This window comes from Sorex araneus, chromosome 6 (genome assembly GCF_027595985.1).
Source record: "Sorex araneus isolate mSorAra2 chromosome 6, mSorAra2.pri, whole genome shotgun sequence".
Taxonomy (NCBI): domain Eukaryota; kingdom Metazoa; phylum Chordata; class Mammalia; order Eulipotyphla; family Soricidae; genus Sorex; species Sorex araneus.
This window is the reverse complement of record NC_073307.1, coordinates 149,151,448-149,223,536: the sequence shown is the minus strand read 5'-3', so window position 1 is coordinate 149,223,536 and position 72,089 is coordinate 149,151,448. Positions and strand designations below refer to the sequence as shown.

Genomic DNA, 72,089 nt, shown 5'->3' with positions numbered 1-72,089 from the left:
AATATTGTATCCCTAAAACATTAACCTTTACGCTCTTGAAAAACCAATAAATTGGTTTCCAGTACCAATTTCCTCAATAAGATATTGCCTCAATAAATTTTAAATATCTTTTAAGATAAACTGCACTCTCTCCATAAGTAATATGCAAGTAAACTTGATATCTGAAATTTCCCATCTGAGAGCAACCACACTACTTAGAATCGTCATGTTTGCAGAGTGAACAACATGCTTCTGCAACCCTTGTCCTGGTACAGATTCACCAATGAGGTTGCAACAAAGTCCTATAATAGTTTCCCAACTTACCTTACCCAAGTCTCATCCTAAACTATTGCCAGAGACATGTTTAAGAAAAGTAACTACATTTCTAAAAATATCCTCTAATGATGTCTGTGGATGCCAAGTGGGAGAAAATGAAAGACCTTGGCTGATGCTGATTATAACAAGGCCAATTACAAATCCTCTGAGGATCTAAGAGGTCAGTGTATCACCAACCCCTGTATTTGTGGAATGTCTATTTAAACCCTTCTCTAAAGTCAACAGGAAAAAGAATGATGAAGAAGGCCCTTGAAGTAAATAATAATTACAGAGCTATGTACCAACAAGCTGAAGATTTGTTTGAGAGGCTCAACTCCCAAACTGAAGGTGGATTCGAAAAGGGGTTTAAACAGGCAGCGGAAGAGATTCTCTCCACACTGCTAGGCATCTTTTGGGGTGACAAAATTTTAACAGACCTAGTTTGAAAAACCAGTGTCCCATGAAGTAGATTTGATACACTGATACATTATTCATGTAGATCCATAGACCAGCATGACTTGGTTTGCATAATTGTTCCTCGTTCCCCTTTTAATTTGCATCAAGTTTCATAGTGAAAAACCCTGAGAAAAATCAAGTTGGAAAATGCGTTTCTATTTTCATAGGAAGAAAAGAAGGTGAATTGGTGGCAGAATCCTAGAGCAATGGAAGTTTTTCTAAATTGAAAAAAAAATTAACTGTATTTTCTGAATCACTGTATCACTGTCATCCCATTGCTCATCGATTTGCTCGAGCAGACACCAGTAATATCTCCACTGAGACTTGTTGTTACTGTTTTTGGCATATTGAATACGCCACAGGTAGCTTGCCAGGCTCTGCCGTGTGGGCGGGATACTCTCGGTAGATTGCCCAGCTCTCCGAGAGGGGCAGAGGAATCAAATCCAGGTCAGCAGCGGGCAAGGCAAACGCCCTGCCTGCTGTGCTATCGCTCATGGTACTCAATACAAATTAAAATACCCTCACTTGGGAGAGTTGTCTGAAGATATCAGAAGTCCAGTGTCCTGCCTTTTCTTCATGGAGATTGTCTGCAGCTCTGCGGTCTCTGCCTGGAGGGAAAGAAAGCAGTGAAGGGACTCAAACTAAAACCTGTGGCATCCACAAACTAAGCCAGGTTAGTGATAACTAAATCTCTTCCCCAATATTTAAGCTGATAAAATTGTCTTATATTTATATCTGCGGGCTTATCTGTAATCTTTCTCCGAAAAATAATTAAGGTAAAATTCTATGAAAATATTCAGAGGAAATGATATCCATGCTCATAGCAAACAAGTGCTAGTTATTCAGAATTTCCGAACATCGTCATTTGTGTATAGGCCTAAGTGGATTAATCCTGTAGATTTCTGCTTCTAATGATGGTACATGTTTTGTAACCTATGACTTTTCTGTTACCTTTTTTAAGCTGACATTTGTACCTAGAAATTATTTTAAATGATTAACCACTCAGTCCCCATACCAGGAAACATGGACAGAGGAAACAATTCAGAACTCTTTCCTGAGTACTGAAGCCATGTTCTTCACTTTTACAAATCTGAGGGTTTATGTTGCTGATTTTTGTGCCAGAAAGATAATCTTAAATCAAAAAATGTTAAAAAGGTTATGGGTTTTGTCATGGATTCAGGGAATCAGAAAAGGGGAAAGAAAAAAATCTTATCCATTTTTATAACATCATTATGTATCAACTCTAGAAAATCGATGTATGTATTATTCAAAAATGAATACATTAATGAATCTCCAATATTTACACCCATTAGTATTGAAATACAATATTCATTTTAATTAATTAAATGTATATCAAAGGGGAAATGGCGCTATTTCGTGTGGCCTAAGCATTTCTCTCTTGTACATAATGTATTCTGGGAAACCTACTTTAATTTCATTTACAGAATATGTTTAAATACATACTCCAAAACATTAGTTTTAAGTATATACTCCATAACATTATTCTAGAGGTGATAAAGACCATTTGTACAGAATTCTTTTTATTGGAATAACCATGAGATTTGTAATCAGACAGAAAACTGTTCATAATTTTCAGTCATACAATGCTCCAATACCCACCCCTTCGATCACTAAGAAAATGATGGCTGGAGAAACCAGTCGGGATGGGAGATGCATGCCAAAAGTAGATAATGGACCAAACATGATGACCTCTCAGTGTCTGTGTTGCAAGCCATAATGCCCAAAAGCAGAAAGAGAGTATGGGGAATATTGTCTGCCATGGAGGCAGGGGGAGGGTGGGAAAGGGGGGGGGTATACCCGTGGTATTGGTGGTGGGGAATGTGCACGGGTGGAGGGATGGGTATTTGATCATTGTGAGATTGTAACCCAAACATGAAAGTTTGTAACTATCTCACGGTGATTCAATAAAATTTAAAAAAATATATACCCACCCCTTCAGCAGTGCAGACTGCCCACCACCAATGTTAATGTCCCCAGTCCCCCTCCTGCCCACTTCCCCACCCCCACCTCAGTCCCTTCAGCCTGCTTCTATGACAGACCCTCTCTCTCTCTCTCTCTCTCTCTCTCTCTCTCTCTCTCTCTCTCTCTCTCTCTCTCTCTCTCTCTCTCTCTCTCACTGTCTCCCTCTCCATCTCTCTCTCTGTCTTTCTCTGTGTCTCTCTCTTGATTTCTTTTTAGGCACTGTGGTTTTGCAATGCTGTTACTGAAAGGGTATCATTTTCAGCACCCAGTTGTTGTTCAGAATGATCAATTCCAACTACCATTTCCATAGTGGTTCCTTTTCTGTCCTAACTGCACTCCCCCTCCCCCTTTGTGGCAAGCTTCCAACCATAGACAAGTCCTCCTGGCTCTTTTTCCACTGTCTTTGGTTATTATTCCATATTTAGGTATATAGATACAGATAGACACATCTCATAAATGAGTGCATTCCTTCTAACCCATTTTACTCCTCATGATACTCTCCATATCCACCAATGTGTAAGCACATTTCAAGGCTTCATTTTTCCTAACAGCTGCATAGTATTCTGTGGTGTAGATGTACCAGAGTTTCTTGACCCATTCATCTGTCTTCAGGCACTTGGGTTGTTTCCAGATTCTGGCTATTATGAATAGTGCTGCCATGAACATAGGAGTGCAGATGGCTTTTCTAGATTGGGTTTTGGGGGCCACTGGGGTATAGTCCCAGAAGCAATATTGCTGGGTCATATGGAAGCTCAATTTCTAGTTTTTTAGGAATATCAATATTGTTTCCCAGAAAGGCTGGATCAATCATGCCCAGAAATTTTATCCAAGAAATTTTCAGGGAACTTTGCACCTCTCATGTGTTCATATTCACAATGTAAAAAGTGTAACTGACAGAGAGAATGAAGTTGAGCCAAACTCAGACACTTTTCACTGAGTGAATGTTTACTCCGTGAACTGAGTGAATTGTTGTATGGATAGGTCCTTAGCATCATGAAAGATGCTCTATCTGCAGCTGTCTCTGTGCTTGCATGCTCGTTTGTTTGACAGGAAAGCATCAAGTCACTGAAAATAGCTGATAAAGAGCTACTAAGGCATAGAACTTTCATATGACTGCAGTTTATTAGTTTTAATTGAGGTAATTGAGGTTTACAAAAACAGAAAATCAGCATGTGAGGCCAGCTTCCAAGTCATGGGAAAGGCAGCCTGGATAGAGAAGGGAACACCAGGTAAAATGTGGTTGGGGACTCCACGCGAGAAGAGACAAGCGTGCTGAAAGTAGACTAGAGACAGAACACAATGGCCACTCAATACCCCTATCGCAAACCACAACACCCAAAAAGAGAGAGAACAAAATGAAATGCCCTGCCACAGAGGCGGGGTGGGGTGGGGTGGGGGACGGGATTGGAGGGTGGGAGTGATACTGGGTTCATTGGTGGTGAGAATGGACACTGGTGGAGGGATGGGTTCTCGAACATTGTATGAGGGAAACACAAGCACAAAGATGGGTAAATTTGTAACTGTACCCTCACGGTGACTCACTTATTAAAAAATAAATAAAGAAAAAAATAATTAAAATAAAACAGAAGGACTGGAGTGATAGCACAGCAGGTAGGGCGTTTGCCTTGCACACGGCTGACCTGGGTTCAATTCCCAGTATCCCATATGGTCCCCTGAGCACCGCCAGGGGTAATTTCTGAGTGCAGAGCCAGGAGTGACCCCTGAGCATCAATGGGTGTGATACAAAAAGCAAAAAAAAAAAAAACAGAAAATCATATCTTAGAAATTATGATGTTACCATTCCACACCCACCATCAAAGAGCCAATACCCCTCCTTGCCCTCTTCCCTTCTTCCTGGGTGATCTCAATTCTGGAGTCAGAGACATCACATACCTCTATACAATCATGCCAATAAACATAAGTCCAAACATTTTACTGTTGTTGAGATCTGTGCCCCAAGAAGGCCTCTTACAGGATTTTTAGAACTAGAATGAATGTTCATACGTGTAAGCCAACTTTCATAACATGTTTCTTTGACTGCGGTGTTCAGCCAGTGGTGTTTGTATTGCCACTGTTCAGTTAACATAAGGATAAACCAAACTCCTATTTCTCTTCACAATCATCTTCTAAACAACAGCGGTGTATGGAAAGTATAATTCCAACAACCCCAGGGACCAGTTAATGAATATTTTGTTGAATAAATTTAAGTTACCATCTCTCAGAAATACTTTGCTTTTTCCAGATATATCTCATGCTCACAAGCCAAGCCAAGTCTATGGGAAGGATGAACAATGTCACTGAATTCATCCTACTGGGGCTGACTCAGAATCCAGAACTTCGGAGACTTCTATTTCCTATGATTTTAATCGCCTACTTTATCACACTGGCAGGCAACCTGCTCATCACAGTCACCATCTTCATCAGCCCGGCCCTGCATTCTCCCATGTACTTTTTTCTGTCTTATTTGTCCATGATAGATGGGTTCTACTCTTCTTGCATGACACCCAAAATGATCTTGGCCTTGATCTCTGAGAAGAACACCATGTCCTTCAATGCCTGCATGACTCAGCTCTTTGCAGAACATTTATTTGCTGGGGCTGAGATTATCTTGTTGATGGTGATGGCCTATGACCGCTATGTGGCCATCTGTAAGCCCTTGCATTACATGACCATCATGAGCCGTCCGGTGTGCAAGTTCATGGTGGTAATGGCTTGGATGTTAGGGTTTCTTCACGCAGCGATCCAGCTTTTGTTCATTGTGCAGTTGCCATTCTGTGGCCCCAACATCATTGACCATTTTTTGTGTGATCTAATCCCTCTCCTGAGGTTGGCCTGTACAGACACTCACGTCTTGGGGCCCCTGATAGCTGCCAACAGTGGGTCAATGTGCTTGCTCATTTTCTCCATGTTGATGACTTCCTATGCCATCATCCTTCGTTCCCTGAGGAACCACAGTGCCGAAGGGCGTCGCAAAGCTCTGTCCACCTGTGCCTCTCATGTCACTGTAGTCATCTTATTCTTTGTTCCCTGCACGTTCCTGTACCTAAGGCCTGTCACCTCCTTCCCCATAGATAAAGCAGTGAGTGTGTTTTACACCGTAGTAACTCCTATGCTGAACCCTCTAATCTACACCCTCAGAAATGCAGAAGTTAAAAATGTTATGAAAAAACTCTGGGAGAAAATAAGGAAAACCGAAGAAAAATAAGTATTTTAAATGAATTAGTTATCTGGGGGAAGGGAAGAAATTATATTGTATACACATTTACTTTTCTTCTTTGCTGATTGAACATGAAGGGTCAATTTTCCATCTGAATCCATTTTTTTCAAGTCTACATATTGTGGTCAGGATTGACATACCCAGTAAGGTTTAGATCAGAATATCTAGAACCTTGATGATTTTGCAAGCTTCTGAAATGTCTTAATTTATTTGAAAATAATGAGGGGAGAGGAGGAATGAGTACTGTTCAAATCTAACTTGGATTACAATAAGCTTTAACCTTAACAGTCATCAAATATGTTTACTACTTTAATGAACCCATGGTAGAAAGTATCAAATAAATTCTTAAATTCCCATGGTTCAACAATGATATTCTTGAATATTTCACACCCAGAAAGTTGTCTTTAAGTTATCTTCAACTTATTGACTCATATATTTCTACTGTGCCATTTGAGAAGTCATGAATTTTAATTTTGGTTATTATATCTTTCCAGTCACCAATCTTTAAACTGTATTCTTTGTATACCTTGTATTTATTTGCCTGTTACTTACCTGTGGCATCATGCCTCTGTGGTCTGTTTTAACGTCTTTATCCAGAAATTCCAAATCTGTGTCACAGCAAGGCTGGAATATCCTTTTTTTCCTTTTAAGTTAAGAGTTCCCTCTTTTAAACTACAGTACATCTACACAACGGAAAACTATACAGTCACCAGGAAAAATGAAGTCATGAAATTTTCTTCTACGTGAATAGACATAAAGAATATCATGCTGAGTGAAATGCATCAAAGGGAGAGGGACAGACATAGAATGATTGTACTCATTTGTGGAATATAAAAAACAGAGTATGAGACTAATACTGAAGGACAGTAGAAATGAGGTCCAGGAGTATTGGTCCATGGTTGGAAGCTTGCCACAAAAGGACACAGGGGAGGGGCGGAAAGGCAGAGAAGGACAGAGAAGGAAGCACTGACAATGATAGTAGGAAATGATCACTCTGGACAAGAACTGAATGCTGGAAGAAGGTAAAGGGACAAATATGATGACCTCTCAGTACCTGTGCTGCAAACCGTAATGCCCAAAAGGAGAGAGAGACAGAGACAGAGAGAAGAGAGAGAGAGAAAGAAGAGAGACAGAGACACAGAGACAGAGAGGAGAAGTGTCTGCTATCTGCCATAGAGGCAGGCTTTGTGGGGGGAGGTGGCAGGAAAGAAACTTGGGGCACTGATAGTGGGATGGGTGCTGGAACATTGTATGATCAAAAACCCAATCATGAACAACTTTGTGGCTGCGTATCTCACAGTGATTCAATTAAAAAAAATTGCCCCCTCTTTTGTGTACTGAGTAATATTGAGTGATGGCCTGGATTTATTTATTCTAATCTATGACACTCTGGATATTTTTAAATTAAGGAAAATTCTGGAGTTTTAGTTTTAGCAGACAGCCGGTTAGTTTCAGGTTACAATATTTTTTTACTAAGCACCATGATTTTTACAATCATTCATAGTTGAGTTTCAATCTTTCAAGCATACACTATTCCAACACCAATCTCACCACCAGAGTCAACTTCCCTCCACCAATGCCCCCAGGTCTCTTCCAAACCCCCCAACCTGCCTCCTTGGCAGGTACATTTTTCCAAATTTTATTTCATTTTTTTAAAGTTGTTCGAGATGATTTATTGCATCAATATTCCAACACCAATCTCACCAACATTACACCTTCCCACCACCATTATTTCCAATTTTCCCAACCACCACCCAAGCTCAAGGCACATTTTTTAATTTGGCTGTTGTACTTTGGATCTCCTGCTTTCAGTGTTATTGGTTTTTATGGTTCTGTGGTTTAGGTAAATAGATATATCAAACTTCCCTCTTCTTGCTCCCCCCCCCCACACACACACACGCACACACAACTTGATTTCTTTTCTTCTCTTTCTCAACTCTACAATCCAAGAACCAGAACAAATTAAGTATCTCCCCTCGGATACGCAGCATTCCCTGTCCTGTTACTCTAACGAAATTTCTGACCTACGTTTTGTGAGACAATCTAGGGTCAAATTATTTTCAAATCCTTTGATGCCTTATTCAGCGCTATCCCTTACGAACGCCACCTAGTGGTCAGCCTGAGAATTGCCTGTCAACCTACCCGGGAAAACGTTTTGAGGCGTGTTTTCAGGTCAGACCTACACGTTCACTCATTGGACTCAATTCTGGAATCCTACACAAGCTGATAGGATGACTCTCGTGAGCACCTGCCTCTTTTTGGTCTTTCCAATCATTTATGATGGATATGATTTTGGTTTTCTAACTCTGCTGTACATTTCCCACAACTGAGTCTAGGCCCTTGGCTAAGACTCAGGACAGAGACAATAAAAACAGGATTTGTGCTGTCCTCTTTAGACCCAAGCTCCTACAGTCAAACTGAAAGATGCCCTGTGTAAGAGTCTTTTTTAGGTGTCCTGCTGCCCAGACACCCATCACCATGAATGGTTTGGTCACTGCTTCACTCAAAGAGAGAACAGGTAGGGAAGGAAAGGAATAAACCCTCCTTCCTCTCTACCACCTCTCCGACTGAGGTGGGGGGGTTGATAGGGGGAGTGCTCAGGGGTTACTCCTGGCTCTGCACTCAGGAATCACTCCTGGCGGTGCTTGGCAGACCATATGGGATAACGGGGATTGAACAAGGGTCAGCCACATACAAGGCAAATGCCCTACCCGCTGTATTATCAGAGAGGGAATTTTTTTGATCTATAAATACTCAGCGCTCATTTCTGGATTTGGACGGCCTTTGAGCCCAGGCCTAATGATACAACGAGGGGTGGAGGGGAATCAGAAATTTCAAATCTAATCTCTTCCTATCATTTACTTTTCGAACTCCCCAGATAATTTCTCCATGTGTTGACTAAGCTTATGCCCACATGGCTGAAAAACAGTGGGGTAGATCTACTCCATCTTGCTTGTAACTGGAACTCTTCAAGATGGGGTATGATCTGAGGTTGAGGTAAGAATATTTGTTCAAAGATCAGCAATTAGATGAGGTAAAGAAGGAGAGGGGAAAGGGCTGGTGCGGGTGTTGGGTCAAAAGATGACTCCAGAGAAAGTAAATCCCCACTGGGAAAGGAACAAGCATCTAGGCTATATCTGCGACCTCTTATCAACTTACTAAGTATACAGAACATAGTAAGCGCTGATTGGCATCTCCTGTCTCTCAGTCACAACTTGGAGTAGAGCACAGCAACTAGTTTATGCCGAGAAACAAACTCAGCGAGAAAGAGCTGCACTTTAACAAATGTAAGGCAAGAGGAGGGTGGACCCTTCCTATTAACTATAGAAGGCAGAACACTCAAGACAACAATAGAATAAAACACAATCATCAATAACTCTGTAATCTCATGGTAATTAAAAATGATTCTAAAATATAACACTAGACTTTGGGGGGAAATAATTGAACACACAAAAGAAATTCTTTTCAGGGGGCCAGAGCTATAATACAGCAGGTAGGGTGTTTGCCTTGCACATGACTGACGTGGGTTCAATCCCCGCATCCCATATGGTCCCCTGAGCACCACCAGGAGTGATTCCTGAGTACAGAGCCAGGAGTAACCACTATCACTGGGAATTTCCCAAAAACAAAGAGAGAGAGAGAGAGAGAGAGAGAGAGAAGAAAAAAATTGTTTTCATCCTAATGACAACTACCTCCTTGATAATATACTGACAATGACTGTCGATAAATGTGGCCCAGAGCATCTCAGAGACTGACAATAGGAATGTCAATAAATATGAAGTTTACATGACAGAAAACATAATAAAATAGAGCAAGGAAGAGCAATAGGTCATTACAGTACTGGTCGTTTTGGCAAGATCAGACATGAAAGCCAGAAGACCTGAATTTAAATCACAAGTCAGGTAACTCATCTTCAGTGTGATGTCTTCATTTTTAAAAGAAAACCGGTCAACTTATTCTGAGAGCAATCGAGAGTCTTATTTATAAAGAGATTAGCACAATGCCTAATACCAACACAATACTCAATAAATTCTAGAGACTTTGTGTGAGAGCATGTGTGTATGAGAGAGAGAGAGATCACAAGTATGCAATATCTAACTATTTATTTCATAATTTCACAGCACATTAGAGTTTGTTATATATTATCATGCTCATGTACATTTTACTATAAGCCTATACTACGCAATTCCATGATCTGACTTCCATCAATCATTATTTTACTGTCATCTCAAAGTCCTACACTTTGTTATTTCTGATATTATTACAAATATCAGTAAGGACTAGAAGAACCTGTTCAATATGTTGATACGCTGAGGTGGAAAAGCTGGATCAGAAACATTTCAACAAGGAGATCCTGCTTATCATAGACCACCAATACCCCTAGATGATGAATCCATTTCACACACAAGGGAGAGATGGTACTTTCATAGTCTACAACTTACAGAATAAGGTATTAAGAAATGGAAGTGGCAGAGAACCATCAGCCTGGTCAGTAACACAAGACATTGGCAGATGATACATAATCGTGAGCATTTAAATAGGCTTGATTCTGAAAGCCTCCGCTGGCCTCTCTGCTCTCCTCATGACACTTTGAATTATGGACTGAGAGAACGCACATGTCTCTCTCTACCGTGCCTTGTGTCTTCCATCCCCAACTTCTCCTTTTTTCCAGAGATTCTTCATGGCGTTCTTCACCTCTGCGTTTCTCAGGGTGTAAATCAGGGGATTAAACATAGGCGTCAAAATGCAATAAAACACAGCCACTATTTTGTCCATGGGCAAAGTGGATGAGGGCCTCATGTAAATGAATATACAAGGCACAAAGAAACAGGCCACCACGGTGAAGTGAGCCCCGCAGGTGGAGAGGGCTTTGCGCCTCCCTTCTGCGCTGTGGGACCTCAGGGAGCGCAGGATGACGACGTAGGAGACAGCCAGCATGAGGAAGTTCAGCAGGCAGATCACGCCACTGTTGGCCACCACCAGCAGGCCGATGACGTACGTGTCCGTGCAGGCAAGTTCCAGCAAGGGGTACAGGTCACAGACGAAGTGATTGATGACGTTGGGCCCACAGAAGGGCAACTGGAGGACCAGGAAAAGCTGGACCACTGAATGCAGGAGGCCCCCCATCCATGCCACTCCCACCAGCAGGGCGCAGATTTGCCTGGTCATGATGGTCGTGTAGTGCAGGGGCTTGCAGATGGCCACGTAGCGGTCATAGGCCATCACGGTGAGCAGGATGATCTCTGTTCCTCCCAGTAAGTGGGCGATGAAGAACTGAGCCAGGCAGCCCTCAAAGGAAATGGCTCTGCCTTCGTACAAGGAGTCGGCAATGAGCTTGGGCGTCATACACGAGGAATAGCAAGTATCGATGAAAGACAAATACGAAAGGAAAAAGTACATGGGGGAGCCCAAGGAGGGACTGAGGATGATGGTGACCATGATCAGCAAGTTGCCCCCAACTGATACCAGAAAGATGATTGAAAAGAGGACAAATAAAACTCTCTGTACCTGGGGGTTTTGAGAGAGTCCCAAGATGAAAAACTCTGTGATGTTTCGTGGACTCTCCATGAATCCTGAGCGGCAGCAAGAACGTGTGATTAGAAATTTACCAAGAAAAAAATGCTATGTTTCTTGCAAGACATTTTTTTAATTGGGGGAAATCTGTATTTATGGAATACAGTTAACACCGGCTCTGAATGCCAAAGCAAGGACATCCTCATGATGCACCCTATGTCCTGCAGTTCTAATTAGCAGTTTAGACACAAAAGGAAAAGGTTGAAGAATAACTACAAAGTTTCAGGCAAAAAACTCAGAAAAAAGTCCAAAAACATAGTATTCTTGTGCTGTAGCCAATAATAATGAAAACTTCTCTTCAGAATGAAAATAGCTTCAAGGTTTTATAATGAAAAATACTAAACTTAGAGTAGATTGTTTAAAATAACCAATTTGGGTAAAATAATTCCTTAAATATTTTTCTAGTTTGACCAGTTATTTTTCAGTGCAAATTTCCAACTCCCAGTTGCACTTCTCAATAAGTATGGGTACATTCTCAAAAACTGAATTCCTTATCTCACCCCTTCTCTACTCCTAGTTTCCTCCTGCTATTTTCCCTTCTACTACTTACCATTTATAGCTACTAAGTTGACTTCTCACTTTCTTAGCTCATCTAGTTATTCCAAAATTAGTCAATTTTTTTTAAATTCTGGCCACACCCAACAGTGCTCAGACTTACTCCCAGCTCTGTGCTCAGGGATCACTACTGGTGGGCACAGGGGACCACATGCGGTGCTGGGGATCGAGCCCATGTTGACCATACACAAGGCACATGCTCTATTTGCTGTACTCTGACTCCAGTCCCCGATATTTTCAAATCTTGTTCCTTTCAAATCATTCAGCATCCCCCTGCCCCATTTATTTGTTCCAAAAGCAGTTTTAAGTGCCTATTATGACCTAGCTATAGTTCACAGCAATAAATCAATTAAGAAAATAATTGGAGGGCTGGAGAGATAATACAACAGGTAATACATTCCTTGCAGACAGCTAATGCAAGTTCCATCCCAGACATCCCATATGGTACCCAAGGCACTGCCAGGAGTAATTCCTGGGCAAAGAGCCAGGAGTAATCTCTAAGTATCGCTGGGTATGACACAAAAACTTGTAAAAAATAAAGAGGGAGGAAGGAAGGAAGGAAGGAAGGAAGGAAGGAAGGAAGGAAGGAAGGAAGGAAGGAAGGAAGGAAGGAAGGAAGGAAGGAAGGGAGGAAGAGAGGAAGGAAGAGAGGAAGGGAGGGAGGGAGGGAGGGAGGGAGGGAGGGAGGGAGGGAGGGAGGGAGGGAGGGAGGGAAAGTTAATAGTTGTTCAACATCAGTGATCTTGAATGCTTTACTGCTCTCCTAGACACCTGCTCATTAATCTATATACCAAGTAAGATTTATAAAACTCAATCATTCAATAATACCACTATTCACTTTAAAATCCTCCCAATTCTCCTTTCACCTTTAAAATATGAGCATTTTAGTATCCAAAAGTCCCTGATCCTTGATGCTTGACATAACCATGCCTTCAGACCCCACACCAGGTTGTTTCACTCGGGGTGCCCTGGAGTGGGGCGGGCAAGACCCCTCCCTTCCCCAAGGGACCCAGCCCTGGCAGCCAAAAAAATTCAGAACTCAATGACTGCCATGATCACGGCCACTCTCCATATGCTTGGGCAGAGCCTTACCCACTAGTGAACCTATTCCTGGACTATGTGGCCCCATTTGCGGCCATGCAACACTTCATAGGACACTCCCTGCCCATACTCCAAGAGTACCACACCACATTTGATGGGGTTTAAAGTAGGAGGCAACCAAACAGATATGTATATAAAAGCACACAAGTCTCAACCTATAACAACATGTTAGTGATCTCATAGAAAGGCTTAATGGTCCCTGGGTGAAATATAGCAATCTTCACACTCTTTCCTCTAAGGATATTTTTAATAGCATTTTCAGCAGTTTTTCATAACAAACAATACAAAATATATATTTCATTTCTGCTTTGGAGCAGGGATTGGGATTTGGGATGGAAACATCTGAAATATGATAGTGGGAAGGTGTAATGGTGGTGGGATTAGTGTCTGAATATTAAGTGTAATCAAATATTATTAACTACTTTATAAAATAAAAAAACCTTTTTAAGTCCCTGATCCTTAGGAATCCAAGATAACTATCCTGTATGCCCCATCCTAGTCCACACCCATGTGCTCTGCCATCCTAAATTCCTTATATTCCGTCCTGATCAAATCAGGCTCATTCACGGGCTCAGATGTGTCTCCACCAATATAGTCCTTTCTCGCATTCTAGATTAGATTATAAGAACTTCTACTGTATTCTTATGGCACCCGGATTGCATCTTCATCCTAGCTCTCTTTGCATACTATGTGGTGTTGCTCTCCCTCCACACTCCCTCCCAGCACTTGAAACACTTTTTTTTTTTTTTTTTTGCTTTTTGGGTCACACCTGGCGATGCACAGGAGTTACTCCTGGTTCTGCACTCAGGTATTACTCCTGTGCTTAGGGGACCATATGAGACGCTGGGAATCGAACCCGGGTCGGCTGCATGCAAGGCAAACACCCTACCCGCTGTGGCTATCGCTCCAGCCCCGCTTGGAGCATCTTGAAAGAAATCAGGAATATTTTATTGTTTTTAGTCTCCATATTACCAGAATTCTAGCAATTCTCAGTGAGTCTATGTTTTATTAATTTAAAAAAACTAAAACCAAAAATAATTAGGAAACTTACAATACCTGGATCTGAGGTGGAGAGCTTCTTATTTTACATTTCAGCATGGCATTGTGATCAAACCAATGGGTTTCTTAACAGGTCAACTGGTATCGCCCATCCTTCTGTATCATCAAGTCCTCCTTCCCCTATATTGAATGACGAGTGCATTAAACCCCAACATAAGTTAAAGACTGTCCCTACAGGAAGAATGAACTGCAGTGAAAATCTGTATGATTTCATAATCTCTTCTCTGACATGGAAATCTCCCCAAATCCTAAATGACCTAAGTATAAAATCAGAATATGTGATCTCATCTATTTATGGGCTATGGGAAACCTCTGAACCCCTCAATTCCCAGCTTCTTCAATTAAAAAAAATACCACTAGTCATATTTTATTACCTGTATGTTTTTTTGTGAAGGCACTGAATCATTCTGAGAGTCAGTTCTCCTAGGATAATGGACCTACGATCCTGTCTTCATTTATGCTGTGGATATGAAACAAAATGATAGGATTTGGAACCTTTGTAGAATCAATGTTAATACTAGTGGTCCCCTTGTCCTCCTTTAGTTTCTTGGGTGAGCTTTTCTGGCATTTTCTCTAAATTCAGGGAGACATTACACATGTCCCTGAGTTGGGTAAATACAAACTGTCTCGTACGGACCCAGGCCACTTTTTAGGCATAGATGTGGACATTTGACCTTATTAGAATGTTTCAGGAAGAGACTAAGACAAAAGGTAAAATAAGGGGTGCTTTCTCACCCATTTATATCCTCCATTGACAATAACTTCCTTGGTTTTGATAAGTCTTAGAATTATACTCTTTATTTCAATTATACTGAGAAATAACAGACAATCATCACTTGAGTGCAATCAAAAAAACCTTGCTACCATTCTTCACAAGACTCCCCCTTTTCCAATCATCACTGATGTGGATGGCGTCCCTCTCTCCCCACAGATCATGAAATAACACTTCCTAGAACACATGAGACTCGACTGAAACAGAGTCAAGATAGGGACTCTTGTTCTAGTCATTCTCTCATATAGTCAGGGCTTGCTCATTAGCAGCTAAAGAAGCAGCAGATGACACCAGATTGGCCCCCAGTTCTCAGAGAAGGCACAGGATTCAGATTGAAGAGAAATTGGCCCAAGATGTTGTAGAAGCTTAAGGAGGAGACCAGCCTCGACCAGGAGGCAGACTGGAAAACATCCTAAACCCACTAGCAAAGTGATGTACAAATCCCCACAGGATCATGCCTTCTAGGTCTGCACAGATACGCTCACCTGGGCCCCTAGTCCCAGCGACCACATCACCTCTGGCTGAAAGCCCCCCAAAATTCCCCAGGCTATTCCCTAAGCACTGCCACTATTTCTACCCCCATTCCAGCTCTTTGTACCTTAGATCCTCTTTATTTCAAGTCCTTCATGACCCGTATCTAGTCAGCACTCCAATAACCCCTGACAAATTGTTGACGATGCTCAGAAAATGTAACATCCTGACCATTACTCATAGTTCCAGCTCCTGGCCCTGGTGCTGACTGATGTCAACAAAGAAACCCAAAGAACAAGCAGAACATCTTTGACAGAAGCCTGCGTCTCAAAAGATGGCGCCATGAAATTGCTAAGTAAATCCAATGATCTTCACTGATGGGGATGGCTGAAAATATTTTTGGGATTACAAAAAAATATGTTGGGTATTTTTAGAATATGAGAAAATTCTGCATGAATGATCTCTGGTTTTTATGAAATAAAATGGGCTAGCCATGGAAAGGTTAAGAAATTATGCGAAATTATGCAACTTCTTGAATGTCTGAGGTAGACAGTCATCCTTGAAAGGGCCCAACTCCCTTTTGCACACAAACTCTAAGAAGTTGGCAATAGACCAGAAGTTTATCACACTGCCAGTGGGTCAGGAACTCACTCCTATGGACGGGACTGGCAGCATCTTTGCTGATAGGGCTGATGCCAGGATCTTAACTGCAGGATTCTGAAATCCTGAAGTAGCTACTGAAGTGTGCTGGTTTGGGCTCGCTCTTCAAGCACATGTTCTCCCTCGAACACATATCTCACTGCTTGATTCTATTGCTTGCTTTTTCCACTCTAGAGAAGTTCAGGACCTCTCTTGAACACATACTCCCTCTCTTTACCCTCATATCTTTTTTAAATCACCTTCATTCAATAAAAACTATCTTGCATCACTGAAAATTAAATAAAATTTATTGGCTTAACCCAACTTCTCCATCTACCCATTTGAGTCTCACTTTCATGATAATTAAAATAAGGGATCCAATTGCTTAGTCTATTTTTTGACGGTGTTTAGAAGCTCAGAAGATTAAGTAAATGAACATAGCATAGACACTACAAGAAGATTATGTAAATGAACAGAGCATAGTCCTAAGGGGGAAATGGAAGGTGTTAGCTATTATTAATTTTATCCTTTTTCCCCTAAATCCTAATACTGACTTTGAGATAGAATTTGGAAGAACTTTGACCAAAATTTACAAAAAAAGAACATAGCATCATGACAAAGAGATAAATGTGTTATTTTATTGTCTTTTTTACATATGGAACAATGAAAAAATTGAACTTAACAGCAAAAGGAAAACACATTGGCCCAGTCAATTTGCAAGTTGAAGCATTTGAATAATATTACAATAATATTTATTTATTCTCTTACTTGAACACTTAAGAATGAATTGAAAATTTTAAAAGATCAACTGAAAAGTTAAATTCTGTCTATAAGAGCAGGGCCCAACATGTTATATATTGAAACTGTCACAAACAACTAACTCACCAAATGCTGGTCCAGGGCTCCTCTGCTTTCTGGAGTCAGAATAAGATTAAGTGAAGCAGGGCATGGGACCGAAATGGCCACCCCATCCTTTAGATTATCAGTGCTCTAAAGGCTTGATGTCAGTTCCCCTGGATGAAATCACAGAGTATATGACCCAGCCACACTGGGGATGCTTCAGTTGCATAGTCCTTCTTGGGCTGGAAACTGGGACAGGTTGCAGGTTTCCTTCTTGAATGTCTGAGGTAGGCAGTCATCCTTGAAAGGGACCAACTCCCTTTTGCCCACAAGCTCTAAGAAGTTGGCAATAGATCAGAAATTTGAGCATCATAGTCCTGAGAGACCCTGTCTCAAAGGCTACCAAGTCTAAGTGTGTGGCCCAGGGCCAGAGTGCAAAAATAGTTGGACAAAGTTTGAACCTGTGGCTTTGGGGGCAAGTGGTCATGGTTTATGTTACCAACACACACACACACACACACACACAACAGTTTGACACACTCCTTTGGGCTATCCACAAGGCAACTATTCCCCCTTCAAGTTTTTATTTCAGGTATTTCTCTTTGGAAAATTCAACCTTTAAATGTTTATGCCTCAGTTTCCTCATCTGTAAAATGGGGCTTAAAATAGTATATTTTAAAATGAGAGCTAAGTCATACCATAGTGACTATAATCAACTATATATATATATATGAAAACAGTTGAAATAGTTTTGTTTGAACAGAGGAAGCATTGGTCTATAGGAGTTTTAATGTTTATGTATTTTAGGGGCACAATGTTATCATACCACAACCTCTACCAAAGTGCCAGTATTCCTCTACGACAGTCCATTGGACAATTTCAGTTCACTTCCACCCTACTGTTGACGTCAAAACTATGGTCTGAGTCTTAGGGTTTTTCTCTCACTTGATATTGTCTCTTCCCTTGCTTTAAGTGAGTACAAAGGTTACACACACACACACACACACACACACACACACACACACACATGCAAATGATCATAATGTGAGGGATGGATGTGTTAACTAACTTTATGATAGTCATCATTTCTCAATGACTTAATAAATCATCACTATGTGCACATTAAATTTACATGATAATGCCTGAATGAGGCACAGGAAAATAGAAAACTGGAGCTCACTTCATAAGGACATTATGAGAACAAAATAAAATAAATTTTGCAAAATGCATGGCACATAAGAATTGCCACTTGAGGAGATGTGATCCCGGGGGCCGCACGTGTGTGCGGCCTCTCTGCAACTGCACGAGCGTGAATCCAGACCCAGCTAAACTACTTTCAGCATGGGCAGCTCCTCGCAGAATGTCTCCAGCCTGAGAACTAAGCCGAGGCCCCATGCCCGCCCAGGAGGGGAAAGGTATTTCTCTCTCTCGCCTCTTCCTTTCCGGGGATGAAGGGCATGGTGGCCGCCATATTATGATGACCACAGATGGGGTTTACAAGCTTGCAATGATCCAATATCTGGAAGAAATCTCCCTGGACTTAGTTGTTAAAGTACAGAAATCCAAAACTGCGCAGCCACTACCGCGGCTGCGCGACCTCATTTCTCTTCACAACAGGTGTGACTCTAGTGGGGTACTCCAAACAATAATGGTGAGGTTTGTGTTGAAATATTGAATGTAACCAAAGTAAACAGAAAGTAAAGTGAAACTTATCAGTTACAAGGCGGGGTGGGGGGCGCGGGGGTGGACGGGATGGGAGGTGTACTGTGGTTTTTCTTTTGGTGGTGGGATATGGGCACTGGTGAAGGGATGGTTGCTTCAGCATTGTATAACTGAGACTTAATCCTGAAAGCATTGTAATTTTCCACATGATGATTCAATAAAATAAAATTCTTATTAAAAAAGAAAAAGAATTGCCACTTGAGTGTTTGCCATCAGACCTATCACAGCCAACACCACCATAACTATTATCATCCTTGTCATCATTTCCTCATCACATTACCTTAATTACCCCATCACCACACCTGCACTGCTTCAGTCCCTAATTTCCTCTTCTATATGGACACTTGTAGGATAACATTGGGTTTGTCGGGGGCCGGAGCGATAGCACAGCGGGTAGGGCGTTTGCCTTGCACGCGGCCGACCCGGGTTCGATCCCCGGCATCCCATATGGTCCCCCAAGCACTGCCAGGAGCAATTCCTGAGTGCAAAGCCAGGAGTAACCCCTGAGCATCGCTGGGGGTGACCCAAGAAGCAAAAAAAAAAAAAAAAAAAAACATTGGGTTTGTCCTTTCAGCCCTGCCACAGGGAACTTAGTTTACCTTAAAGCAATGTCCTTTCTGTATGGACACAGGAAGACAGTTAATATTATGTTTTGTAACTTGGGAGCTGATTGACTCCAATAATATTTACTCTTGGACATCTGCTTTCTCGACTCAGTTGCCCTTAGTTCCTAGCACCCCAAAAACAGGGTCCCGATGAGGGACAGAATGGACCCAGGGCAAGCTGTGAGCTACCCTGGCATCAAAATGGGACAGGCCAAAGCTCCACAATACTCCACTACAAGTTGAGAGCACGGTCATAGACAAATGCTGTCATGATCCAAAAGTAACGACGAGACTAGGACCTTGCTGGGGTTAGGAAGACTAAACTGGGCTGAGGACTGTGGTCTGGAATATGTAGTGAGATATCCTCAGGAAGAACCAAACTTTAAATTTGATATATCTCTTACTGTGCTTATACAGAATGACATTGCTAGAAATATTAGAAGTAAATTTACTATAATGATTTAAGTGGATTACTAGCTGAGAAAAGAAAAAAGTAACACACCCTGGATGGGATCCCGCCCTTGAGTGGATCTCCTAGTAATCTGGAGTAATCTCTTTAGATGAGATTTTGTTAATCTCCTGGAGGAGTGGTCTTACCCCTCTTTGTTGATTTGTTAATGTTCAACCCACCTTTGTGTCACCACCCTACGTGATTGTTATATAAACTAAGACTTTAAGAGAAGCAAAGAGAGAGAAGACACAGAAGCAAGAGAGAAGACACAGAAGCAGAGCACAGAAGTGGGGATAGAAGTCATAGAAGTGAGAGAGAAGACACAGAAGCAGAGACAGAGTGAGGTCAGAAGAGACCAGAGGAGAGACTACAGAGACAGAGATAGAGAGACAGACAAAAGAGAGCACAGCGGCACACACAGAAGCAGAGCCAAAGGAAGAGCCATTCTTATCCGGTCCAGTGGTTCGAGAGCACTGAATGCAAGCGGGGAGAGAGATAGAGAGAGAGAGAGCACCGCCCCAAGAGCACTCAAACACACACAACACATCACCCCCTCCCGCGCACACGCTTGTATTTTTCACAGACACTTAACTGAACTGCAGGATGTTAGAATATCATAAATACATCAATAAGAAAGGAAAATCTAAACTGGATATGAGATATCAGTGTCCCGAGTAGCCTCCAACCATACCACATGCCAGGAATCCTCTAGACCAGTTTGTCTGCATCTCCTTGGGCCCTATTCCATTCAGGCCTCTTGCCACCTGCAAGATCTTCTCAACCTTTTCCCAAGTCCCAAAGGTTTGTCTACATCCCTTTGAAAGATGCAAAAATATTTCACTGTCATCATTAATTTTTCACTCATGAGAGTCACCTGTTTGCTTGTGTCATTTTATATCTCGTGACATATCACTAAGCAGAAAATCTTAGTTTCCGGATTTATTTCCTTTAAATTTTTATTAGGACACCATGATTTACAAAGATGTTCACAGTAGAGTTGTTTCAAGCATACAAAGTCTCAACACCAATCCCACCCCCGGTGTCCCCTTCCCTCCACCAATACCCCCAGGTTCCTTCCCACTCCCCAGCCTGCACCCGTGGTAGGGGCATAGCAAATTTATTTTATATTGCTTGACCCAATGAAACTATTGGGAAACTGGTGGAATAAGGAGCCAGGAAGTTGGTAAGGAGGGAAGGCACTTGGCTTGCATCTGGCTGCACTGGCCACAACCCTGGTTTGACCACCACATCTGGTCCCCTAAGCACCACCACGAGGTGCCCCTGAGCACAGAACCAGTAGCAGCCCCTGAGCACCATGGGTATGAACCAAAAACTACTCCCCTACACACACACACACACACACACACACACACACACACACACACTCACACAAAGGTACCACTGGCCTGACTTTTATGCCAAGGACACTGAGTAACAGAATTTCTCTTGCTTCCCCAAGGTTACACTGTCATCATGTGGTTGAAATGGGTTTTCTTTTGTTAGTCTAATACCAGAGTCAAATCCCTTAATGACTCACTCTACCCAGGTTACTAATTCCATGATATCACCTCTAACAAAAGTCTCTGTGACATACAGTCCTGTCTGGGGAGAGAAATTGAACATCTCTCTTCAGTCAAGTGCCATCTCAAGTGGAAATAGTATCATATTGAAGCTAATAAGATAATCCCCTTCTCCTTTATTCCTAATCACTTTCCAAGTTTCCTTGTCTCTAGGTGTAGACCTAGATATGGTCAATAAAAGTGAAAACTGGCCAATAAAAATAAAAAGTGTGTTTGTGAGTTTAAAGGAAATACTTTCAAAAAAAAAAACAGGCTCCCTTCTCTTTAATGAGTCTTTTATACCTAGAGTGGATAAATGCAGGCAACAACCATGAGGAAGAAATACATAGAAAAGTGAAGAAGCAAACGAGGTACTTTGGCATTACCAAATTTCTAAACCAACTCTCGAATACCACCTACAAACATCATACTGAATAATCCATATATATTATCATGGTTGATGTCAGGAATTAAGTGAATTTCTGGGTTGAAGTTTTCTCAGTAAATACTTAACATGTAAAATAATATGTACAGACTTTGTGAAAAGGGAGGGAGGTCAGTGGGGGAAATGAGCTAGGGGAGGTCACTATGAGAGTGTGATATCAGCAGAATTTCAGTGGTACACAGTAAGGTTTATGTACTTGTAGAGATGATTTCTCTAAATTGTATGGTGTGGTAAATCAATGGTAAATTGATAAAATTTATTCTTAAATGTTTTAAAATAAGAATAAATATTTAACCTTTGTAACATACACCGACACTACCCAAATTTTACCACTATAATACACACACATACACACACACATATAAAAACACACACACATACAAGCACATAGAGGCTGTGGGGGTAGACCAGTAAAAGTTTGAATTCTATCAACAGGCATATGTTGCAAAATATTACTCTTTTGATTGTTTTAACCATTTACATATGTAAAAATAATTCTTAGCTTTCAAATCATATATCGAGTCAATAGGCCATATTTCACTGAAGTAATATCTCAGTACACACATTCCAGAATTGTAGCACTGTAGCACTGTCATCCCGTTGTTCACCGACTTGTTCGAGCAGGCACCAGTAATGTATCCATTGTCAGACTTGTTACTGTTTTGGCACATCAAATATGCCACGGGGGGCTTGCCAGTTTCTGCCGTGCGGCAGGATACTCTCGGTAGCTTGCTGGGCTCTCCGAGAGGGGCGGATGAATCAAACCTGGGTTGGCCATGGGTAAGGCAAATGCCCTACATGCTGTGCTATTGCTCAGCACTCCAGAATTGTAGGAACTTACAAAATTATTTAAATTAATATTTATTTGATTAATGCTAATTTTATTATATTTCAGTTCCAGGACATATTTCCATTCTAACAGTGAAATAAAGTTTCTACTTTGAGTTACAAGTGATTTAATCATGTTAATGGTGCCAAATAAAGTACAAAACCTTTCCTGATGTTTCTACAAGATCATACTGCTAAACAAAATAGTGACAATTTCCAAGCCACAATCTTTCTACATGCCACAATGGGAAGGGTCACAGTGAAAAAACTTAAGGTGATTCAGTGAACAGTCCAGCCAAAGTGACTATGCTTTTAAGTATATGTAAACAATAGCCTACTGAAAAGAGGAGAGAAATGGCTCAATTTTCAACATATTCAGAAATACATATTGCTACTAACTGATGATTGATATGACAGACTACACAAAGTCCATCTAAACTCTAACACAAAACATAAGAAGATTAACATTTACTCTATTTGTCATAGTTGGCCAAAATCTAAATAAATGTGTGTTTACAAAGATACACACACACACACACACACACACACACACACTACACATATAATATATATATGGTCAACCTGGCTTTGCTCATTTATTTTTAAGGTTTCATTTATTTCACCCTGAATTTGCCTTTTTACACCACAAATTCCTCACGGCATTTTTCACCTCTTTATTTCTGAGTGTGTAGATGATGGGGTTCAGCATGGGGGTGATGACCGTGTAGAACACAGCCACCAGTTTGTCCTCAGTGAAAGTGGAGGAGGGCCGCATGTAGAGGAACATGGCAGGTCCAAAGAACAAGAGGACCACGGTGACGTGAGAAGCACAGGTGGAGAGAGCTTTGCGCCTTCCCTCGGCTGAATGGTTCCTCAAATTGACCAAGATGACAATGTAAGAAGTCACCAAGAGGAGGAAGGAGACGACAGAGATTAATCCACTGTTGGACAACACAATAATCCCCTCCACGGAGGTATCAGTGCAGGCAATCTTAAATAAGGGATGGAGGTCACAGAAATAATGGTCGATCACATTGGGGCCACAGAAAGGTAACTGGATAGTGACAAAGATTTGAACCATGGAGTGAACCAAGCCCCCCAGCCAGGAGCTGGCCACCAGAAGGCGACACACAGGTCGGCTCATGATGGTTGTGTAGTGGAGGGGTTTGCAGATGGCCACATAGCGATCATAGGCCATGACTGTGAGCAGGAAGATCTCCGTAACTCCGAAGAAGTGGAAGAAGAATATCTGAGTCAGACAGCCCTTGAGGGAGATGGTTTTGATCTTGGCAAGTAGGTCTGTGATGAATTTAGGGACAACAGTGGAAGAGTAACTGATCTCCACCAGGGACAGGTAACTAAGGAAGAAGTACATGGGCGAACCCAGACTCTTACTGAAGTTGACTGTCACAACTATGAGGCCATTCCCCACTACGGTGGCCAGGTACACGGGAAGAAACAACACAAAACACACCTTCTGCACCCCTGGGTCCTGGAAAAGACCGATGACAATTAACTCAGTCACATTATTTTTACTCATCCTAGAGTCTGTTCAGGTGACCTGAATGGAAGGCACTGAGAGACCTGCAATAAACAAACACTGATGTCACACGAATTTGCACAATTAAAGAATTTAAGAAGCAAGATGGGGTGGTGGGGAGGGGGAAGAGAGGGGGTGGGAGGGATACTGGGATCATTGGTGGGGGAGAATGGGCACTGGTGGAGGGATGGGTACCCAATCATTGTATGACTGAAACGCAAACATGAAAGTTTGTAAGTATATAACAGTACCCCATGGTGATTCACTAATTAAAAAAAGAAGAAGAAGAAGAAGAAGAAAGAAAAGCACCTTCAACCCGGAAAAAAATAAAAGAATTTACCTTAGATAGTGTGAGCCACTTTACAATATACATGCATCATAATTTCATTTATTTAACCAATATTGATTCATTTAGCATCAATATTAAAGTCTAATAACAATTTATATAAGTTAAATATTCTATGGACTGGACCGATAGCACAGCGGTAGGGCGTTTGCCTTGCACATGGCTGATCCGGGTCGATTCCTCCATCCCTCTCGGAGAGCCCGGCAAGTTACCGAGAGTATCTCGCCCCCACGGCAGAGCCTGGCAAGCTACCCGTGGTGTATTCTATATGCCAAAAACAAGTCTCACAATGGAGACGTTACTGGTGCCTGCTGGAGCAAATCGATGAGCAATGGGATGACAGGGACGGTGAAATATTTCATATTTTAGGACTTTTATTTTATTTTAGGTAAGGTGCTTGCTTAGCACTCACTGAACCCAGGTTCAATCCCCTGCATCTCATAGGGTCCCTGAGCACCCCCAGGAGTAATTCCTGCACACAGAGCCAAGAGTGACTATTAAGCATTGTAGGGTAGGACCCAAATATTTTCTATATGTATATTTTTTTCTGTGAAATATTTATTTACCCAGTATCAAGCAAAAGTATAAATTATCAGATTCAGAACCGGGTTATATTTTTCCTTCTCTTATTTGTTGATTTTTATAATAATGGCAATGTTGGTTGGTCCATCCCTCCCCACCCCAAATCCCTTCCCTCCCTTGGTACCCTCAGTTCTGTTTCAGGGCCGAGGAGTTTGTTTCAATTATCTTTGTCCATTACCTTGCATTGTTTCTCCCTCTGACTTACTTCACTTAACTTGCTATCCTCTTATTCCATCAAACTTATTTTTTAAAAGGATTTTGTCTATTATTATAGCTGAGAAGTATATATATATATGTGTGTGTGTGTGTGTGTATTATACATGTATATATATCACTATATCGCTATCATCCCATTATTCATCAATTTACTCGAGCAGGCATATATAATTTCTTTTTCCATTCATCTGTCAATGGACATTTAGAACCAGGATATCTTATTTCCATCCAGGGTTCTTTCAAATTCACTACACAAAACTCTAAATTTGGGATATCACTGGAGTCCACAGCCTACATTTGTACTATTAATTGCATTTTAATGTTCCCTATTTCAGAGTTACCATGACACATTTACATTCCTAAATTCTTTCTTTATCTTTGCCTCAGAGAATCCTCTCCTCACTAATAATTATTCTTTCCACAAAGAAGCATTTGTACTATTTACTGTTAACACCTTTTACCCCACTGGTCAAATTTGTGAAAGATTCTGACCTCCAAGAACCCTTCAGATCAACTACTACCTAAGTGGAAAGTATCTACCAAGTTGTCCTGATCACTTCCAATATTATAAAACTAATGAAATTGCTATCTGGGTTCATCTTTCCCAGATAAAAATCAGTTCTATCTATGCCAACCAAATGACAGAACGTATCACAACCACACACATGAACCCATCAAACACCTAAAATATCTTCTCAAGAAAAACTGGACATTATTCTATTATTATTCTCCTCAAAAAAGCTAAGTAGTATATTTTTACCTAAACATATCTTTTTATTGAGCATCAACACAAACAGGAACTTACACTTCTTTTACAGAAAACTCATCAGTTTGCAAAAGAATGAAACCAAAGTTCATGCTGTGACCATTGCTTTGTTTCCTTAAAAACCTGCCCTCCATAAGTCAGAGAAAACCATTCGCCCTCCAGAATCTAATCAGTTTTAAAATGTATTCCTGTTTCTGATTTATCTGATCTCTCTCTCTCTTCTCTCTTCTCTTCTCTTTTCTTTCTCTCTGTCTCTCTGCCTCTGTCTCTCTCTGTCTCTCTCACTGTATCTCTCTCCCTCCCTCTCTTCTCCCCCTTCCTTCTCTCCCTCCCATAGACAACTTCAAAACTCAACCAATCCACTGCCTGGATCCCATTAAAACTTATGTAGCACAAGATTTCACTCTAACCCACAGGCAGGGACGACAGTCTAGCAAGAAGTAGCTCCAGAAGAAAGACCTTCACCCATGTACACCTTAAAATTTTAAGGAGGTGAAATATCTAGAATGGAGGACATAAAGCAGGGAGAGCATTTTTGATTAATCCTTAGCAAGTAATAAACTAAGATTCGATGAAACCAAAGAAGCAAGTAATAAAAACAAAGAAGTAACTGTCACTACCCATAAAGTAACCCCCCAAAATCATGCAACTGTACTGATTTTGTAACTACAGGAACTGAGGCTGATAAGACTCTAGAGATGGCTGGACCCCTGCCAGGGAGAACAGTTTCTGACTACAGCAACAAAAGCATGTAATAATATCAAAGAGGACTGTCAACAGTATCAAGTACTCCTTGGCAAGAAAACCATATAAAACCTTAAGAAAACCTTAGCACTGCATCGTCATCCCATTGTTCATCGATTTGCTTGAGCAGGCACCAGTAACATCTCCATTGTGAGACTTCTTTTTACTGTTTTTGGCATATTGAATACGTCATGGGTAGCTTATCAGGCTCTGCCCTGCAGGCAGGATGCTCTTGGGTAGCTTGCCAGACTCTCTGAGAGGGACAGAGAAATCAAACCCAGGCCGACGGCATGCAGGGCAAACGCCATACCCGCCGTGCTATCGCTCGGTAGGACAGAGAATTTCCCCAATTTGTGGTCACCTCATCCCTGTCTGAGATGTGTACTCTTGCTGCACTTCCCCTGTCTGGTGTTGCCCACATCTCTGCCTCAGATGTATAATTCCTTTCTTTGACTGTATGGCATTTATTGTCCATCACAAGGGTTCATCCACTTCTCCACTCACTATGTGTAACAATATTTCTACTCTCTATGCTCTGAAGAAACCTGCATTCTCTCTTGACTGTGTAACTCTCTTTCTCTCCCTTAATATTTCCTAAATAAACTTATTTTATGCCATTAATTGTCTCCTTCCTGGAATTCTTTTTCATGAAAGCAGGCAGTAGACCAAGTTAGGCAGAGGTTAAGATTGAATTTATTGTACTGAAAAATAAAAGAGAAAGTTCTTCTCTCCAGATAAAGCCATAGCTCCCCCAATAAATCATGTGATAGAGATTAATTCCTATGCTATGAAGATCAAGAGGGACTCAAGGTGCAGTTTGATGACTGCTGGGTGGAGCTGGTGAGGAACAAGCATCTGTGCCATAAAGGATGCTCATAGTGTATTCTCATCAAATCAGTTCTAACCCCTCAAGAATTTCCCAGTTGACCAAGGTACATAAAGAGAAAGGTAATACTCAACTCTGCTACCCCTCTATGCCCCACTTCATACAAGTCACCTGTAACAATACCCTTGACATTAGGAGCATTTGTGTTTGCACAAAGACCCATAATCATTATGAAAATTAATTATTTTTATTAATCATCACATAAAATAATGATTTTATATTAATAATTAATAATTGATTGATATAATTAATGATTGACAATTAATTAATCATCATTAGTTCTTCCCTCCATCATAATTATTAATAATTAATAATGATTAATAATTAATCATTATTAGTTCTTCCCTCGTCCCTCCATCATAACTTCGTTTTCAAAATTTAGAAAATCAAATTGTTGAATGGTTAGATGATAAAACTGTGAAACTCCTCAAAAATTACCTCTAGCGCAGCCCAGCACATGAATCCAAAAGCCTTTTCTTAATAAAATTACAGTTTAGGTTATACAGTTACGTAGCATTTAAATTCATAGTATTTTAAAATGTTTTTGTCTGGGGAAAAAAAAAACTTGGGAGAAAATATTTGTATAGGATACATCATCTAAAGGGCTAATCTCCAAGATATATAAGTTCTTACAACTTTAATGACAACCAAAATAATAATACTATTTCATCCCAAAAATGGAGAGTTAAAAACAAAAACTCTCCTGAAGATATCCAGTTGTAATGTCCAGTAGGAATATGAAAAAGTGTTGTCAGGAAAATGAAAATCAAACAATTAGGATTTAGACCTAGATCAGGGCTGCAAGTAATAAGACAAAGGAGATCTGGAGGCGATGCGATCTGAGGACAGCTTGGTGACACTGTCAACCTTCATGGTGCCTTCAATGTCATAGCTAATCTATGCTCCCCTTTTATTTCCCACTTGCAGACAGTTGAAATATTTTCTTATCCACATTACTACCCGGCCGTATCTTTCATGCCTCTTCCCTCCGTCATCACTGCCATCGCTCCTGACACACGTCTGCTGATGCCCATGTAACCCAAGCCTTTTATTCTCCAGATGCTCCATCACCTCTGTCCTGCCCAGTTGGAAAACTGTGTCCGAGGACCATCGTTCCTCTCATGCTCCATTGTTCTAGACTACCCGGGGGACGCTGAACTCCTCTGGCTCACTGCGAAAGTCTTTCAGTTTGAATGAACTACCTCAACCAGTCCCCTCTTACTCACGAAACTTCAACTCTCCCCTGTTCCAGTCGGTGCTCTCAGCTCAGTGGACAGTCTTTCCTGCTCTCCCCACCCCAGTGCTAGTCCCCCTTCTATAGACTTGGCCTCTTCTGTCTCTTTCCGTCGTGGCCTCCCTCTAATTCAGGCTGCCTTGCTCAATAAAGCTTGCCTTTAACACTCCAATCCATTGTATCTTCTCAGTGTATTGGAGAATACTTGGGAGAATATCTTTAAATGTAAATCTTACTATGTCTCTTTACTCTCTAAACTCTGTCAATACCTTCCCATTGAACATAGCATAAACAAACTATTGTCACTGTATCACTGTCATCCCATTGCTCATCGATTTGCTCGAGCGGGCACCAGTAACATCTCCATTGTGAGACTTGTTGTTACTGTTTTTGGCATATCGAATATGCCACAGGTAGCTTGCCAGGCTCTTCTGTGCGGGCGAGAGACTCTCGGTAGCTTGCCAGGCTCTCCAAGAGGGACGAAGGAATCGAACCCAGGTTGGCCCCATGCAAGGCAAATGCCCTATCCACTGTGCTATCACTCCATCCAAAAACTATAATAATTAGAATATGAAAATCCAGGTCCTTCTTGAAGTGGCTGTTGCTAACCTTTGCACCCTTTTGTCACTCCCCAGATGTTTTTCCTGACCCAATGGGCTATATGCTTCTTCGTGCACAACATGTATTCTTTCTGGACTGAGAAACCACACTACTATAACAAAGATATATACACCTTGCATTCTGATGGTATATATATATATATATATAAAATCACACTTATAATAATTAAGATGATTTTATAATCATATTTTGTATCTGTATATTCTACTAAAGGACATAATAATATTCCAAATTATTTTGTATTATTTTTTCAATCTTTGTTATTCATTATATATTAGTTGATCATTACTATCTTTTCAATACTATCTTTTCAATAGTACTAGGCCATACACTCTATACCTTTTAATTATCATTCAGATCGGTGACATGGGTATTATTATTATCACCTCTGTTTTCAAAAACAGGAGAATAGATAAATAAATTAACTAGCCAGAGGTTACACAACAATAGAACAAGAATTTTAATCAAAGCAACTTAGTCATAGATTTTGTGGTTTTTAACCACAACTCCAAGAAATGGCTTAGCATGTACCACTTAAACAGAGTTAAAATTAAATATTTCCTTTTCTTAGGACTACAAGTGATTTTTTTATTTGCTTTCAGAAAAACACATACCTTTCATCTGGGCATATGTTATTTGTATCTATTAAAAATATGGAGGAACACAATATGATCAGTCTGAACACTCAGGAGGATGGTTTAAGGTCTAGCTTTCCCGGATTGTATGCTAACAATGTATAAGCATTTTTTTAATCAAAGTTACCTTTTATTTTTTTTTTTTGCTTTTTGGGTCACAACCCAGCGATGCTCAGGGGTTACTCCTGGCTTTACACTCAGGAATTACTCCTGGCGGTACTTGGGGGACCATATGGGATGCCGGGGATCGAACCCGGGTCAGCCGCATGCAAGGCAAACGCCCTACCCGCTGTGCTATCGCTCCGGCCCCTCAAAGTTACCTTTTAAATCAAAGTCACCTACTCCTTCTCTGACACATCTGACCTTACTGCATTATTCCTATCCCCGCTACCTCAATCCTCATCCATCCCCATTAATATCCCATTGACCCTATAAGAAATGCTTCCCAGAACCACAGTGATGGGATAGCAGGAAGAGCACTTGTCCTGCACATGGTCAACCCAGATTCAATCCCTGGCACCACATATGGGTTCCCCAAGTACTTCCAGGAGTGATTCTCTGAACACAGAGCCAAGAGTAAGCCCTAAGCACACCAGGTGTGACTCTAAAACCAAAAAACAAAGCAATAAATGCTTCCTCTCTCCCCACAGTGATGCTTCAGTGCAAAGTATGAAAAGAAAATGGAACAGACATGTAAGAGCCTAAATAGGCATTTGAGCATGTGGACTAGACTTTACATTAGGGGACCTGTGAAGGTCTGGACTGGAACATAGTAGACTGAACATAATGGACTGAACATAATGGACTGGAACACAAGAGAGCCAGAGATAAATTTAGAGAGTGATTCCAGTCCAGTAAGACTGCTCCAGAGTCAATAATGGCCCTTCCACCCAATCATGAACTCCCACTTCCAAAATGGTACCTTACAAGATTCCAAAGTTGGAAAGGACTGCAAAAAATCACCAAATTTCATATACATATCTGTTTTACAATAAAAACAAATCAATTTAATTCATCCCCCTTCTTTAAGCATCAGACCCAAGCACCTTATTTAGAAATGAAAACTTGCAGTCAAAAAGGAACTGACTTTCCCAGTCTTCTGTGACTGTTTAGAAACTCTGCATCTTATTTCCAGCCATACTGCCAATATTTCATGAAAAAAAAATCTGGTGCAATTTTGTTCTGCTTCCAAACAAAGAATCAGCCCAGATGGATCACAAAATACTCAAGTGCCCCCAGTATCCCTCTGGAGCTAGCCACACTGCTAAAACACATAATTGCTCGAGGTGATGCTTTGGCTTGGAAAAACTGGGATGGAGTGAAGTGTTGGATTCCTCCTTTTTGGGACTTCTGGTCTCTGGACCAGAACGGTGCTTTGATCACTATTACCACCCACCCCATCTTTCACTGATGCTCTTGAATCAGCAAAATCCAGGCCACTCAACTCAACTACTTTGACTAAACAGAGTCTATAGACCCATAATTCTAACCTCTTATGTTACCAAGTGAAATGACTGAGCCAATGACTGAGCAAGGTAAAATTGGGCTCCAGGATACTCATTAAATATTTACCGGGACAGCAAGCCAGAAATCAGTGTTTACACTAGTTGAATTGCTTTTCAACACCAGGTTATTTTCCGATGCTCCTGAGTAAACAGTATTAACCCCAGGTAATAATGTTGCAGTTCAAGGATCGCCAATCACCAATGTTCCTGGATGCCCTTAAATAACAAAGGAGATTGTGGCTAAGATAAATCACCAAAAAAAGACTGAGAAAAGGAAAACTCAAGCCATCGGCACCTGGATTGATTTTTGGATTTATAATATCTAAGAAATAAACAAAAATCACAGAAAGATTCAATTGGGGAGACTTTGAGATCTTTTTATCATATAGAAAACCTACCTGACTACTTGAAAGTCCAAGGTTGTGATTAAATTCCCACATCCTTGAACTATTTAAAATAAATCAGGCACACACAATAATCAAGGGAACAACATCCCCATGGAATTTTTTCCCTGTCAGGGAAAACTTCAATTAAACCATGACTTGGTAAGAGAATCTAAATCTGTTTTAATCACTTTTAATGAGAATTCGGTCAAGTTGTTGAACCTTTCAGATACTGGAAGGTGTCACCTCTAAAAATAAAGTAACCACAATGATATGAGACCCACGTGTGGATAAATGACTGCACTGCCTCTCAGAGCTTTGAGTTCTCAGACAAGGCAGGATGACCGAACAGAAGAGGAAGAGGAGCACAAAGCTGACTGTGATCAGGAGTCTTCCCCCAGCAACCATTAGCAGTGCTGCTGGGAAGGTGTCCATCGGGCAAGTTTAGAAGAGGAAGTACATCATAGAAGTGGTGGCCAATTCCACCGGGGCCACAGAAAGAAGGACAGGCATAAAATGAGATGTACTAGGGCAAAGGAGTTCCCACTCGCCTCGTTCTCCCAGGAAAGTGCACACCTGTGTTGTCTTAGGGACAACGCAATAATCAATGCCACCAAAGAATAGAAGGGTGGAGGGCAGGGAGAGCTGTGTCACCCCACGGAGAAATGGCTTTCTTTGAGAGCAGTCTGGGGCTGAAGTAGAAGGGATTAAGATCTCGGCAAAGGATGGGTGGTGACAGCTCAGGAAGAAACACCTGGGCAACCAAGACTTCTGGTCATGACAGTGAACACCATGAGGAGATTTCCTAGCATAACCACTGTGGGTGGTGGAAATACCACATAGTAAGCTTCCTGCGGCTTCTGATTGGGAGAAAGTGCCAGAAAAAGCTATTTCAGTCAGATTGTATGTGTTAGCCACCAAACTGTCACTGGGAGCAGTAATTTGAACAAACTGATCTGTAATGAAACAAATCAAGACTTCTTTCATTAAGGTGTTGAAGTACATAATAATGCCTTGCAATATCTAAAAAGGTTATGAGCTGATAGTGAAAGATGAAGAGAATTTATTTAGCATATGGAAGAAGGGAAGAGCATCTCAAAAAGTCAGTATAGAAATTCATACTATATTATGCAAAACTATAGAACTTCATCCATGGATGGCTAGGGAAAATGGGAAACTTTTTAAAGATATAAAGATATAATGGACAGAAAGAGAGAGAAAAAAGTTCCTGCTATAAAGGCAGGCTGGGGACCGGGGGAGAGGGGGTGATGAGAGGGAAACTGGGGACACTGGTGCTTGGAAACATACACTGGTGGAGGGATGGGTGTTGGAACATTGTATGACTGAAACCTAATCATGAACAGCTTTGTAAGAGTCTGTATCACAGTGATTTAATTTTTTAATCTTCTAAAAATAAAAAAGTAAATAATGCTATAATGAGGGCAGAATCTCCTGCCCCTGAGCCAGGCTGTTTTCACGGGAGTCCCCTCAGAGGGAGAGCGGGTTGAGTCTACTTCCCCTCCCCAAGCAGAGTCCCGGCAGCCGAAAACCTCCAGAACCCAGCCACAGCCATGCTCAAGGCCACTCACCCACTCTCTACATGCTCGGAATAGCCTCACCTATGAGGGAACCAGCAGAGGAATCCAGATATGAGGGACCCGTCGCTGAGAACTCCAAGCCTGCTCGGATCAGGAGTGTGCCTCCTTCACCCAGATTCCCAGTTTTCCGGTAGCTTGGGAGTCACACCCACAAACTGCACAACCCCCACCCCCATACCATGTAATCTCATCAATGGCCAAGACCCAGAGACTATAAAACAAAGCTCCTGGAAGAGAGCAATGCAGAAGCTACCCGTGCTATATTTGATATGCCAAAAGCAGTAACAATAATGGGCCTCATTCCTCTGACCCTGAACATGACAGGGACGAATGGAGACATTACTGGCACCCACTCAAGCAAATCGATGAGCAACAGGACAACAGTGATACATAATACACTGATATAACGAGACAGACTCTAATTTGAATCTCAAACACACTGAGTGATTCATGATTCTACCTTAATAAGCCAAAAAAGGGAGGAAACAAATGCACAATGATGAAAGAAAACAGTAGTTTCCTATGGGGTGTGACCTGGAAATTAGCATATTAAACTCCAGATGTTTATGAGATTCAAATTTCCTGGTTTTATTTAAGGAGGTTCAGCCCTGCCCAGGGATCTCTCTATTCCCAGGGTACAGTCACCAGTTCCTGTCCCACACTGTGTTCAATCCAGTGTATGACGACTGAGCATGAGGTCGGCTGAGGTCCCTGTAACACAGTCCACTCGGTGCTCACTGTTGTTTTTTTTTCCCCTGCTTTCCTTTGTTCTCTGACCACGTGCACAGGTGACAACTACCACTTTTACACTATCCACCTGGGTGGGGCTGAGGGACATAATCATGGTGGTAGTGTAATGGCAGAAGAACTTTGGTGGCAAGTCGGGTGAAGGTAAAGGTAATACGTGTCAAGAGATGTGAAATTGGACTCCACAAATTTATAGTACTGCAAATCAATGTTGGGTCAATAAAATTCATTATTAAAACTTGTTAAGACAAAAATAACATAAAGTCTTTGAAAACATATGCACTCTCTGACACATTACTGACATACACAAAGGATATGAGTAAAAACCAGTGCCACTTCATTTATGGACACTAGAATTTGAGTTTGATTTTTTTTTTTGGTTTTTGGGTCACACCTGGCGATGCACAGGGGTGATTCCTGGCTTGCATTCAGGAATCACTCCTGGCAGTGCTCAGGGGACCGTATGGGATGCTGGGAATTGAACCTGGGTTGGCCGCATGCAAGGCAAATGCCCTACCCACTGTGCTATCGCTCCAGCCCTAGAATTTGAATTTTACTGGTAGAGGAAAGCAGGAAATCCAGAGATAGGTGTGGTGTTGGAATGATATTTGCAAAAAAATATAATTACCAATAATTGAAAGTATAATAACAGTATTTAAATGGTAAAATAAATATATTTTATTTACTTTGTAAGTAAAATTTGTATGCAAAAATTACATACAGTAAGCAAGTGTTAAAAAATGTTGTTTTTATTTTTTCAACCATTTAAACATATAAAAATCCATTCTTAAGCTTACAATCCACATATAAAGAGACAACAGTTTAGATTTCACTGAAGTAGTATCTCAGTGCTTGAAAACATCTATCCAAAAAGAGTTTTATCAAATTTATCAGATTAATATATAGATTTTAATTTTATTGTATATCAGCCTCCAGGATATATTTTAGCTCTAATAGTACCTTATTTCCATTAAAGTTCCATTGGTGGAATTTTATATATTTGTAATCATGCTATTTGGGCACCAAATCCAAGAGAAAATTTCTCTGAAGTTCCTATAAGATAATCATATAAACAATCTCCAATGGTCACAGAACATTAACACCGAGAGGTACAGTGATGAACATTTATACACACATATGTATATGATAGAAGATGATTGGGTGAAGAGCCCAGTCAAGGTGATTACACCCTTAAGTCTGCACTTTGCACAATAACCAAAAATGTGAAACAAGCTCTATTTTTCAACATTCTATTTTACAAATTACAGACAGCTACAACATGACTGTTTTCCAAAATATATACAGAAACCAAAGACTATAAAGAGGTCATCTAAAGTACCAGAAAATAAGTAAATAGGTTAACTTTTGTTTTATTCATCATTGTTGACCAAAATCAGGATCCATATCCAGTTAACCTGTTCTTGCTTACTTTTCAAATTTTTATTTTATTATATCCCTGAACACACCTTTCTACACCACAACTTTTTCATGGCAATTTTCACCTCTTTATTTCTGAGTGTATAGATGATGGGGTTCAGCATGGGGGTGATGACCGTGTAGAACACAGCCATCAATTTGTCCTCAGTGGAGGTGGCAGAAGGTCGCATATAGAGGAAGATGGCAGGTCCAAAGAACAAGATGACCACCATGATGTGAGAAGCACAGGTGGAGAGGGCTTTGCGCCTTCCCTCGGCTGAATGCTTCCGCAAGTTGATCAAGATGACAATGTAAGAGGCCACCAAGAGGAGAAAGGAGAAGATAGAAAATAATCCACTGTTGGCAAACACAATAACATCCTCCACGGAGGTATCAGTGCAGGCAATCTTGAATAGTGGCTGGAGGTCACAGAAGTAGTGGTCAATCACATTGGGGCCACAGAAAGGTAACTGCACAGCGATACAGATCTGAACCATGGAGTGAACCAAGCCCCCCAGCCAAGAGCTGGCCACCAGAAGGCGACACACAGGTCGGCTCATGATGGTTGTGTAGTGAAGGGGTTTGCAGATGGCCACATAGCGATCATAGGCCATGACTGTGAGCAGGAAGATCTCCGTAACTCCGAAGAAGTGGAAGAAGAATATCTGAGTTAGACAGCCCTTCAGGGAGATGGTTTTGATCTTGGCAAGTAGGTCTGTGATGAACTTTGGGACAACCGTGGAAGCATAAATGATCTCTACCAGGGACAGGTAGTTAAGGAAGAAGTACATAGGGGAATTTAGACTTTTACTGAGGTTGACTGTCACAACAATGAGACCATTGCCCACCACGGTGGCCAGGTACACGGGAAGAAACAGCACGAAGCACACCCTCTGCACCTCTGGGTCCTGGAAAAGACCGACGATAATTAACTCAGTCACATTATTTTTACTCATCCTAGAATCCTTTCAGGTGACCTGAATGGAAGACACTGAGAGACCTGCAATAAACAAACACTGGTGTCACGTGAATTTGCCTAGTTTAAGCACATTAGACAATGTGAACCACTTTACAATATACATGCATCATAATTTTATTCATTTAGTCAGTAGTTAGTAGAGCCAGTTTTTAAACATGTAGCAATAGAGCATTGATTAGCGACTAAGGACAAGTAGGGAGCTTTTATCCTCCATCTCTGATGCTTCCTTTTGTGTGGTGGTAGCTACAAAAGCTAGCCCTCCTATTCTAACCCTCCATTCAGGATGAGAAACTTGGAATACTTCATTCCTTTTGTTAGACCATAATGTGAGTGCCTACAAATAAATTTTAATTATCACAGCAACTGGGGCTGGAGTGATAGCACAGCGGATAGGGCATTTGCCTTGCACACGGCCGACTCACATTCAATTCCCAGTATCCCGTATGGTCCCCTGAGCACCACCAGGAGGAATTCCTGAGTGCATGAGCCAGGAGTAACCCCTGTGCAATGCCGGGTGTGACCCAAAAAAAGGAAAAAAATTATCACAGCAACAGTACTGTAAATCACATCGCAAAAATGCATTTAAATATGATTCTTGTGGAAGCAAACTGGGGGATAAGAAGCAAATGAGGTGGGAATGGTTGGAGAGAAGTGGGCACTGTTGAAGGGATTGGTGTTGAAACATCATATGCCTAAAATCCAATCATGAATAACGTTGTAATTTCATTGTAACTAAATAAAAATAAATTAAAAAGAAAAAAAAGTTTTGAGTGCCTTATACTATCAGGTCTGGTTTTATAAATTTGCCTTTTTTGGGGATCCAGAATATCTGGAATATAACTGGCAGTCAATTATAGGCCATATCACCATTATCATTATCATTTTCTTAGTAGCACACACACCTATGTCTTTGCTGTGCTTCTGAATTCAGCATCCAAATAGTGAACAGAATATTAGGTTTCTTTAAATTCCAACATGGAGGGCTCCCAGTGGATTTGTAACAGTGACAACCAAAAGCTAAAACAATCTAGATATCCAACAAAGCAGTGGGAGGCTAGCGCTTCAAGAATCGGAGCGATTACATTTTTTAGAAAGAAAATTAAAATAAGAAAAGTGACATTTTGCAGGTGGAAACAGGAAGAAAAGCACTCAAGTGCTAAAGATATCAAGTACAGCAGAGATATTACATTGATCCATTGATCCCAATGTTTATCACAAGGAATATTGATAATTTAATCAAGGTATGGCACCTCTGAGGCTGGAGAGATTGCACAATGGACAAGGTGCTTGCCTTACACTCCCAGATGTGACTCCCAGCAGCACATTTGGTCCCTGATTACCACAGCACCCTGTGCACAGAGCCAGGAGTAAGTTCTGAGCACAGCCAAGCATGGCCCAGAAACCAAGGTAGCCTTGACTTAATGGCATTGGTGTAGGAACCCAGACCCAGAACCATTGGATTACCTGGCACCATTTTACCACTTTAAATAATCAAGTGATTCAATAGTTAGAAGATGAGATTGTGAGTCTCCTCAAGAGTTACCTTTTCCGGGGCTGGAGCGATAGCACAGAGGGTAGGGCGTTTGCTTTGCACACGGCCAACCCGGGTTCGATTCCCAGCATCCCATATGGTCCTCTGAGCACTGCCAGGAGTAATTCCTGAGTGCAGGGTTACATTTTCCACCCCCTTACTCATGAGTCCAAGGAAAGTATTTAGACCTAGATTTGGGATGCAACTCACTCCTTCGAAAGGCATCTTGGGAATGCCCTGCCTCAGTGGCAGGGTGGGGTGATGGGGTTGGGGTGGGGGTGGTGGGAGGGATACTGGGAACATTGGTGAAGGAGAATGGGCACTCTTGGAGGGATGTAAACAGAATGCAAACATGAAAGTTCATAAATTTGTAACTGTACCTCACTAATTCACTAATAAAAATTTTTAAAAAGGGGCTGGAGCAATAGCACAGTGGGTAGGGCATTTGCCTTGCACGCGGACAACCCAGGTTCGAATCCCAGCATCCCATATGGTCCCCTGAGCACCGCCAGGGGTAATTCCTGAGTGCAAAGCCAGGAGTAACCCCTGTGCATCGCCGGGTGTGACCCAAAAAGAAAAAAAATTTAAAAAATTTTAATTAAAAAAATAAAAAGTGAAAAAAAGGCATCTTGAAGGTATATGTAACCTGGGAGATGCCTCTTTTTTTATTTATTTATAATAGCATCGACGTTATTATTTTGTGAGTGCCACTCCATGAGGGTGGCCACAGCAGTGCCAGGAACCCTCCCATCAAACCCCACAGTCCCTTTCCCCAAACCCCAGAGCCCTCAGAGCACAGTTCTGTGGACCACACTGCAGGGTTGTTTCCACTGGAAAATACTTTGATGACACTGTCACCCTCCCAACGGTGCCTTCCACATCATACCTGAGGGATGCTTCCCTCTCATTTCCCATTTCCAGGCAGCTAACGCATTCTCTCATTCACGCTACCCCTGAAACCACAGCTCTCTCCCGTGCCCCTCCCCTCTGTCACCACCGCCATCGCTCTGACACACGTCTGCTGATGCCCACATTGCCCAAGCCTCTTCGTCTCCAGACGCGCCACCACTTCCATTCTGCCCACTCCGGTTGGAAAACTTTCCTAGAACCTTCTTTCCTCACATGTTCCTCCCATCTGGGGAGCCCAGCACTCCTCTGGAGCCTTTCAAAGGCTTGCAGGCCAGGAGTGATGCTACAGTGGGGAGGGCACTTGCCTTGCACAAAGCTGACCCAAGTTCATTTCCTGGCATCCCACACAGGCTCCTCAAGCCCTTCCAGTCCTGCCCTCCTTCCCCACCTAATTCAGACTTGCTCGTTCAATGAATCTCGGTTGGATACTTATTGCAAATTCCCTGTGCATTGGAAAATACTTTAAGTGATTGGGGCTGCAGTGATAGCACAGCAGGTAGGGCATTTGCCTTGCATACAGCTGACCCGGATTCCATTCCCAGCATCCCATATGGTCCCCTGAGCACTGCCAAGGGGAGTTCTTGAGTGCAGAGCCAGGAGTAACCCCTGAGCATCACCAGGTGTGACCCAAAAAGCAAAAACAATAAAAATTAAAATAAATAAATAAATAAATAAATAAATAAAATGGGATCTGTTTAAAAAAAAAGAAAATACTTTAATTATCTTTAAGTGCAAATTTGATTATGCTACTTCTCTATCTTCCCACTGTCTGCATCATACACTAGAACGGCAGAGCACAGAGATCCAGGTCCTTTTTGAAGTGGCCATTGTCCACCTTTACACTCTTTTTGTCATTCCCCAAATAGATACAATAAAATTATCCCCTAACGCCATGTGGCCATACTTGCTTCTCTGTGCTTAAGTCAATTTTCTTTCAAGATTGCATGAGAAAGTCGCTGCTATCACAATGAGATTTACTCCTCCCACTGTGTTTTACAGTATTTATCAAACTGCCTTTAGAGCAGTTAGCAGATCTTTTTTCACAAGCATACTTTTATACCCATAACTTCTACTAGGAGAAATACTATAACAATATTCTAAATTGGGGCTGGAGTGAAAGCACAGCGGGTAGGGCGTTTGTCTTGCACACAGCCTACCCGGGTTCAATTCCCAGCATCCCATATGGTCCCCTGAGCACCGCCAGGAGTGATTCCTAAGTGCAGAGCAAGGAGTAACCCCTGTGCATTTCCGGGTGTGACCCAAAAAGCAAAAACAAAACAAAAAAGCTCAAAAAAACAGCAATATTCTAAATTATGTTATATTTCTTTCAGCCTTACTTTTATTTATAAGTTGACCATTATAGTACTTTGACATTTATAAACAGTATAAATACTCTACAAATGTCAATTATCACAACAAGACTGTGACATGGTCAATATCAGATCATATTCCTTTTAGCAGAAACAGGAAAACACATAAATAAATGAACTGGCCAGAGGTTACACAATAACTGAGGCAGAATGTTGATTTAAGTAGCCTAGCCATGGATCTGAGCTTTGTTTTTTATTCTGGTTCTTTTTTTTTTCAATTTTGGGCACTGTGACTTATGCCACCGATAATGAGAGGGTTTGGTGCGTGCCACGTCCCAACACCACACTCTCACCCAGAGTGTGGCTTCCTCGACTCACTCCTTTGAGTATTCTTTAAACACAGCCCAACGATGTCCTAGGAAATTATACAGAAACAAAGAGTTAAAATTAAATATTCTCTTTTGTTCATACTAAAGGGTATTTTTATTTGCCTTTGGAAAACCACATACTTTTCATCTGGGCATACGTTTTTATCAAGTCAAGTTGTTAAGAAACATAATATGATCAGTCTGGTGGGAGAATAGTTGAGTGGCCAGCTTTGCTAGATTTGATGCCAAAGAAGTAGAAATGCATTGCTGGCCCTTTTAATCGAAGTTCCCAATCCCAGCTCTGTCAACTCTGTCTTTATTATTATTATAATTATTATTATTATCATTATTATTATTATTATTACTATTATTATTATTATTCCCCTCCCTGCTACCCCACCCTTCTTCCATTCCCATTAATATCCCACTGATCCAGTAAGAAATGCTTCGTCTCTCCCCACATGATAGCTCAGTGAGAAGTATGAAAAGAAAATGGAACAGGAATGGAAGAACCTGAATTGAGCATGTAGAATCTGCACTAGGGAAGCTGAGAGACTAGACTGGAGCATAACAGCAGACACCAAAGATGCCAAATGACTCCAGTGCCAGGGACTGACCTGTAAAGGACCCCAGCCATGAGCTCCCACTTCCCAAATGGCACCTCACAGGGTTCCACACTTGGAAAAGACTTTAAAACTAGCACCGAATGTTTAATCTCTATGGATATAAGTATATGTATATGTATTACAATAAATTTAAATCCGTTTAAGTCACCACCATTCACCTACCCTACCCAATCATCAAACCCAACCACCTCATTTAGAAATGAAAACTTGCCGCCCAGGAGGGGACTGACTTTCCCCGTGCCAGACAACCGCTTAGAAAATCTGCACCTTATTTCCAGCCACATTGCCAGCCTTTAGGTAAGAAAAACTGGTACAATTTTGTTCTGCTTCCAAACACAGAATCCACTCAGGTGGACCACAGAGTGCTCAGTGTGTCTTCAGCCCCCGGACAGTGAGTCCCACTGCTGACACACGCCATTACTCAACGAGATGCTTTGGTTTAAAAAACTGGGATGGAATCAAGTGTTGGAGTGCTCTTCCTTGGGATGACCTCTGTCCAGGCTGCCTTCCTGGGTACACCCGCCAAGTCCATTCACCTCCAATCAACGAAGTCCAAGTTGCACTCAGCTCAGCTACCCTGAGAGGTTCAGAGACATTTCACCTCCTCTGCCTATAGAGGAAGTGAAAGGGACGGAGCACAGCTAACTGAGACCCCAAGACACTCGCAAGATATTTGCCAGGACACTAACACAGAAATTAGTGCTCTTTCAAGAGATTTTAGTCTCTTCTCTGAGCTTGTTTGAGCAGCTACTGCAGTTCAATGTTCAGACCATAACTCCCAAACAAATCACCAGAGTTCCTAGGAGTCTTTAGAAAACAAAGTAGATCATGGCTAAGATAAATCACACCAAAAATAAATAAGAAGAAAATTCAGAACATCGGCATCTGGATTGAGTTTGGGATTTATAATATCAAAGAAATAAACAAAAGTCACAGGTAGCTGCAATCAAAGAGATTTTCAGACCCTTTTTATCATTCAGAAAACCTACCTACCCACTGAAAGTCCAAGGTTGAGATTAAATCCTCACATCCTCCAAGTATTTAAAATAAATCGGGCACTCACTACAATCAAGGAAACAACCTCCCGGTGGAATTTCTTTCCTCTCAGGTAAATCTTTGACAATTAAAAACTTGGAGAGACAAAAAATTAGATATTGAGCTCCCATTTGACCCAGCAATACCACTGCTGGGAATATATCCCAGAGAGGCAAAAAAGTAAAGTCGAAACGACATCTGCACTTATATGTTCATCGCAGCACTGTTTACAATAGCCAGAATTTGGGAAAAAACGTAATGCCCTAGAACGGATGACTGGTTGAGGAAACTTTGGTACATCTATACAATGGAATACTATGCAGCTGTTAGAAAAAAAGGAGATCATGAATTTTGTATATAAGTGGATCGGCATGGAAAGTTTCATGCTGAGTGAAATGAGTCAGAAAGAGAGAGACAGACAGAGAAAGATTGCACTCAACTATGGTATATAGAATAACAGAGTGGGAGACAAACACCCAAGAATTGTAGAAATAAGTACCAGGAGGTTTGGAGGCTGGCCTCACATTCTGGGGAAAGGGCAACTCAGAGAAGGGATCACCAACTATAATGTAGTCGAAGGCCATGCGGGGGAAGGAAGTTGCGGGCTGAATGAGGGCTAGAGACTGAGTACAGTGGCCACTCAACACCTTTATTGCAAACCACAACAGCTAATTAGAGAGAGAGAACAGAAGGGAATGCCCTGCCACAGTGGCAGGGTGGGTGGGGAGAGATGGGTTTGGGAAGGGTGGGAGGGATGATGGGTTTACTGGTGGTGGAGAATGGGCGCTGGTGAAGGGATGGGTTCTCGAACCTTGTATGAGGGAAACATGAGCACAAAATTGTATAAATCTGTAACTGTACCCTCACGATGATTCACTAATTAAAAATTAAAAAAAAAAACTTGGAGAGAGAGAGTCTAACTCCGTTTTAGTCCCTTTTAATGAGAATTCTGTCAAGGTTTTCCACCCAATAATAAGGAAGCAAAAAAGAAATTTGAAGGTTAGAAGACAGTGCTCCAGGCTGGACATCTGACGATGAGGAAGAGAGAGAGCAGAGAGGAGAGCAAGGGCAGGCAGGAAGCCAGGCCCAGCTCTGCTTCAGGGACTTGAGCCCTGCCTTTACCTTCCCACTTCTCACTCTCCTTATTTCCCCTTCTGTCTAAATGAGAATGGGGCTAGACTCTCCCCAGTTACCTTCTAATTCTAACAGATGTAATATCTTAGTCTCTGGTGCCATCAATATCTGGCAAGCACTACATATTGTTCAAATCCTGTTGAATAAATTGTCATAAGAACATGGAAGTCCACCATAGCTTGGAACTTGGCCTCACATGCTGGGGGAAAGTCATACCAAATGGATAAGGAAACACCAAGTAAATTGTGAGTGGAGATCCCACGTGGTAAGGGAAATGCACGCTGAAAGTGGACTAGTGTCTGAACATGATGGCTACTCAATACCCCTATTGCAGACCACAACACCCAAACGGAGAGACAGGGAACAAATTGGAATGCCCTGTCACAGAGGCGGGGTGGGGGTATGGGATTTGGGGGTGGGAGGGATACTGGGTTCATTGGTGGTGGAGAATGGACACTGGTGGAGGGATGGGCTCACGAACACTGCATGAGGGAAAAACAAGCACGAAATGTTTAAATCTGTATCTGTACCCTCACTGTGACTCACTAATTAAAAAATAAAAGTAAATAAATAAATAAATAAAAACCATGGAAGTCCAGGAATGGGTGATTAGATAAATGTGTTGTGCCACAACTGGACTCTGTGATAATACCAGGTCATTCCAAAACAAGTTCCTGTTAAATTTTTTAATACAAGGGACTGTAGGAAGCTGCCTGAGGGGCCTGAGAGATGATATAGTAGGGAAGGCACTTGCCTTGTATACAGATGACCTGAGTTCAATCTCCAGCACTCCAGAGATTGTCCCCAGAGCCCACCAGGAGGGATCCCTGAGGGAGGGAGGTATGGAAGGAAGGAAGGAAGGAAGGAAGGAAGGAAGGAAGGAAGGAAGGAAGGAAGGAAGGAAGGAAGGAAGGAAGGAAGGAAGGAAGGAAGGAAGGAAGGAAGGAAGGAAGGAAGGAAGGAAGGAAGGAAGGGAGGGAGGGAGGGAGACACGACCGTGGTGGGCACCGTGAAGGAGGTCATCCCCCCACCTGGCACAAGGCTCCAGGGGCAGCGCCTGCGCCCCAATGGCCCCCAGCAGCCCTCTGACATGCAGGCGACGCTCGCCCTGAAGCAGGCTGGGAGTGGAAGTCAGAGAACAGCGTGGACCCCAGTCACCACCACGGGAGTCGGCACCAGTAGGGAGTCTTCCTACTGCGGAACTTTGGCCGTGTGTCTCATTGAGTGGCCGCTAAAAAAAAACTCTAAACCTCTACATACAGAGCAACTTGCTGCATTCTGCCCATTTTTCTTCATAAAATAAGCATATTTGGGCTGGAAAGATAGCACAGCGGGTAGGGCGTTTTCCTTGCATGCAACCCGGATTTGATCCCCAGAATCCCATATAGCCCCCCAAGCACCGCCAGAAGTAATTCCAGAGTACAGAGCCAGGAGTAACCACTAAGAACCACCATGTGTGACCTAAAGAGCAAAAATAATAATAATAATAATAATAATAATAATAATAATAATAATAACAGTAAGCATTTATTACCTGAAAAAAATACAACTTGATGGGCTTTTGGTTGTGACAGAATCCCTATTGGGAATTAACTATATAGTCACTGGGGCTTAGTGAAAGAATCAGGTTCTTTTACCCTGTGAATTGGGGTGGTATTAAAAAAAAAAAAACACTCCACAACCTTTTCTGTCTCTGACAACAATGGGGAAAGGATGTTTGCTTTTGCTTCCTGCATCTTTTCCAGGGAGACCAGAACAAAGTGTGTAATTAGCTCTCAGTAGACCCACCATGTCTCAACTCTCAGTAGGTGAGCTAACCCTGAGGATTGTGACAATTCACTTCGAGTGGCTGCTCACCGCTGGGCCTGATCTGGTGCCTCTACACTGACCAAGTGTGAGTTCACAAGGCAGCACACAGGTGCTTCAACGATCGTGTGTGCTGGGTGGCCAAGAGTCGCCCCCCAGCAGAGAGACAGAGAGACGGGGACCACAGCCCGATAGTGAAAATGGCCCATTTAATGCAGAGATGCTAGCATCCTTATAGAGCATCTGAAGGAATCAGAGTCGGACTGCATGTCCGTGTGATGTACAGAGATAAGACATTCCAGCAGAGGCAATTCTCCGGGGGAGATAAACTCAAGGAGACGCTCTGTCTCCCAGGGAAATCTAGATTGCTTTTCTCTTTCCTTCTAGTCATATACATCAAACAATTAAGTCACACAGTCAAACAATTCTACTTCTCACCAATACTTGCAGTCGTTTAGATAACACAGTCAGAGATAAATATCCCAAAACTTAGCTCTCTGAGCTCTGAGAGCAAGCGAGGCTTATACCATAAATCCCAGACTAAGTTCTCAGGCCAATTCAGTTTATCCTTCACCATGGATGGGGGAGGGGGGTCCTGTGTCTTAAGTCATCACAGCCTGCATCAAGATCAGGCACTTATGCTTTCTAGAATGTCCCTTTTCGATGTCGGGGTAGCTTTGCCACTCGCCCCGGGTACATCCCAGTCCCACAGCGGGACCTTCCTCTTGGGGTGTTAGGAACTATAGCAACTGAAGCCTGAGTCAAGTAATTCTGACCAAGTAAGTATGCCCAGGAGTAGATATATTTCGGAGTCAGTCAACTCCCAAATATTAGGAGCATAGAATTATGGTCTTTCTGTGTTTAAGCAGATATGTTACAATAAAATATGAAAGGCTATAGGGGAAACAGAAAAGCAAGTAATTCACAACAAATACAAAATCCAGAATTACTAGTAAGCTTTGGCTTATAAATAAACAAGACTGACTTGGATAACTGTAGCACAGCGCCTTGCACGCGGACGACCCGGGTGAACAGACTTCACATTGATAGCGAAAGGCAAAGGAAAGTTTAAAAAAAAAGTCTGAAAGACATCACAATTAAGGGACTGGAGGACAAAACTCAGAAGGGATATGCTTCAAATGCAGAAGGGCTGGGTTCAACCCCTGCAACCATAAGGTCCCCCAAGCATTACCAGATCTGACTCCAAACATGGAGGTGGGAAGTGTGTTGCCCAGATGTGACCTGACTGAGTTCTTCATCTTCCTGAATCACATATTTCGCAGAGTCTGTGTGTGCCTTAGAGGCCTTGAACAGGGTAAAAAAAAAAGTTTCAGTAAGGTGTTGAAGTTCATAATAATCCCTTGCAATATCTGAAAAGATTATGAGCTGATAGTGAAAGATGAAAGAATTTATTTAGTATATGGAAGAAGGGAAGAGCATCTCAAAAAGTCAGTATAGAAATTCGAACTATACTATGCAAAACTATAGAAATTCATCCATAGATAGCTATGGAAAATAGGAAATTTTTTAAAGATATAATGGACAGAAAGAGAGAGGGGAAATTTCATGCTATAGAGGCAGGCTGGGCACCGGGGGAGAGGGGGTGATTTGAGGGAAACTGGGGACACTGGTGCTTGGAAATGTACACTGGTGGAGAAATGGGTGTTTGAACATTGTATGACTGAAACCTAATCATGAACAGCTTTGTAAGAGTCTCTCTCACAGTGATTTAATTTTTTTAATCTTTTAAAAATAAGAAAGTAAATAATGCTATAACGAGGGCAGAATCTCCTGCCCCCAAGCCAGGCTGTCTTCAAGGGGGCCCCTCGGGGGGAGGCAGGTTGAGTCTCCCTCCCCTCCCCAAGGAGAGCCCCGGCAGCCAAAAACCTCCAGAACCCAGCCACAGCCATGCTCAAGGCCACTCACCCACTCTCTACATGCTCGGAATAGGCTCTCCTATGAGGGAACCGGCAGAGGAATCCAAATATGAGGGACCCGTCGCTGAGAACTCCAAGCCTGCTCAGATCGGGACTGGGCCTCCTCCACCCAGATCCCCGGTTTTCCGGTAGCTTGGCAGTCACACCCACAAACTGCACAAACCCCACTTCCATGCCATGTAATCTCATCAACGGCCAAGACACAGAGACTGTAAAACAAAGCTCCTGGAAGAGAGCAATGCAGAAGCTACCCGTGCTGTATTTGACATGCCAAAAGCAGTAACAATAATGTGCCTCAGTCCTTTGACCCTGAACATGACAGGGACGAATGGAGACATTACTGGCACTGACTAAAGCAAATCGATGAACAACGGGACAACAGTGGTACATTAATACAGTGATATAACAAGACAGACTCTAATTTGAATCTCAAAACACAGTGAGTGATTCATGATTCTATCTTAATAAGCCAAAAAAGGGGGGAAACAAATGCACAGTGATGAAAGAAAACCGTAGTTTCCTATGGGGTGTGAGGATCACCTGGAAATTGTCCCAAGAAGAGCCTTTAGGAACACAGAAATACTTAAGAATGAATAATGAGCATATGCACAAATTGTTCAGAGCTCATTAGACTCTACATCGCTAGTTTATGCATTTCACTATACAGAACATCAATTAAAAAATAAAGTCAAGGCTGGGAATGGGAGCAACAATAAAAAGGACATCTAATTGGGGCTTGAAAAGAGAGTAGGATGCTTGCCTTGCCTACAGTTGACCTCAGTTCAATTCCCAACACCCCAGACAGTTCCCGGGACTCCACTGAAAGGATCCCCTCTGAGCAGAGCCAGCAGTAAGCCCTGAGAACCCATAGAAGCCTCCCGGCCCCAAAGAATCTGATTTGGTACCAGAAACTTGATTTACCAGGATTTGTGTTTGTTATATTTGGGTGCAGAGATTGCCAGAGTTCCTCTACAATGCTTGCTTTCTCTTCTTCCTTCTCTAGTCATAAGTTTTCAACATTTATATCTGGTAAATTGCCCAACATGACCTGTCTTGGGGAATGGAAACCAGAATAGGACACCATGAAACTGGACGAACTCCTAAATGGGTCCTTGAATTCTGCACATAAAATTGGCATATTAAACTCCAGATGTTTATGAGATTCAAATTTCTTGGTTAAATTTGAGGAGGTTATGCCCTGCCCAGGGATCTCTCTATTTCCAGGGCACAGTCACCAGTTCCTGTCCCACATTGTGCTCGATCCAGTGTATGATGACTGAGCATGAGGTCGGCTGAGGTCCCTGTAACACAGTCCACTCAGTGCTCACTATTCTTTTTTTTCCCCCTGGCTTTCCTTTGTTCTCTGGCCATGTGCATAGTTGACAACTACCACTTTTCCACTATCCACCTGGGTGGGGGTGTGGGAGGTGGTCATGGTGGTAGTGTAATGGCAGAAGAACATTGGTGGCAAGTCGGGTGAGGGTAATACGTGTCAAGAGATGTAAAACTGGACTCCACAAATTTATAGTACTGCAAATCAATGTAGGGTCAATAAAATTCATTATTAAAACTTAAGACAAAAATAGCATAAAGCCTTTGAAAACATATGCGCTCTCTGACACATTACTGACATACACAAAAGATATGGGAGAACACCAGTCCCACTTCACTTATGGACACTAGAATTTGAGGGGTTTTTTTTTGCTTTTTGGGTCACACCTGGTGATGCACAGGGGTGACTCCTGGCTTGCACACTCAGGAACCACTCCTGGCAGTGTCAGGGGACCATATGGGATGCTGGGAATTGAACCTGGGTTGGCCGCATGCAAGGCAAACGCCCTTCCCATTATACTATTGCTCCAGCCCTAGAATTTGAATTTTACTGGTAGAGGAAAGCAGGAAATCCAGAGATAGGTGTGGTGTTCGAATGATATTTGCAAAAAATATAATTACCAATATTTTAAAGTATAATAACAGAATTGTAAATGGTAAAATAAATACATTTTATTGTATTTACTTTGTAAGTAAAATTTGTATGCAAAAATTACATACAGTATGCAAATGTTGAAAAATGTTGTTTTTATTGTTTCAACCATTTAAACATATAAAATCCATTTTTAAGCCTACAACCCACATATAAATTGACAACAGGCTAGATTTAACTGAAGAAGTATCTCAATGCTTAAAAACATCTATCCAAAAAGAGAAGAGTTTATCTAATTTTTCAGATTAATATATAGATTATACTTTTATTGTATTTCAGCTACCAGGGTATATTTTAGTTCTAATAGTACCTTATTTCCATTAAAGTTCCATTGGTGGAATTTTATATCTTTGGGATCATGCTATTTGGGCACCAAATCCAAGAGAAAATTTCTCTGAAGTTCCTATAAGATAATCATATAAACAATCTCCAATGATCACAGAACATTAACACCGAGAGGTACAATGAATGAACATATAAACACATATGTATTGATAGAAGATAATAAGTCTGCACTTTGCACAATAACCAAAAAAGTAAAACAAGCTCTATTTTTTTGAGATTCTATTTTTCAAATTACATACAGCTACAACATGACTGTTCTCCAAAATATATACAGAAACCAAAGACTATAAAGAGGTCACCTAAAATACCAGAAAATAAGCAAATAGGTTAACTTTTGTTTTATTTATCATTGTTCACCAAAATCAGGATCCATATCTGGTCCACCTGTTCTTGCTTACTTTTCAAATTTTTATTTTATTATACCCCTGAACACACCTTTCTACACCACAACTTTTTCATAGCAATTTTCACCTCTTTATTTCTGAGTGTATAGACGATGGGGTTCAGCATGGGGGTGATGACCGTGTAGAACACAGCCATCAATTTGTCCTCAGTGGAGGTGGCAGAAGGTCGAATATAGAGGAAGATGCCAGGTCCAAAAAACAAGATGACCACCATGATGTGAGAAGCACAGGTGGAGAGGGCTTTGCGCCTTCCCTCGGCTGAATGCTTCCGCAAGTTGACCAAGATGACAATGTAAGAGGCCACCAAGAGGAGAAAGGAGAAGATAGAAAATAATCCACTGTTGGCAAACACAATAACATCCTCCACGGAGGTATCAGTGCAGGCAATCTTGAATAGTGGCTGGAGGTCACAGAAGTAGTGGTCGATCACATTGGGGCCACAGAAAGGTAACTGGATAGTGACAAAGATTTGAATCATGGAGTGAACCAAGCCCCCCAGCCAGGAGCTGGCCACCAGAAGGCGACACACAAGTCGGCTCATGATGGTTGTGTAGTGAAGGGGTTTGCAGATGGCCACATAGCGATCATAGGCCATGAACATGAGCAGGAAGATCTCCGTAACTCCGAAGAAGTGGGAGAAGAATATCTGAGTCAGGCAGCCCTTGAGGGAGATGGTTTTGATCTTGGCAAGTAAGTCTGTGATGAACTTTGGGACAATCGTGGAAGCATAAATGATCTCCACCAGTGACAGGTAGTTAAGGAAGAAGTACATAGGGGAATTTAGACTTTTACTGAGGTTGACTGTCACAACAATGAGACCATTGCCCACAACGGTGGCCAGGTACACAGGAAGAAACAGCACGAAGCACACCCTCTGCACCCCTGGGTCCTGGAAAAGACCGACGATAATTAACTCAGTCACATTATTTTTACTCATCCTAGAATCCTTTCAGGTGACCTGAATGGAAGACACTGAGAGACCTGCAATAAACAAACACTGGTGTCACGTGAATTTGCCTAGTTTAAGCACGTTAGACAATGTGAACACTTTACAATATACATGCATCATAATTTTATTCATTTAGTCAGAAGTTAGTAGAGCCAGTTTATAAACATGTAGCAATAGAGCATTGATTAGCGACTAAGGACAAGTAGGGAGCTTTTATGCTCCATCTCTGATGCTTCCTTTTGTGTGGCGCTAGCTCCAGAAGCTAGCCCTCCTATTCTCACCCTCCATTCAGGATGAGAAACTGGGAATACTTCATTCTTTTTGTTAGACTAAGATGTGAGTGCCTACAAATAAATTTTAATTATCACAGCAACCAGAGCTGGGGCATTAGCACAGTGGGTAGATTGTTTGCCTTGCACATGGCCGACCCACGTTCAATTCCCAGGATCCCATATGGTCCCCTGAGCACCAATAGGAGTAATTCCTAAGTGCATGCATGAGTCAGGAGTAACCCCTGTCCAATGCTGGGTGTGACTCAAAAAAACAAAAAAAATTATCACAGCAACAGTACTGTAAATCACATTGCAAAAATGCATTTAAATAGTGATTCTTGTGGAAGCAAACTGGGGGATAAACAAATGTGGGGGAAATGGTTGGAGAGAAGTGGGCACTGTTGAAGGGACTGGTGTTGAAACATCAGATGCCTGAAATCCAATCACGAATAACTTTGTAATTTCATGGTAACTAAATAAAAACAAATTAAAAAGAAAAAAAAGATGTGAGTGCCTTATACTATCAAGTCTTGTTTTACAAGTTTGCCTATTTTGGGGACCCAGAATTTCTGGAATATAACTGGCAGTCAATTATAGGCCATATCGCCATTATCATTATCATTTTCTTAGTAACAAACATCTTATGTCTTTGCTGTGTTTCTGAATTCAGCATCCAAATAGTGAACAGAATATTAGGTTTCTTTAATTTCCAACATGGAGGGCTCCCAGTGGATTTGTAACAGTGACAACCGAAAGCTAAAACAATCAAGATATCCAACAGAGTAGTGGGAGGCTAGCGCTTCAAGAATCAGAGAAATTAGATTTTTAGGAAGAAAATTAAAAAGAGAAAAGTCACATTTTGCAGGTGGAAACAAGAAGAAAAGCACTAAAGATATTAAGTATAGAAGAGATATTACATTGATCCATTGATCCCAATGTTTATCACAAGAACTATTGATAATTTAATCAAGGTATGGCACCCCTGAGGCTGGAGAGATTGCACAGTGGACAAGGTGCTTGCCTTACGCTCCCAGATGTGACTCCCAGCACCACATTTGGTCACCACCAGCAGTGATCCCTTCACACAGAGCCAGGAGTAAGTTCTGAGCACAGCCAAGCATGGCCCAGAAACCCAAGAAAGAATAATATGAAGAAGAAAAATTTAAAAAGGTAGCCTTGACTTAAGGGCATTGCTGTAGGCACCAAGAGCCAGAACCATTGAATTACCTGGCACCATTTTACCACTTTAAAAACTCAAGTGATTCAATAATTAGAAGATGAGATTGTGAGTCTCCACAAGAGTTACCTTTTCCGGGACTGGAGCGTTAGCACAGTGGATAGGGCGTTTGCCTTGCACATGGCCAACCCAGGTTCGATTCTCAACATCCCATATGGTCCCCTGAGTACTGCCAGGAGTAATTCCTGAGTGCAGAGCCAGGAGTAACCCCTGTACATCGCCGGGTCTGACCCAAAAAAAGCAAAAAAAAAAAAAAAAAAGAGTTTCCTTTTCCACCTCCTTACTCATGAGTCCAAAGAAAGTATTTAGACCTAGATTTGGGATGCAGCTCACTCCTTTGAAAGGCATCTTGGGAATGCCCTGCTGTAGAGGCACGGTGGGGTGCTGGAGGTTGAGGTGGGGGTGGTGGGAGGGATACTGGGAACATTGGTGGAGGAATATAGGCACTGGTGGAGGGATGTAAAAAAAAATGCAAACATGAAAGTTCTTAAGTTTGTAACTGTACCTCAATAATTTACTAATAAAAATTTAAAAAAAAAGAAAAAGTGAAAAAAAGGCATCTTTTAGGTATATGTAACCTGGGAGATGCCTCTTTTTTTTATTTATTTATAATAGCATTGATGTTATTATTTTGTGAGTGCCACTCCATGAGGCTGGCCACAGCAGTGCCAGGATCCCTCCCATGAAACCCCACAGTCCCTTTCCCCAAGCCCCAGAGCCCTCAGAGCACAGTTCTGTGGACCACACTGCACGGTTGTTTCCACTGGAAAATACTTTGATGACACTGTCACTCTCCCGACGGTGCCTTCCACGTCATACCTGAGAGACGCTTCCCTCTCATTTCCCATTTCCAGGCAGCTAACGCATTCTCTCATTCATGCTACCCCTGAAACCACAGCTCTCTCCCGTGCCCCTCCCCTCTGTCACCACCGCCATTGCTCTGACACACGTCTGCTGATGCCCACATTGCCCAAGCCTCTTCGTCTCCAGACGCGCCACCACTTCCATTCTGACCACTCCAGTTAGAAAATTTTCCTAGAACCTTCTTTCCTCACATGCTCCGCCCATCTGGGGAGCCCAGCACTCCTCTGGAGCCTTTCAAAGTCTTGCAGGCCAGGAGTGATGCAACAGTGGGGAGAGCACTTGCCTTGCACAAAGCTGACCCAAATTCATTTCCTGGCATCCCACACGGCTCAAGCCCTTCCAGTCCTGCCCTCCTTCCCCACCTAGTTCAGTCTTGCTCATTCAAGGAAGCTGGGTTGAATACTCTTATTGCAACTTCCCTGTGCTTTGGAAAATAGTTGGTGATTATCTTTAAGTGCAAATTTGATTATGCTACTTTTCTATCTACCCACTGTCCGCATCATACACTAGAACAGGCAGAGCACAGAGAACGGGGTCCTTTTTGAAGTGGACATTGCTAAACTTTACACTCTTTTTTGTCATTCTCCAAATAGATACAATAAAATTATCCCCTAACGCCACGTGGCCTTACTTGCGTCTCTGTGCTTAAGTCAATTTTCTTTCAAGATTGCATGAGAAAGTCGCTGCTATCACAATGAGATTTACTCCTCCCACTGTGTTTTACAGTATTTATCAAACTGCCTTTAGAGCAGTTAGCAGATCTTTCTTCACAAGCATACTTTTAATCCCATATCTTCTACTAGGAGAAATACTATAACAATATTCTAAATCGGGGCTGAAGTGATAGCACAGCGGGTAGGGCGTTTGCCTTGCATGCAGCCCACCCGGGTTCAATTCCCAGCATCCCATATGTTCCCCTGAGCACCACCAGGAGTGATTCCTGAGTGCAGAGCCAGGAATAACCCCTGTGCATTGCCAGGTGTGACCCAAAAAGCAAAAACAAACACAAAAAAAACAACTCGAAAAAACAACTGTCACTGTCATCCCATTGCTCATCGATTTGTTCGAGCGGGCACCAGTAATGTCTCTCATTGAGAGACTGATTGTTACTGTTTTTGGCATATCCAATACGCACGTGTAGCTTGCCGGGCTCTGCCACCCGGGCTCGATACTCTCGGTAGCTTGCCAGGCTCTCTGAGAGGGGCGGAGGAATCGAACTTGGGTTCAGCCGCGTGAAAGGCGAAAGCCCAACAGCTGTGCTTATCGCTCCAACCCTCAAAAATACAACAATATTCTAAATTATTTTCTATTTCTTTCAGCCTCACTTTCATTTATAAGTCGACATTTATAAACAGTTTAAAACTCTATAAATGTCAATTATCACACAAGCCTGTGACATGGGTAATATCAGATCAAATTCCTTTTAACGGAAACAGGAAAACACATAAATAAATGAACTGGCCAGAGGTTACACAATAACTGAGGCAGAATGTTGATCTAAGTAGCCTAGTCATGGATCTTCATTCTGGTTCTTCTTTTTTTTTTCAATTTTGGGCACTGTGACTTATGCCACCGTTAACAACAGGGTTTGGTGCATGCAACGTCCACACCCTCACCCAGAGTGTGGCCTCCTCGACACATTCCTTTGTGTAGTCTTTAAACACACCCCAACGATGTCCTAGGAAATCTTACAGAAATAAAGAGTTAAAATTAAATATTCTCTTTTGTTCATGCTAAAGGGTATTTTTATTTGCCTTTGGAAAACGACATACTTTTCATCTGGGCATACGTTTTTATCAAGTCAAGTTGTTAAGAAACATAATATGATCACGGGGCTGGAGCAATAGCACAGCAGGTAGGGCGTTTGCCTTGCACTTGGCTGACCCGGGTTCAATCCCCATATGGTCCCCAGAACACCGCCAGGAGTAACTCCTGAGTGCAAAGGCAGGAGTAACCCCTGTGCACTGCCGGATATGGCCCAAAAAGGAAAAAAAAAGAAACATAATATGATCAGTCTGGTGGGAGAATAGTTGAGTGGCCAGCTTTGCTAGATTTTATGCCAAAGAAGTAGAAATGCATTGCTGGCCCTTTTAATCAAAGTTCCCAATCCCTTCTCTGTCAACTCTGTCTTTTTTATTATTATTATTCCTCTCCCTGCTACCCCACCCTTCTTCCATTCCCATTAATATCCCACTGATCCAGTAAGAAATGCTTCCTCTCTCCCCACATGATAGCTCAGTGAGAAGTATGAAAAGAAAATGGAACAGGAATGTAAGAACCTGAATTGAGCATGTAGAATCTGCACTAGGGAAGCTGAGAGACTGGACTGGAGCATAACAGCAGACACCAAAGATGCCAAATGATTCCAGTGCCAGGGAGACTGACCTGTAAAGGACCCAACCATGAGCTCCCACTTCCCAAATGGCACCTCACAGGGTTCCACACTTGGAAAAGACTTTAAAACTAGCACCGAATGTTTAATCTATATGTGTATATGTATATATACATACATATACATATATATTTCACATATATACATATATCTGTATCACGATAAAAATAAATCCGTTTAAGTCACCACCGTTCACCTACCCTACCCAATCATCAAACCCAACCACCTCATTTAGAAATGAAAACTTGCAGCCCAGGAGGGGACTGACTTTCCCCGTGCCAGACAACCGCTTAGAAAATCTGCACCTTATTTCCAACCACATTGCCAGCCTTTAGGTAAGAAAAACTGGTACAATTTTGTTCTGCTTCCAAACACAGAATCCACTCAGGTGGACCACAGAGTGCTCAGTGTGTCTTCAGCCCCCGGACAGTGAGTCCCACTGCTGACACACGCCATTACTCAAGGAGATGCTTTGGTTTGGAAAAACTGGGATGGAATCAAGTGTTGGAGTGCTCTTCTTTGGGATGACCTCCGTCCAGGCTGCCTTCCTGGGAACACCCGCCAAGTCCATTTACCCCCAAACAGCAAAGTTCAAGTCACACTCAGCTCAGCTACCCTGAGAGGTTCAGAGACATTTCACCTCCTCTGCCTATAGAGGAGGTGACAGCTAACTGAGACCCCAAGACACTCACAAGATATTTGCCAGGACACTAACACAGAAATTAGTGCTCTTTCAAGAGATTTTAGGCTCTTTTCTGAGCTTGTTTGAACAGCTACTGCAGTTCAATATTCAGACCATAATTGCCGAACAAATTACCAGAGTTCCTAGGAGTCTTTAGAAAACAAAGTAGATCATGGCTAAGATAAATCACACCAAAAATAAATAAGAAGAAAATTCAGAACATCAGCATCTGAATTGAGTTTGGGATTAATAATACCAAAGAAATAAACAAAAACCACAGGTAGCTGCAACCAAAGAGATTTTCAGACCCTTTTTATCATTCAGAAAACCTACCTGCCCACTGAAAGTCCAAGGTTGAGATTAAATCCTCACATCCGCCAACTATTTAAAATAAATCGGGCACTCACTACAATCAAGGAAACAACCTCCCGGTGGAATTTCTTTCCTCTCAGGTAAATCTTTGTCAATTAAAAACTTGCAGAGAGAGTCTAACTCCGTTTTAGTCCCTTTTAATGAGAATTCTGTCAAGGTTTTCCACCCAATAATGAGGAAGCAAAAAAGAAACTTGAAGGTTAGAAGACAGTGCTCCAGGCTGGACATCTGACGATGAGGAAGAGAGAGAGCAGAGAGGAGAGCAAGGGCAGGCAGAAGCCAGGCCAGCTCTGCTTCAGGGACTTGAGCCCTGCCTTTACCTTCCTACTTCTCACTCTCCTTATTTCTCCTTCTGTCTAAATGAGAATGGGGCTAGACTCTCCCCAGTTACCTTCTAATTCAAACAGATGTAATATCTTAGTCCCTGGTGCCATCAATTTCTGGCAAGCACTACATGTTGTTCAAATCTTGTTGAATAAATTGTCATAAGAACATGGAAGTCCAGGAATGGGTGAATGGATAAATGTGTTGTGCCACAGCTGGACTCTGTGATATTACAAGTCATTCCAAAACAAGTTCCTGTTAAATTTTTTAATACAATGGTTTGTAGGAAGCTGCCTGAGGGGCCTGAGAGATGATATAGTAGGGAAGGCACTTGCCTTGTATACAGATGACCTGAGTTCAATCTCCACCACTCCAGAGATTGTCCCCAGATCCCACCAGGAGGGATCCCTGAGGGAGGGAGGTATGGAAGGAAGGAAGGAAGGAAGGAAGGAAGGAAGGAAGGAAGGAAGGAAGGAAGGAAGGAAGGAAGGAAGGAAGGAAGGAAGGAAGGAAGGAAGGAAGGAAGGAAGGAAGGAAGGAAGGAAGGAAGGAAGGAAGGAAGGAAGGAAAACACTGCCTGAGACTCTAAATAATCATTACATTTTTTTACTCCCTTTCATCTTTAGGATAGGCACAGAGCCCTAATCTGATTCTTGCAAAACTCAACATCACATAGAAGATTGTAGTTTACAACCACACATGCAATTAAGAGCAATCATGTGCCAAATTTATCTCAAGATGAAGTGGTCCTGGGAGGGGGGCATTCCCGGCGCGCCTTCCACCCAGAGATGATCGGAAGCTGCGGCACGAGAAACAGACCCTCCGCACCTAAAGACTGTGATCCTGAGGTCTCCTAACCCATTTTGGCACCAGAGCGGATTCTTGCAGCCATGCATTTTGACTGTGAACTGAGCTACAACCTCGTGCAGCCGGGGAGGGATTTTTCCCCCTCCACCCCATTTTTCTCAGCGAAAATGGCGGCATGGGCAGAAGCCACGTGGTGAGAGCCACTCTCTAAGACCCCTCAACCCGGAGGTAGGACTTTCTTTAGTGACGTAGCCCGTAGGTGGTCCTGGGAGGGGGGGGCATTCCCGGCGCGCCTTCCGCCCAGAGATGAACCGGAGCCTCGGCACGAGAAACAGACCCTCTGCGCCTAAAGACTGTGATCCTGAGGTCTCCTAACCCATTTTGGCACCAGAGCGGATTCTTGCAGCCATCCATTTTGACTGTGAACTGAGATAAAATATTAGAAACCCAAAACCAAAAACTCAAAGTCTTCACTCTCAGCAATGAAGAGAAATTATTAGATGATGCCTATTCAGCAGGCCTGATTGTTGGGGAAAATTTCCAGTCAATAATAGTGAGTTCTGTATGGAAATATGGAATGTACTCAAAGTATATAGAGAATAAAGGGACTATCATTAGCTACTTAGATGGGGGGTGGGGTGGGAGGGGGGTGTATTGGGGTTCTTGGTGGTGGAACATGTGCACTGGTGAAGGGATGGGGGTTTAATCAGAATTTGACTGTGACTTAAACCTGAAAGCTTTGTAATTTTATTTCTTTCTTTTTTTCACAGTGATTCAATAAAATATTTCTTTAAAAAAATAATTTTAAAAAAATGTATCTCAAGATGAAAGCAGATGGGTTATATGGAACTCCTGAAATACCCACAAATATATGCACATCTATGTTCATTACAGTACCATGTACATAGCCAAGGTCTGAAAATCACCCATATGTCCACAAAAGATGAGTGGTAAAGAAGATGCAGAATGTATACATGATGGAATACTACAAAAACGTAAGAAAAGATGAAATCTGGCCTTTTTCTATAGCATAGATAAAAGTGGATCATGGTAAGTAAAATAAGTCAAAAAAAGAAAGATAAATAGTGGATAAATTCATTCGTATGTGGTATAGAAAAAAAAGAAGAAAGTGTCTAATAAAAACAAATTCTTAGACTCTGACAGCAGAGCAGAGATTATCAAAGGATCCAGTGAATCAGGGATACTGACACTATGTTAGTGGCACCTATGATTGAACCCTTAAACATAAATACTTATATCCTTAGCAACCAATGCTACATCAATTTAAGAAAATAACAAATAAGGCAGACTCTGCACCAGGCTGTTTTCATTTGGGGCGCCAAAGAGGGGGGCGGGTGAGAGCCTTCCCCTCCCCAGGGGACCCAGCCCTGGAAGCTGACCTCAACTACCCAACTGCCACCAAGCTCCAGGCCGCTTTCCACACACTCGGGCCAAGCCTCACACATGAGTGAACATATTCCTGGACTGACACATCATCATAGAGGGAAATATATGTGCCTCTCAGAGAGCCCGCAAGCTACTGAGAATATCCCTCCTGCATGGCAAAGCCTGGCAAGCTCCCCGTGGCATATTTGATATGCCAAAAACAGTAACAATAACAGGTCTCATTCCCCTGACACTGAACAGCCTCCAAGTGTTAGAAAAAAACGATTAAGGAGAGGCTGCTAAAATCTCAGGGCTGGGATGAATGGAGACGTTACTGTCGCCCGCTCGAGTAAATCAGTGAACAAAGGGATGACAGTGATACGGTGAACAAATAAGGGTCCAGAGAAATAGCATGGAAGCCACATGCCCGGCATGTGGCTCACTCCAGTTTGATCCCCACCTAACACCACACGGCATCATGGGAACAGCTCTGGAGGCCCCATGGCCAGCCATGGTGGTGACCGGCACCACATACCTGGACCTACCAGAACCACCCGGAAGTGAATCATCAGGGCCTCCTGGGCAACACCTAGAGAGTCTAAAATATTTAAGCGTTGAGATACTAAGAAACGCTCCTAAAAGGGAAAGCAATCTGTCTGCCCTGCCCCCACATTGTTCTCCTTTGGGCACTGTTGGGAATCACAGCCAGGGCAGTGCTCGCACACAACGCGTCTGTCTTTCCCGCTCCCAGCACTGCGGGTGACATGCTCCAGGGCTACTGTCCACCAAGTCGGCCACTGGCCACAAGTGGCCATTGAAGTTAGGTTTGCTTTGATTGTTTTCATTTTAAGTCAGTTGCTTGATTTTACCAACGGCATTTTAGTGGCTCCACTGGCACGACCGTGGTGGGCAGTGTGAAGGAGGTCATCCCCCCGTCTGGCACAAGGCTCCAGGGGCAGCGCCGGCGCCCCAATGGCCCCCAGCAGCCCTCTGACATGCAGGCGACGCTAGCCCTGAAGCAGGCTGGGAGTGGAAGTCAGAGAACAGCGTGGACCCCAGTCACCACCACGGGAGTCGGCACCAGTAGGGAGTCTTCCAGAATTTTGGCCGTGTGTCTCATTTAGTGGCGTTAAAAAAAAAAAAAATCTAAACCTCTACATTACAGAGCAACTTGCTGCATTCTGCCCATTTTTCTTCATAAAATAAGCATATTTGGGCTGGAGTGATAGCACAGCGGGTAGGGCGTTTTCCTTGCATGCAGCCAACCCGGATTCGATCCCCAGCATCCCATACGGTCCCCCAAGCACCACCAGGAGTAATTCCAGAGTACAGAGCCAGGAGTCACCCCTGAGAACCACCAGGTGTGACCCAAAGAGCATGAAACTAATAATAATAACAATAAGCATATTTATTACCTGAAAAAAATACAACTTGATGGGCTTTTGGTTGTGACAGAATCAACTATTGAGAATTAACTATATGGTCTCTGGGGCTAAGTGAAAGAATCAGGTTCTTTTGCCCTGTGAATTGGGGTGGTATTAAAAAAAAAAAAAACACTCCACAACCTTTTCTGTCTCTGACAACAATGGGGAAAGGATGTTTGCTTTTGTTTCCTGCATCTTTTCCAGGGAGACCAGAACAAAGTGGGTAATTAGCTCTCAGTAGACCCACCATGTCTCAACTCTCAGTAGGTGAGCTAACCCTGAGGATTGTGACAATTCACTTCGAGTAGCTGCTCACCGCTGGGCCTGATCCGGTGCCTCTGCCCTGACAGAGTGTGAGTTCACAAGGCAGCACGCAGGTGCTTCGACGATCGTGTGTGCTGGGTGGCCGAGAGTCGCTTCCCACCTTCCCAGGCCTCCCCAGGCCTCCCCAGCAGAGAGACAGAGAGACAGGAACCACAGCCCGATGGTGAAAATGGCCCGTTTAATGCAGAGATGCTAGCATCCTTACAGAGCATCTGAAGGAATCAGAGTCGGACTGCATGTCCGTGTGATGTACAAAGATAAGACATTCCAGCAGAGGCAATTCTCCGGGGGAGATAAACTCAAGGAGACGCTCTGTCTCCCAGGGAAATCTAGATTGCTTTTCTCTTTCCTACTAGTCCTATACATCAAACAATTAAGTCACACAGTCAAACAATTCTACTTCTCACCAATACTTGCAGTCGTTTAGATAAACACAGTCACAGATAAATATCCGAAAACTTAGCTCTCTGAGCTCTGAGAGCAAGCGAGGCTTATACCATAAATCCCAGACTAAGTTCTCAGGCAAATTCAGTTTATCCTTCACCATGGATGGGGGGAGGGAGGTCCTGTGTCTTAAGTCATCACAGCCTGCATCAAGATCATGCATTATGCTTTCTAGAATGTCCCTTTTCGATGTCGGGATAGATTTGCCACTGGCCCCGGGTACATCCCAGTCCCTCAGCGGGACCTTCCTCTTGGGGTGTTAGGAACTATAGCAACTGAAGCCTGAGTCAAGTAATTATGACCAAGTAAATATGCCCAGGAGTAGATATATTTCTGAGTCAGTCAACTACCAAATATTAGGAGCATAGAATTATGGTCTTTCTGTGTTTAAGCAGATATTTTGCAGTAAAATATGAGAAGGCTATAGGGGAAGCAGAAAAGCAAGTAATTCACAACAAATACAAAATCCAGAATTACCAGAAAGCTTTGGCTTATAAATAACCAAGACTGACTTGGATAACTGTAGCAAAGCGCCTTGCACGCAGACGACCCGGGTGAACAGACTTCACATTGATAGCGAAAGGCAAAGGAAAGTTTAAAAAAAAAGTCTGAAAGACATCACAGTTAAGGGACTGGAGGAGAAAACTCGGCGGAGATATGCCTCAAATGCAGAAGGGCTGGGTTCAACCCCTGCAACCATAAGGTCCCCCAAGCATTACCAGATCTGACTCCAAACATGGGGGCAGGAAGGGTGATGCCCAGATGAGACCTGACTGAGTTCTTCATCTTCCTGAATCACATATTTTGCAGAGTCTGTGTGTGCCTTAGAGGCCTTGAACAGGGTAAAAAAAAAAAGTTTCAGTAAGGTGTTGAAGTACATAATAATCCCTTGCAATATCTGAAAAGGTTATGAGCTGATAGTGAAAGATGAAGAGAATTTATTTAGTATATGGAAGAAGGGGAGAGCATCTCAAAAAGTCAGTATAGAAATTCGAACTATACTATGCAAAACTATAGAAATTCATCCATAGATAGCTATGGAAAATAGGAAATTTTTTAAAGATATAATGGACAGAAAGAGAGAGGGAAAATTTCATGCTATAGAGGCAGGCTGGGCACCGGGGGAGAGGGGGTGATGAGAGGGAAACTGGGGACACTGGTGCTTGGAAATGTACACTGGTGAAGGGATGGGTGTTTGAACATTGTATGACTGAAACCTAATCATGAACAGCTTTGTAAAAGTCTGTCTCACAGTGATTTAATTTTTTTAATCTTTTAAAAATAAGAAAGTAAATAATGCCATAACGAGGGCAGAATCTCCTGCCCCCAAGCCAGGCTGTCATCAAGGGGGCACCCTCGGAGGGGAGGGGGGTTGAGTCTCCCTCCCCTCCCCAAGCAGAGCCCCGGCAGCCGAAAACCTCCAGAACCCAGCACAGCCATGCTCAAGGCCACTCACCCACTCTCTACATGCTCGGAATAGCCTCTCCTATGAGGGAACCGGCAGAGGAATCTAGGTATGAGGGACCCATGGCTGAGAACTCCAAGCCTGCTCAGATCGGGACTGGGACTCCTCCACCCAGATCCCCGGTTTTCCAGTAGCTTGGCAGTCACACCCACAAACTGCACAAACCCCACCCCCGTGCCATGTAATCTCATCAACGGCCAAGACCCAGAGACTATAAAACAAAGCTCCTGGAAGAGAAAAGTGCAGAAGCTACCCATGCTGTATTTGACATGCCAAAAGCAGTAACAATAATGGGCCTCAGTCCTTTGACCCTGAACATGACAGGGACGAATGGAGACATTACTGGCACTCGCTAAAGCAAATTGATAAACAACGGGACAACAGTACATTAATACAATGATATAACAAGACAGACTCTAATTTGAATCTCAAAACACACTGAGTGATTCATGATTCTATCTTAATAAGCCAAAAAAGGGGGGAAACAAATGCACAGTGATGAAAGAAAACAGTAGTTTCCTATGGGGTGTGAGGATCACCTGGAAATTGTCCCAGGAAGAGCCTTTAGGAACACAGAAATACTTAAGAATGAATATTGAGCATATGCATAAATTGTTCAGAGCTCATTAGACTCTACATCGCTAGTTTATGCATTTCACTATACAGAACATCAATTAAAAAATAAAGTCAAGGCTGGGAATGGGAGCAACAATAAAAAGGACATCTAATTGGGGCTTGAAAAGAGAGTAGGATGCTTGCCTTGCCTACAGTTGACCTCAGTTCAATTCCCAACACCCCAGACAGTTCCCTGGACTCCACTGAAAAGATCCCCTATGAGCAGAGCCAGCAGTAAGCCCTGAGAACCCATAGAAGCCTCCCGGCCCCAAAGAATCTGATTTGGTACCAGAAACTTGATTTACCAGAATTTGTGTTTGTTATATTTGGGTGCAGAGATTGCCAGAGTTCCTCTACAATGCTTGCTTTCTCTTCTTCCTTCTCTAGTCATAAGTTTTCAACATTTATATCTGGTAAATTGCCCAACATGATCTGTCTTGGGGAATGGAAACCAGAATAGGACACCATGAAACTGGACGAACTCCTAAATGGGTCCTTGAATTCTGCACATATAATTGGCATATTAAACTCCAGATTTTTATGAGATTCAAATTTCTTGGTTAAATTTAAGGAGGTTCAGCCCTGCCCAGGGATCTCTCTATTTCCAGGGCACAGTCACCAGTTCCTGTCCCACACTGTGCTCGATCCAGTTTATGACGACTGAGCATGAGGTCGGCTGAGGTCCCTGTAACACAGTCCACTCGGTGCTCACAGTTCTTTTTTTCCCCCTGGATTTCCTTTGTTCTCTGGCCACGTGCACAGGTGACAACTACCACTTTTCCACTATCCACCTGGGTGGGGGTGAGGGAGGTGGTCATGGTGGTAGTGTAATGGCAGAAGAACTTTGGTGGCAAGTCGGGTGAGTGTAATACGTGTCAAGAGATGTAAAACTGGACTCCACAAATTTATAGTACTGCAAATCAATGTTGGGTCAATAAAATTCATTATTAAAACTTAAGACAAAAATAACATAAAGCCTTTGAAAACATAGGCGCTCTCTGACACATTACTGACATACACAAAAGATATGGGCGAAGACCAGTCACACTTCATTTACGAATACTAGAATTTGAGATTTTTTTTTTTTTGCTTTTTGGGTCACACCTGGTGATGCACAGGGGTGACTCCTGGCTTGCACTCAGGAACTACTCCTGGCAGTGCTCAGGGGACCATATGGGATGCTGGGAATTGAACCTGGGTGGGCCGCATGCAAGGCAAACGCCCTACCCACTATACTATTGCTCCAGCCCTAGAATTTGAATTTTACTGGTAGAGGAAAGCAGGAAATCCAGAGATAGGTGTGGTGTTCGAATGATATTTGCAAAAAATATAATTACCAATATTTTAAAGTATAGTAACAGTATTTTAAATGGTAAAATAAATACATTTTATTTACTTTGTAGGTAAAATTTGTATGCAAAAATTACATACAGTATGCAAATGTTCAAAACTGTTGTTTTTATTTTTTCAACCATTTAAACATATAAAATTCATTCTTATGCTTACAACCCACATATAAAGTGACAACAGGCTAGATTTCACTGAAGTAGTATCTCAGTGCTTAAAAACATCTATCCAAAAAGAGAAGTGTTTATCGAATTTTTCAGATTAATATATAAATTATACTTTTATTGTATTTCAGCCCCCAGGATATATTTTAGCTCTAATAGTACCTTATTTCCATTAAAGTTCCATTGGTGGAATTTTATATATTTGTAATCATGCTATTTGGGTACCAAATCCAAGAGAAAATTTCTCTGAAGTTCCTATAAGATAATCATATAAACAATATCCAAAGATCACAGAACATTAACACCAAGAGGTACAATGAATGAACATATATACACATATGTATTGATAGAAGATAAGTCTGCACTCTGCACGATAACCAAAAAAGTGAAACAAGCTCTATTTTTTTACATTCTATTTTTCAAATTACATACAGCTACAACATGACTGTTCTCCAAAATATATACAGAAACCAAAGACTATAAAGAGGTCACCTAAAATACCAGAAAATAAGTAAATAGGTTAACTTTTGTTTTATTCATCATTGTTGACCAAAATCAGGATCCATATCCAGTTAACCTGTTCTTGCTTACTTTTCAAATTTTTATTTTATTATATCCCTGAACACACCTTTCTACACCACAACTTTTTCATGGCAATTTTCACCTCTTTATTTCTGAGTGTATAGATGATGGGGTTCAGCATGGGGGTGATGACCGTGTAGAACACAGCCATCAATTTGTCCTCAGTGGAGGTGGCAGAAGGTCGCATATAGAGGAACATGGCAGGTCCAAAGAACAAGATGACCACCATGATGTGAGAAGCACAGGTGGAGAGGGCTTTGCGCCTTCCCTCGGCTGAATGCTTCCGCAAGTTGACCAAGATGACAATGTAAGAGGCCACCAAGAGGAGAAAGGAGAAGATAGAAAATAATCCACTGTTGGCAAACACAATAACATCCTCCACAGAGGTATCAGTGCAGGCAATCTTGAATAGTGGCTGGAGGTCACAGAAGTAGTGGTCGATCACATTGGGGCCACAGAAAGGTAACTGGATAGTGACAAAGATTTGAATCATGGAGTGAACCACGCCCCCCAGCCAGGAGCTGGCCACCAGAAGGCGACATACAGGTCGGCTCATGATGGTTGTGTAGTGGAGGGGTTTGCAGATGGCCACATAGCGATCATAGGCCATGAACATGAGCAGGAAGATCTCCGTAACTCCAAAGAAGTGGGAGAAGAATATCTGAGTTAGACAGCCCTTGAGGGAGATGGTTTTGATCTTGGCAAGTAGGTCTGTGATGAACTTTGGGACAATCGTGGAAGCATAAATGATCTCCACCAGGGACAGGTAGTTAAGGAAGAAGTACATAGGGGAATTTAGACTTTTACTGAGGTTGACTGTCACAACAATGAGACCATTGCCCACCACGGTGGCCAGGTACACGGGAAGAAACAACACAAAACACACCCTCTGCACCTCTGGGTCCTGGAAAAGACCTACAATAATTAACTCAGTCACATTATTTTTACTCATCCTAGAATCTGTTCAGGTGACTTGAATGGAAAACATGAAGAGACCTGCAATAAACAAACACTGGTGTCACGTGAATTTGCCTAGTTTAAGCACATTAGACAATGTGAACACTTTACAATATACATGCATCATAATTTTATTCATTTAGTCAGTATTTAGTAAAGCCAGTTTTAAACTCTAGCAATAGAGCATTGATTAGTGACTAAGGACAAGTAGGGAGCTTTTTTGCTCCATCTCTGATGCTTCCTTTTGTGTGGCGCTAGCTCCAGCAGCTAGCCCTCCTATCCCCACCCTCCATTCAGGATGAGAAACTGGGAATACTTCATTCTTTTTGTTAGACTAAGATGTGAGTGCCTACAAATAAATTTTAATTATCACAGCAACTGAACCTGGGGCGATAGCACAGTGGGTAGAGTGTTTGCCTTGCACACGACCGACCAACGTTCAATTCCCAGGATCCCATATGGTCCCCTGAGCACCACCAGGAGTAATTCCTGAGTGCATGAGTCAGGAGTAACCCCTGTGCAATGCCAGGTGTGACCCAAAAAAAGAAAAAAATTATCACAGCAACAGTACTGTAAATCACATTGCAAAACTGCATTTAAATAGTGATTCTTGTGGAAGCAAACTGGGGGATAAGAAGCAAATGAGGGGGAAATGGTTGGAGAGAAGTGGGCACTGGTGAAGGGATTAGTGTTGAAACATCAGATGCCTGAAATCTAATCACAAATAACTTTGTAATTTCATGGTAACTAAATAAAAATAAATTAAAAAGAAAAAAAAAGATGTGAGTGCCTTATACTATCAAGTCTGGTTTTATAAGTTTGCCTATTTTGGGGATCCAGAATTTCTGGAATATATCTGGCAGTCAATTATAGGCCATATTGCCATTATCATTATCATTTTCTTAGTAACACATATCTTATGTCTTTGCTGTGTTTCTGAATTCAGCATCCAAATAGTGAACAGAATATTAGGTTTCTTTAAATTCCAACATGGAGGGCTCCCAGTGGATTTGTAACAGTGACAACCAAAAGCTAAAACAATCTAGATATCCAACAAAGTAGTGGGAGGCTAGGGCTTCAAGAATCAGAGAAATTAGATTTTTTAGGAAGAAAATTAAAAAGAGAAAAGTCACATTTTGCAGGTGGAAACAAGAAGAAAAGTGCTAAAGATATCAAGTATAGAAGAGATATTACATTGATCCATTGATCCCAATGTTTATCACAAGGAATATTGATAATTTAATCAAGGTATGGCACCCCTGAGGCTGGAGAGATTGCACAGTGGACAAGGTGCTTGCCTTACGCTCCCAGATGTGACTCCCAGCACCATATTTGGTCGCCTGAGTACCACCAGCAGTGATCCCTTCACACAGAGCCAGGAGTAAGTTTTGAGCACAGCCAAGCATGGCCCAGAAACCCAAGAAAGAATAAGAAGAAGAAGAAAAATAAAAAAAGGTAGCCTTGACGTAAGGGCATTGCTGTAGGCACCAAGACCCAGAACCATTGAATTACCTGGCACCATTTTACCACTTTAAAAAATCAAGTGATTCAATAGTTAGAAGATGAGATTGTGAGTCTCCTCAAGAGTTACCTTTTCCGGGACTGGAGCGTTAGCACAGTGGATAGGGCGTTCGCCTTGCACGCGGCCAACCCGGGTTCGATTCCCAGCATCCCATATGGTCAACTGAGTACTGCCAGGAGTAATTCCTGAGTGCAGAGCCAGGAGTAACCCCTGTACATCACCGGGTGTGACCCAAAAAAATCAAAAAAAAAAAAAAAAGAGTTACCTTTTCCACCTCCTTACTCATGAGTCCAAAGAAAGTATTTAGACCTAGATTTGGGATGCAGCTCACTCCTTCGAAAGGCATCTTGGGAATGCCCTGCTGTAGAGGCACGGTGGGGTGCTGGAGGTTGAGATGGGGTTGGTGGGAGAGATACTGGGAACATTGGTGGAGGGGAATGGGCACTGGTGGAGGGATGTAAAAAAAAATGCAGACATGAAAGTTCATAAGTTTGTAACTGTACCTCACTAATTCACTAATAAAAATTTTTAAAAAGGGGCTGGAGCTATAGCACAATGGGTAGGGTATTTGCCTTGCACCCGGCCAACCCGGGTTCGAATCCCAGGATCCAATATGGTCCCCTGAGCACCACCAGGGGTAATTCCTCAATGCAAAGCCAGGAGTAACCCCTGTGCATCGCCAGGCATGACCCAGAAAGCAAAAAATTTTTTTAAAATTTTAAAAATTTAAAAAATAAGAAGAAAAAAAAGGCATCTTGAAGGTATATGTAACCTGGGAGATGCCTCTTTTTTTATTTATTTATAATAGCATCCATGTTATTATTTTGTGAGTGCCACTCCATGAGGCTGGCCACAGCAGTGCCAGGATCCCTCCCATCAAACCCCACAGTCCCTTTCCCCAAACTCCAGAGCCCTCAGAGCACAGTTCTGTGGACCACACTGCAGGGTTGTTTCCACTGGAAAATACTTTGATGACACTGTCACCCTCTCGACGGTGCCTTCCACATCGTACCAGAGGGACGCTTCCCTCTCATTTCCCATTTCCAGACAGCTAACGCATTCTCTCATTCACAATACCCCTGGAACTACAGCTCTCTCTCGTGCACCTCCCCTACCACCGTTCACCTACCCTACCCAATCATCAAACCCAACCACCTCATTTAGAAATGAAAACTTGCAGCTCAGGAGGGGACTGACTTTCCCTGTGCCAGACAACCGCTTAGAAAATCTGCACCTTATTTCCAGCCACATTGCCAGCCTTTAGGTAAGAAAAACTGGTACAATTTTGCTCTGCTTCCAAACACAGAATCCACTCAGGTGGACCACAGAGTGCTCAGTGTGTCTTCAGCCCCTGGACAGTGAGTCCCACTGCTGACACACGCCATTGCTCAAGGAGATGCTTTGGTTTAAAAAAACTGGGGGGGCCAGAGCGATAGCACAGTGGGTAGGTCGTTTGCCTTGCACGCAGCCGACCCAGGTTCGATCCCCGGCATCCCATATGGTCCCCCAAGCACTGCCAGGAGCAATTCCTGAGTGCAAAGCCAGCAGTAACCCCTGAGCATCGCTGGGTGTGACCCAAAAAGCAAAAAAAAATTAAAAAATAAAAAATAATAAAAAACTGGGATGGAATCAAGTGTTGGAGTCCTCTTCTTTGGGATAACCTCTGTCCAGATGCCTTCCTGGGTACACCCGCCAAGTCCATTCGCCCCCAGTCAGCGAAGTCCAAGTCACACTCAGCTCAGCTACTCTGAGAGGTTCAGAGACATTTCACCTCCTCTGCCTATAGAGGAGGTGACAGGAACGGAGCACAGCTAACTGAGACCCCAAGACACTCACAAGATATTTGCCAGGACACTAACACAGAAATTAGTGCTCTTTCAAGAGATTTTAGGCTCTTTTCTGAGCTTGTTTGAACAGCTACTGCAGTTCAATATTCAGACCATAATTACCGAACAAATTACCAGAGTTCCTAGGAGTCTTTAGAAAACAAAGTAGATCATGGCTAAGATAAATCACACCAAAAATAAATAAGAAGAAAATTCAAAACATCAGCATCTGGATTGAGTTTGGGATTTACAATATCAAAGAAATAAACAAAAACCACAGGTAGCTGCAACCAAAGAGATTTTCAGACCCTTTTTATCATTCAGAAAACCTACCTGCCCACTGAAAGTCCAAGGTTGAGATTAAGTCCTCACATCCGCCAACTATTTAAAATAAATTGGGCACTCACTACAATCAAGGAAACAACCTCCCGGTGGAATTTCTTTCCTCTCAGGTAAATCTTTGTCAATTAAAAACTTGCAGAGAGAGTCTAACTCCATTTTAGTCCCTTTTAATGAGAATTCTGTCAAGGTTTTCCACCCAATAATGAGGAAGCAAGAAAAGAAACTGGAAGGTTAGAAGACAGTGCTCCAGGCTGGACATCTGACGATGAGGAAGAGAGAGAGCAGAGAGGAGAGCAAGGGCAGGCAGAAGCCAGGCCCAGCTCTGCTTCAGGGACTTGAGCCCTGCCTTTACCTTCCCACTTCTCACTCTCCTTATTTCCCCTTCTGTCTAAATGAGAATGGGGCTAGACTCTCCCCAGTTACCTTCTAATTCTAACAGATGTAATATCTTAGTCTCTGGTGCTATCAATATCTGGCAAGCACTACATGTTGTTCAAATCTTGTTGAATAAATTGTCATACGAACATAGAAGTCCAGGAATGGATGAATGGATAAATGCATTGTGCCACAACTGGACTCTGTGATATTACCACGTCATTCCAAAACAAGTTCCTGTTAAATTTTTTTAATACAAGGGACTGTAGGAAGCTGCCTGAGGGGCCTGAGAGATGATATAGTAGGGAAGGCACTTGCCTTGTATACAGATGACCTGAGTTCAATCTCCAGCACTCCAGAGATTGTCCCCAGAGCCCACCAGGAGGGATCCCTGAGGGAGGGAGGTAAGGAAGGAAGAAAGGAAGGAAGGAAGGAAGGAAGGAAGGAAGGAAGGAAGGAAGGAAGGAAGGAAGGAAGGAAGGAAGGAAGGAAGGAAGGAAGGAAGGAAGGAAGGAAGGAAGGAAGCAGGGAGGGAGGGAAGGAAGGAAGGAAGGAAGGAAGGAAGGAAGGAAGGAAGGAAGGAAGGAAGGAAGGAAGGAAGGAAGGAAGGAAGGAAGGAAGGAAGGAAAGAAGGAAGGAAGGAAGGAAGGAAGGAAGGAGGACGGGAGGAAGGAAGGAAGGAAGGAAGGAGGACGGGAGGAAGGAAGGAAGGAAGGAAGGAGGACGGGAGGAAGGAAGGGAGGAAGGAAGGAAGGAAGGAAGGAAGGAAGGAAGGAAGGAAGGAAGGAAGGAAGGAAGGAAGGAAGGAAGGAAGGAAGGAAGGGAGGAAGGAAGGGAGGAAGGGAGGAAGGAAGGAAGGAGGGAGGGAGGGAAGGAAGGAAGGAAGGAAGGAAGGAAGGAAGGAAGGAAGGAAGGAAGGAAGGAAGGAAGGAAGGAAGGAAGGAAGGAAGGAAGGAAGGAATAAACTGCCTGAGACTCTAAATAACCATTACATTTTTTTACTCCCTTTCATCTTTAGGATAGGCACAGAGCCCTAATCTGATTCTTGCAAAATTCAACATCACACAGAAGATTGTAGTTTACAACCACACATGTAGTTAAGAGCTATCATGTGCCAAGTTTCTCTCAAGATGAAAGCAGATGGGTTATATGGAACTCCTGAAATACCCACAAATATATGCACATCTATGTTCATTACAGTACCATGTACATAACCAAGATCTGAAAACCACCCATATGCCCACAACAGATGAGTGGTA

At 42.4% G+C, this 72,089-nt stretch overlaps 6 protein-coding genes across 6 annotated transcripts; 1 reads left to right on the top strand and 5 right to left on the bottom strand.

The window, feature by feature from the left end:
• Window positions 1-5,008: 5,008 nt before the first annotated feature.
• LOC101558547 (olfactory receptor 4C45-like) lies at window positions 5,009-5,938 on the top strand. Its single transcript, XM_004619115.3, has one exon. It carries the CDS (start codon window positions 5,009-5,011, stop codon window positions 5,936-5,938), a length of 930 nt encoding a protein of 309 aa, XP_004619172.3.
• A 4,638-nt stretch (window positions 5,939-10,576) lies between these two features.
• LOC101558281 (olfactory receptor 140) lies at window positions 10,577-11,518 on the bottom strand. The gene has a single exon (XM_004619114.2). The coding sequence runs from the start codon at window positions 11,516-11,518 to the stop codon at window positions 10,577-10,579; it is 942 nt and encodes a 313-aa protein (XP_004619171.2).
• An 11,672-nt stretch (window positions 11,519-23,190) lies between these two features.
• On the bottom strand, window positions 23,191-24,111 carry LOC129405722 (olfactory receptor 4B1-like). Its single transcript, XM_055142882.1, has one exon. The coding sequence runs from the start codon at window positions 24,109-24,111 to the stop codon at window positions 23,191-23,193; it is 921 nt and encodes a 306-aa protein (XP_054998857.1).
• An 11,711-nt stretch (window positions 24,112-35,822) lies between these two features.
• LOC129405970 (olfactory receptor 4B1-like) lies at window positions 35,823-36,746 on the bottom strand. The gene has a single exon (XM_055143692.1). The coding sequence runs from the start codon at window positions 36,744-36,746 to the stop codon at window positions 35,823-35,825; it is 924 nt and encodes a 307-aa protein (XP_054999667.1).
• A 13,425-nt stretch (window positions 36,747-50,171) lies between these two features.
• On the bottom strand, window positions 50,172-51,095 carry LOC129405969 (olfactory receptor 4B1-like). Its single transcript, XM_055143691.1, has one exon. It carries the CDS (start codon window positions 51,093-51,095, stop codon window positions 50,172-50,174), a length of 924 nt encoding a protein of 307 aa, XP_054999666.1.
• Window positions 51,096-64,102: 13,007 nt separating this feature from the next.
• Window positions 64,103-66,760, bottom strand: LOC129405968 (olfactory receptor 4B1-like). Its single transcript, XM_055143690.1, has 3 exons — window positions 65,855-66,760; window positions 64,335-64,506; window positions 64,103-64,218 (listed from the first exon to the last, which is right to left on the bottom strand). The coding sequence occupies exons 1-3, from the start codon at window positions 66,758-66,760 to the stop codon at window positions 64,103-64,105; spliced, it is 1,194 nt and encodes a 397-aa protein (XP_054999665.1).
• Between the last annotated feature and the right edge of the window lie 5,329 nt (window positions 66,761-72,089).

Excerpts from the sequence above, each read along its gene's own strand:
- LOC101558547 (XM_004619115.3), top strand. The coding sequence starts at position 5,009 with ATGGGAAGGATGAACAATGTCACTGAATTCATCCTACTGGGGCTGACT.
- LOC101558281 (XM_004619114.2), bottom strand. The coding sequence starts at position 11,518 with ATGGAGAGTCCACGAAACATCACAGAGTTTTTCATCTTGGGACTCTCT.
- LOC129405722 (XM_055142882.1), bottom strand. The coding sequence starts at position 24,111 with ATGAGTAAAAATAATGTGACTGAGTTAATTGTCATCGGTCTTTTCCAG.
- LOC129405968 (XM_055143690.1), bottom strand. The coding sequence starts at position 66,760 with ATGAGTAAAAATAATGTGACTGAGTTAATTATTGTAGGTCTTTTCCAG. Across the intron at positions 64,507-65,854 it reads AAAAGTTGTGGTGTAGAAAG|GTGGATAGTGGAAAAGTGGT; the intron begins GTGTGTTCAGGG and ends ACCCCCACCCAG. Across the intron at positions 64,219-64,334 it reads ACAGTGTGGGACAGGAACTG|AATTCAAGGACCCATTTAGG; the intron begins GTGACTGTGCCC and ends TTATATGTGCAG.
- LOC129405970 (XM_055143692.1), bottom strand. The coding sequence starts at position 36,746 with ATGAGTAAAAATAATGTGACTGAGTTAATTATCGTCGGTCTTTTCCAG.
- LOC129405969 (XM_055143691.1), bottom strand. The coding sequence starts at position 51,095 with ATGAGTAAAAATAATGTGACTGAGTTAATTATCGTCGGTCTTTTCCAG.